The 53,143-nt window shown below is 39.3% G+C and overlaps 1 protein-coding gene across 3 annotated transcripts; it reads right to left on the bottom strand.

Moving 5' to 3' along the window:
- Positions 1–601: 601 nt before the first annotated feature.
- Positions 602–44,027, bottom strand: PKNOX1 (PBX/knotted 1 homeobox 1). Of its 3 annotated transcripts, XM_062602481.1 has the most exons (13): positions 43,872–44,027; positions 32,522–32,604; positions 29,565–29,707; positions 27,928–28,029; positions 25,240–25,352; positions 23,943–24,114; positions 13,293–13,463; positions 11,571–11,670; positions 10,452–10,549; positions 7,961–8,089; positions 6,880–6,956; positions 5,159–5,331; positions 602–4,193 (listed from the first exon to the last, which is right to left on the bottom strand). In XM_062602481.1, the coding sequence occupies exons 4-13, from the start codon at positions 27,976–27,978 to the stop codon at positions 3,982–3,984; spliced, it is 1,296 nt and encodes a 431-aa protein (XP_062458465.1). In that variant the 5' UTR covers positions 27,979–28,029; positions 29,565–29,707; positions 32,522–32,604; positions 43,872–44,027; the 3' UTR covers positions 602–3,981. The 3 variants fall into 3 exon arrangements, with proteins under 3 accessions (XP_062458465.1, XP_062458464.1, XP_062458466.1); XM_062602480.1 differs by lacking the exon at positions 29,565–29,707; XM_062602482.1 differs by lacking the exons at positions 29,565–29,707; positions 43,872–44,027 and adding an exon at positions 38,395–39,859.
- Positions 44,028–53,143: the final 9,116 nt, after the last annotated feature.

Genomic DNA, 53,143 nt, shown 5'->3' with positions numbered 1-53,143 from the left:
CATCATTCATGGATTAAATCTCAGTGGCCCTACTCCACTAGAATATCCATAAACTGGATATTGGCACAGGAACTGGCCATATTTTGAATGTCAAAATGATACGTAGTGCCCACAGGTCAATATGAATTCCTGCCCTCCAAAGCCCTTTGACCATACCCTGGTCTTCACTGGAAGAAATCGCAGCTATACAGGCAAGATAAAACTGGAGGGCTCTAAAAAGATTCCTAATAGTGATCAGGGACCAGAATAAAGAACCAATTCTCTTGCAGGTAAATGCTGCCTGACATGCAGCCTTATGGTGTTTCCCTGTGGTTGGCAGGACTCCACCTTGACCCAATATCCAGATCTAGCAAACTCTCTGCAGAGCCAGAGCCACGCCTGTCAATTCTAAATGTATCCCAACATGGTTATTTCTTTGGAACAGTAACTTAAAAATATATCCTGACTGATTTGGATTTACTAAAATGCAGTATTTCTGAAGTTAAAAAGCAAGAGGAAATTGCCTTGCCTGTTACAGAAATCTTGGAAAAAATGGTCTGAAAACCTTGTTTTAACGATCTAGATCACACTGAAAAAGAATTAAAAGCTTCAAAATCCATAATTGCAGAATTATTAAATTTATTTTAAAAACAAATCAGTTCTATTGCATATGAATATGACTTTAATTGGAGGCGGGGAGGAATTATACATGGGTTTAAAGTTAGGCCCCCCATAAAGACTTTTTAACTAATGTAAACATGTACCTTTCCTGAATAGTGATGCTTTGCTTAAACCACCAATATTTTTTGCACATCAAGAAATGAAGGACACGTTTTATTTTAATTGTGAAAAGAACAAGTAGTTGTGTGGGGTTCACATCCACCACCAAATTCTGACTGAACTAAAAGACAAGGTTTGAGTTCCATACGTTAAAGCAATACCTGTGATTACATCGGTAAAGCCTTTTCAGTTTTAGGAATTCACATCCATATATTTTTATGTCTCTAATTTGACAATAAAACTATTCCATATTTCCCCTTTCACAGTAAATTCTGTCAACTTCACTTTCCAGGTATTGAGAAATTAACTGAAGACAAGTTTGCAAGTGTTCCAGAAGCATAGAAAGTCTGCTGCGTGTAAGGGGCGGGGGTGGGGGGGGATAAAAAAAAGCTATTAACAGTTTCTTTCTGAAAGACAGACTTTCAGAAGTTTGCAAACCCTGATACCTGGTTGTTTCCAATTGAATTCCAAGTGGCACATAAACTACGTGCTCCTGAACCCTAATTCAGCATCTGTACAGATATTAAATTGTTCTAACATCCTTTCTTTTTCAAATCTCAGTTCTCACAGTTTTGAATGCAGGCAAACATCCATTGCCACATTATCTCCAAACCACAGAAGTTTTGTCCATTTTGGTTTACCCTTCCCTTCTCTGCTGGCCACTTGCTACCACAACAGATCTGCCAGCTGAGCTGCTTCCCAGACTTCCTCAAAGCTCTGCATGTAGATCTGAGGCAGCAGCACTGGTCAGGGAGAGAATGGAGACAGTGAGAAATAGCCTGTTCTTCCACCAAAGGCTGGTTTAGAAAAGCGTATTTTTGTCCATAGGCCTGTACACACCGAGAAGCGGACTGTACATCTGCCTGTGTGCTGGGGGTACAAGGATTAATGCAATATTAAACATCAAGAAGGGTAGCTGAGTAAAAACCCCAAACCAACCAACAAATATACCCTACTTTGTAATGAAAACTGTGGGGGTGATGAAGCACTCAGAGTTGAATCAAAAACAACTAAAAATACAGAATCCGCCTCTCAGCTCTAGTCATTTCAGGTATCCTTTGTAGGAGCAGCAGGTTGAATGTTTCCAAAGGAGCATGATTTGTACATAGTATCTGTCTTTTTAAATGTTTTGACGTCAAACTGGATTTGGCGATAGCCTTTGAGATAGTTATGCTATGTCAAAGCCTTCCTAATTACAGTTTTCATCATTCATTTGCTATATTCTTTAACAAACATGTCACATTAGTAACAAAGCAGAAAAGTGTGAAGTAAACAAATTGTTTAGAAATTACCACTCCAGCTGGAGGAGATCATACAGCATTTGAACTAAGCAGCAAGATTCTCAGCCAGGAATCAGTGAAAACCATACCAGAAACATCACTTGTGATGAATAATACCCAACACAAATTGTTCAAAATAGCTACTAGCCACTGAAAACTATTACTGTTCTCCATGTAGGTATGCAAATGCTACTGACATTTCTTTCTTAAGTTTTTCTTCATACTAACTCTTGGAAGACAATCTTTAAAGACCAGCTTCCAACCATTTAAGCATGTTTAAGAGTACATGCATTAATCCTACTGAAATCAATGGGACCTAAGCACATGCCTGAGTGTTTTGTGAAGCAGAAATTAAGTACACAATTAAATATTTGCATCTGCCAAAGGACTTTGTTCAAATACAATGTCTAAAGAGTCTAAAAGTTATCATCTTTTTCCCTGTCATGTGAGAAACGCAACTAGCTTCGGTCTAAATCAGAAGAAAGTTCTGGCTTTGATCTAATCCAACACTGTGATGAATGGACAGGGGGAAAAGAGGACATTGATCATACCATGAGACTCTTGGAGTCTGATATTTGTACTTAACAACAGGAAATACAAAGCTTCAAAAGTGTTCATGGATAGACAGATTCCAAACTTTGGGAAAGAAGAAATGAACTGTTACCACAAAACAAAACAAAAAAATTATCACTAGTTCTTAGTTTTTAAATGACACACGAGGATTTTCTACTCTAAAAAAGCCTGCTGTATATTCTGGTAGGAACCTTCATATCTGAAGAAATTTTATATAAATCCTTAAGTTATATTTCTTTTTGTATTAGGGGAAAATATTTCAAATGCAATAAAATAGCAGAGTGATTGTAGAATTCATGACTGTATAGTAGGCACCTTTTCATTTTTCAGATTCAGATGTACAAACTATAAACTGTTAAATTGCTCTAAAACTGGAAAAGTTGTGGGTATTTGAATTTACTTACCTGAATACTCATTTAGCAAGTATCTGCAGATACAAGTCTAGATACAGAGTTAATGCAATCTGAGTATTAGTTTACACATAATATAAACCAATGTTCGACAATATCAAAATCCCACCAAACACTGGGGCCTTCTTACGCTATTATCAAATATAGTATATCACTGTGGGATAGCTGACAATCATAGAATGCTAGCATAGGCTCATTTATTAAATTGGGTCAGTTTTCAGACCTTCCAAATAGGAATACTAAACATTTATTTTTCCCCTCTGGAAATTTTTTTTTTACCTCCTGCTTAATACAGTCGTCATCCCAATTCCTAGTGAATTTATAAAAATATTTTTTTTATCCAATAACCCCGGCAAGGTAAAAATAGGAGTTTTCATAGCAAATGATAAACAGGCTCACGGATTATGAGAGAAACTAAACTTATTTAAATTGCCATACATTCGCTACCGAATCACACATCAACATTTTCTTTTTATGTGTGTTGCTGTCCACCTCAGACTAGCCGTTTTTAAGGTGCAGAAGCATCTTTCAAATATATGCATCTAACTTAATGATCAAGTTCCACACACTAGTGTCACATGCTTTAAATTTACATCATCTGCCCATCAAAAGCTGTGTTAAAAAACAGCACTAACTGAAACTGCATAATTCTTTAGAAATGACAGCACTTTTAATTCATAGAACAAAGGGTTGCTTATGTGGTTCTTTATATTACTAGATATAATTTTACGAAATAAGAAAAAGAAATGAAGAGAAAAAAAACATTTGAAAGAAGTTGCTGCACCTGCAAAAACACTCTTTAAGCTTACTATGAAATACAAAAAAGTGCACCCTTCTATATCTACATATAAAACATATTAGAAATAAAACTTGTGTAAAATGTTTGCTGTGCAAACTATAAAAAGTCAGTCAGTCAGTTTATTCTTTCTCCTAAACATTTTGTCACACTCTCTTGCTTCCTACTGCAGAGAATCGCTGTTATCCAAGACCAGCCCACTGATGTTTGTTGTTGAGAGATCTCCTCCATCATCTTCACCGCTGTCTACAGACTCATCCTCACTTTGCCCTGCCATCATAACCTGCTGAACAGCCAAAGTAGCACCATCGGATGACAAAGACTGAAGACTGTCTACATTCATGTTGACTGGAGCTGTAATTGTTACAACAGCACCTGGAGAAGCACAATTGCAGTACTTTAGTATCTTTCTCGTTTCTAATTTTAAGTAATGCATATTTATATATAATAGAGCTTGTTTCTAATCAACAGGAAGAAAATTTAAGGAATTAAATGAAAACAAAAGCTATACAGGTTGTCAAACACTTAAATATCAGGAAATCCCAGAATTAAATTAGCCAGGAATAGCTGTGTTATGGATACCTATTACAACAATTTTCCAATCAAGTCATCACAAGACCATTTCTGCGAAGTATTCCAGCTTAATTCATTGCAGAAAAATGCAAGGGTTCACAGAGATTCAGGGTGACTTAAAAGGATAAAGCTGTTGTCAGACCCAGGAGATGCTGAGGGAAAAGTAATTACAAACTGGGAAAGAATAAAGCAGGAGACAGCAGGACAGAAAGGATGGTCTTGAACTTAAAGCAGTTATTTTTCTTTTTTAAATTGAGTCTATTTGATCTGATGCTAAGGAAGTTACTTTAGCCAAAGTCTTTGGAAGCTTTATTACATTTATCTGCTTCTCAATGTTCAACTTGAAACATGAGGCATATATAGAATTGCAGATGCTTAGTCCCTCTACGAACAGTGAAAGGAATGTGAACAGGATGGGGAGTCATGGAACTGCAGTTTCAGTTTCATACTGCTAATCAAACAGAATGCTACTGATGTGCATTACACATACTGAAAGAACTTAGTTGTTCACCTAACCTTTGTTCTGTATCTTCTGAAACAAAAGCAATTTTCTCTTCACATAAATTCCAATAAAATACCCCTCTAAAAACACAGAAACTGTTTAAAGAGGTATAATTTAACACATATCTGTTATGTTTTTCTAGATTAAAAACACATCTATACCAAGGTATCAAGAAGTTTCCTTCTCCTCAAGGGCATCAAACCCTTAATTTCCCTGTTACAGAGGAATTAACTTCAGTATCTGTGGTTTAGCCAGTTCTCCTTACCATCTGACATTGTAAGCTCATTAGATTGCTGCTGAGCAACTCCTGAGGCAATGGAGTCAGGCCAGAACCTCTGAACTGGTCGGTTCTGAGCCGTTTTCTTCTTTGTTTTTGGAGTTTCGGAACAACTGGAATCCAGCATTGGCTGAAGAATTCGCCTTCTAGCATTGATAAACCTAAACACAACCAAACGTAAGCAGTACTTAATAAGCAGTTGACTATAAATTCTCTCTCAGATTCACACAGTGTGCAGTGGGGGTGGGGAAGAAATATAAAAAATTCTTTCTAACATGTAAAACTGCTCCTAGAACACTGACATCCTTTGATTTTTGGTGAACTAGCTAAGAAAGTACTTCTATCATTTTGCTGCTAGCAGCAATTTTTCCCCTACTTCAGAAGGGGAAATTCTCTAGACAGCATGTACATTTCAAGATGTTATTAAAAACTAAGCACCACAAAACTCGCTGACAGCACAGCTCAGGAAGCTGATACTCCTCTCATTAGAGTTCACCTAAAACATAGCCCCTTGCCTATGTTTGTTTGGTCTGGTTTCATTTACCTCCTTAAGCTCCTGCATTACTTATTTTACAGGCTCCCTGGCTTTCCAAGGTCTGGTTCCTGATCCAGGAGACAACAGCAAACACATTTTCCAGATCTTTCCCATTTCCTTTTCATTCCCTGATTTTCACTTGTTTACTTTAGCATGCTGATTGCTGTCCTTCCACTTTCTGCTAGTAAAGAACATACTTAAACCACGTCTCACTTAGCCACCATTAGTTAGGTGAATCAATTTCAATGTAGCTACCTGTGGCAAGCTGCTGCGACTGAGGACGGCATCCCTTGCTAAATCTGACAAAACACATCCAGGACCCATTTTTACCTGCAGTGGAAGGAAGTTAAGGTGCAGCTGGCAGTTCCACATGATGTAATGCAATGCTTTGTAGAGATACTAGTTGGATCCCAGTACCATAAAGCTCAGTTACTGTGGTGTCACAGAGACACAGTTACACTGTTCCACTTCTGGAATCAGTGTACTGCTACTATCTTGAGTATTTCTCTGCAGCCAAACAGCCAGCGTCATCTTTGAAATCTGAGGAAGATCCCTGCTGGACTTAGCTGCAGCAATTTTAGGAACTAATACCACAAGCAGAATAGGATGCATGCTGGCACCCTTGATGCTCTTTTCTGCAGGGCAAGTATATTATCTTAAACCTCTAGTGAGACGTGCTAAAAACATGGTGAACCATGAACTAGAGTAGCTGGAGTACTGACACTCTCCATTTGGACATCACTGCTCAGAGAACAGCATCCTTCCACTGAAGAGCAGAATGAATAGCTGTGGACAGTAACTTCTTGAACATCTGCAACCATGATTTCCAGAGAACACTTTTCAGAGCCTCAGGTCACTAGATGCCTTTAAATTTCAATTTCTTTACTTGCAGGAGAGACATGAGAGTACTTCCATCTCTTTCAGCAATGGAAAAGAATGTAAATCCTTAATGTTGCAAAGTTTTCTGGAGTCCTTATATAATCTAAATGGCAGAAGTTAATGTTATACATAACTATAAAATAATATCCTTGTGTATCAGTGAGCGATTCTTGTATTTTTATGTATTTTTTAACATGTTCAAGTCCACATGTCCAAGTTATACTCTTAACTACTTCTCTATGTTGCAAGCATGTGGAGACAATGACAGATGCTAAGTAAGAGCTTCTGCGCTTACCAGTTGTTAACCTGGAGTAGTGTCAGATTTGTTTGTGCTGCAATCTGTTTCTTCTCATCCTCTGTTGGATATGGATGCTGAACAGGACAAAAAACAAACAAACAAAAGAAAAAAGGCAAGGCATAAGCTTGTTTCATCTCCTCATAAAAAATAAGGACTCCTTTATTACAACTGATTAAAGCTGCTAGATTAAGACCACCTGACTCATTAAAAACAAAACTTTAGAAATCTGTCAAACTTTCATATATGAAGATAATTTAACAAACAGCACTTCACTACACAAAGCTGATTTTATCCTTGAAAGTGATACCATTAAACTGCTGATGTGTAATGCAGAATAAAAAGCTTCTCATGGCTGACAGTCTTTATTAAACAGCATGATCCCCAGGCAACACAGCATGTGATAAGATCTGATTAGTTATGCTGTCTAAAAGCAATGTCGTATGAGAGTACTGACAAGCACTTTCTACTTAAATAAAGCTACTCTGAACTAAACAGATGAAGAGCATATGTAATATTAAAGAAGTGTACATGCATTTCCCCTGTATCATTTGTCTGTTGTAAAATATTTGTAAAAGACAAAATATCACTCAACTAAATACTGTGATATAACTTGAGACCTATTTATCCTTTTAGGGATAAGCAAAGGAAAAACACACTATAAAGAGCACACTTAGTCCAAATTAGAAGGACTGTTGGAAAGAAGATAAAGCAAAACATTTTGACATTCTCCTCAAAAAAATAAAACAACACACAAAACACAGATAGAACCATTTTTTCTCGTGCCATGAGCCAGGGCAAAGAGATCATTAAGTTCTCAACATAATGTGATGAAGAAAGATCCTTTTTAACAATGTTTATTAAGATCATGAGGTAAAATGTAACATACTTATTAGAACAATAATAAAAATCAACAGACATTAGACTGTGGAACTACTCCAAATGACTTCAGGGAAAACTGAACTGCGATTACGCAAATGACACCAGAATAAATCCACCTTCTTTACGATGCAAAATCATAAGAAACCACATAAAAGAGTTACATAAAAACCTGTGACTCCTGATCATGTTCCGTCCTTACCCCTATGTGCTGAAAAAGCCAAGATCTCATCACATTTGTGGCGTGCTTGGGAAGAACTCCTCTTTTATTTTTTGATGAGCCATCATCTTGATGCAAGATGCCTAGATCTTGGTTTAATTGCAACTGAAGCTGCACATACAATTTTAGAAGAAATAAAGCAGTTAACATAGTAATAGCATTCTGTATCAATGTATGAATAACTCGTTTATAGAAGGAATGAAATCAGGCTTGATGCATGCTGATTATAAAAAGCTATGTTATTTGCTAGGGAAGACTTACAATAGTAGCTCTCCTATAGCAGCATTCTAGGATATCTTTATCCAAGAAGAATGCGGTATCAGATTCCTATAGTTTTCACATGTCATGTAACTTCTGTTTTAAGAAGTATAGCTGTCATCAGGTTATGTCCGTGATCTTATGACAATTCCAAATGCTGGTTTATTATAAGTTAGAATGAAATCCACCTATGTAGCACATGTCAGGTTAATGATCCTCTGTACTTATCTACGCTACCCTAGGGATCCAACTGCTTTGTCAGCCTATGTAGTCATTTGCACACGTGAAGAGCAATTCAAAAACACAATGCTGAACATACTGTGTGCAAATACTAACAACAAAGCAAGCTGTAAACCAGTACTGATTAAAGCCTTAAAGTAAAATTAATTATTATGCTAGAGCTACACAGATGCTGAAGGTTCTTCTGAAGAAATACATCTAAATCCTCAAAGAGCAAGAAGATACATATGGTAGAACCCTCAATGCATTTTACGACACACTATTTTCCTAAAGGGTCCTATTTCTTTCTTACTTTTACTTTCTTTTCCACTTCCTGTGGGTACATCATTTACATATGAGTTACCAGAATATGATGGACACATTCTTAAATGCTTACGCAGAGATAACAAGAAGAGTAAATAAACTGTATATGAGATTATATTTCAGACAATTATAATGGAAATAAATCTAAACCAGTTTCTTCAGACAACACAGAGCAATTTTTTCAAGCCAGTCATTATGTCTATCTGTTGTATGAAACAAGTTTTAAACAAGGCTTATGCTATCAAATTACAACAAATATGTATTCGGAACATACTTTCTTTTTTTTTCCCCAGAATAATGCTTTACATTTTAAATAACCTGCTGGTGTATGGAGGTTTTACAATGAACTCAGGATAGGTCTTTCCCTACTGAGAAAGAAGAATTACAAGAAGGGTTTCCTATGGGTGACAAGGTTCAAACCCATTAAGTGCATTTGGAGATTACTTCTCACATCAAAAGCAGACATAGAGATACACATATATATAAAAAATATATACATGTATATTATATATATATATAAGGTCAAGACCATTTTTATTTATAGGCTATAGGAATTATTTTCCAGTCACTATTTTTTTTTCCCCTCCAAGGAATAAAAAGCATTTTTCTTCAAAACCACTTCAGCCTAGGATAGTAATTTTACACATTTCTTTCTGAAAGGCATCTGAGGACAGAACTGCATGCACTCAAGGGAAGAATACAGGCAAGTACATATATGCTACTGCCAGTGTAAAGAAAGTAAGGATATTCTAAGCATACTTTTTTGTTTGGAAGGTCAGAATAAGGAAGATGAGAAGACACTGCATTAGTGATCACCACCAGATTTTATACTGTGGAAATGGTAGCTCCTCATTCACACTTTTAATTGACTTCAGATTCCTGGAAGACTTATTTACCAGTTCCTGCTCCAAGAGAAAGCTATCAAGGTTTTCTGTAACTGAAGATGGTTTAGTTTTCACATTTCCTTTTCCTTAGTTGTTTCTTTGAACACTCCAGATCCAGCCCTTAAGAGCCTCCCCAAAAAAGTGCTGGCCCTTATCTTTTAGGATTTAACAAGCCCTATGTAAGGATCTCCCATAGTCTCACCTGAGAGTTTTGAAGGTTTTATGGCAAGATACTTCTCAGCATAAATAAATTCCAAAATACATACAGTTTCACAATACTGGTGGTTGCCATCATGATAAACAGCCGAATTTCAGACAACACCAGCACCACACCATTATGCAGCACAGTAAATCTATCCAGCCATAAACCTAACTTAACAATTAGAGAAGTTCTAATTATTGAAAAAAAGTGTCTATTTAATTCAGAGGGGTTTGTTTTTGTTGTTCAGTTTGGGGGGGATGTTTGTTAGGTTTGGGGTTTTTTATTAATTTTTTTTTTTTTTTTTTTTTTTTTTAATCCATGTACACTTTACTGCCATCAGTGAAAAAAAAAGGATACTTAACAGGTAGGAACTGTGATGACCTGCCATAGTGAGGGAGATCTGTCTGGGACTTTATGCCACTTTATACAACTTTTAAATCCTCCAGGAGTGATTGCATTAATTCTACATTAGTTACTATATGTGTGTACACATAGCTCACTCTGACAGTGTGTTAAATTTAAACCAAACCTCTTAAAACCAGTGAGATTTATTTGAACCCAGAATAGTATTCTGCACGAAACAAACCTGAGAGTTCTGGATCCGAATAGTCCCAGGTGACAGTGCTTGTGTCACCACTTGACCTTGTGGAGTGACCACAGTGACTGGCTGATACACTGTCCCTCCTTAAAATAAAACAGCAACAAAGATTACAGGTAAGTAAAAGCCCTTCAAATGTTATTCTTTTTAAACACACAGACACACCAGCACTGTGGACAATACAGCAGTTTTGATAATATATCAACTATTATCTTCTAGTAAGCAGGTAAGATATGCTCTTTGCTACACTACATTTTCCATGCACAAAAATCTGTACAAAATTTCATTTTATTTCCCTGCATTTTAGGCATTCTGAATCCATTTTCAAAGGACAATGCCATGACTATGGCTATAAAATAATTCATAGTTTTGTTTTAGCTAACTCTTCAGCCAACATAAGCCTCAACACCAATAACACACGTACACGTGTCAAGTGATTAGAGTGGTCAGCTGGGTGAGACCTCGATATTCAGATCAACCAAGGTGACTGAAGCTTGGTGAATGCACAGAGCGTCCTGGACACCAAAGCCACAAAGCACACATGGTGTCTCAGGATAACCTCTCTCCAAGTATATGCTGCAGGAGAAGACTGCACTGCTTTGTTGCCTTTGTAGTCAAGGTTTTTCTCTGTTTTTCTCTTTTATCTTGCTTCTAAGCTTAGATAAAACATTTCGGTTCAAATGTCGTCTCCACACAACAGCAAAACAACTTGGACATCCAGGATTTCACAGACTTGTAGGTGGGCTTCCAAATTCCACAGACCATGAGACAGCTAACAAGTTCAGTATTTTAGGTAATGCATGTTTTTGTCAAACAGAATGCCATTATTATATTTTTTTGAAGAAGGAAATGCCTTTTAACAAAACTAGTGTTGCACAGAAAGATCACTTAATATATATATATGTAAACTCCACCCACATATGCATAGTTAGTACACATATAAATTAAACAAGTGTTCAGAAACATTAAGGCATTTAACTGTATTGTAACAACTTTTCAGGTATTGAAATTAAAAAACCTTTTTAAAGTATTTGTGTGCTTTTTGTAACAACTATAAAAGAAACAAAATTAAGAGCAAGGTGCCAGTTTTTTGTTACTGTGTCATACCTGCTACTGTTGCCATAGTTACATTTCCCTGCTGCAACGCTGATGCTGGCACCATAATCCCTTGGGGACTGAGCGTGCCTGCAATGGCACTTGGAATTTGCTAGAAAAATAAAACAATTAGTTGTTTGCACTTTTTCTTTTTTTTTTTTTTTTTTTTTTTTTAGGGAGATAAAGCATGCTTGTGTAATTTTGGCTGTAAAACTACATTTGGAGTTTAATCACAGGATTAACTTCAAAGATAAGAAGACTTTCATTAGAGGTTCATCATTATGTACATTAACTTTTTCATTATCGCCAACCATTACCTTTGCAAACCCTCAAGAAAGCAACTGTTAGAAAAGACATAAAACTAGCTTGGGGAAATTTTAGGAGAGAAATGATTTCAGATATACAGATACTAAGAGAAACAGTTTCTAAACGTGCAAGGGAAAGGGGACACATGAAATGAACCCTCAGTGGTCATATTAGAAGCGTCAAAGATTTAGAATTTTATTACCTTAATTCCTTCACTTCCAAAATAATGTATTAAGTATTCAAGTTGCCAAATATATTTTATACTGCTCAGCATAGTTCTTACTCAACCATGACTATGCAAACTGTTACACTGTCCTGGGTTCAGCAGTAGCAGTCATTTTTCTCCTTCTTAGTAGCTGGTACAGTGCCATGTTTTTGACTTTCAGCCTGGGTACAATGCTGGTAACACCGATGCCTTCAGTTCTTGCTCAGTGATGTTTACTCTGACCAAGGACTTTCTTTATTATTCTTTAATATGGCATAATCTCTATTTTTACCAAATGGTAAATTCAGTTTCTCCTGTCTCTACAGAAGGCTGTAACAGATATACAAAAAGCATCTTTTAAAATAAGTTGCTTTTGTCTGATTTTAGACTCTCCTTTCCACACTTCCAGACTTAAGGAGTCCAGACAGTGAAGATTACGTCACTGAGGCTTTTCAGAATACACAGCATCGAACACATTAGCAAGTCAGAGAAGGGCCATCGCTTAAGACTAGATACGTAGCAGGCACTCTGATGACAGGACTTACTTTCTAGCATCCAACAGCAGAAGCATCAACCATAATGTAGTATCTGTTGTTAATTAACTGTTGTCAACTTACTACAAAAGATGCAATTGGTTATGACATTTAGGTAATGTCAGTAACACATAAACTGGGCTTCACATGTATAAAAATGGGTACTGTTCATAACTGCACAGCTACCCCAGGTGATATGCAATGATGTATTTCAAATATTGCAACTACAACCCATCAGACATTGTCTATTTGTTCCAGAATACAGATGGTGTATAAAAAGTATCAGTCACTTCAATATTTTCATGGAGCAGACCAGACTAAGGAGACCTTCTTAACAAGGAATTTTTTTTCTTCTTTGTTTATCCTGTTTCCTAGCCTTTTCCCAACAAAATAGAAAATCCGGGCTATTCTGAGTATTTCCATTTGCTGAACTGACATAAAAGGAATCATAAAAGGAAGACAGACTAAAAAAAATGACCCCATGCTTTGGCACATTTCAATAAATTTGTCCATCAGGCAATGGCACACAAGGGTGCACAAAAAAAATTACAGCTCTTTCTACTCCTAATAACCAGTTTTAAGAAAGCCAAAGAAACAGCAGAAACTCTGCTTGCAAACTAAAGCAACAAAAGCGTAGTTATAACTTCCTAAGGAAATCTGAGCAAAAATACATAACTATTTGAAGCATACCTGAGACTGCACAGGTGAATAAGGACTTCCAGGCTCTCCACTTAATAGAGTTTCACTGTTCATTTTTGTCTTCAGGCAGGCAATGTAACGACTACAGAAATCCTTGCAGAGTTCATTAACCTTTTCTAGCTCAAGCAGATGGATACGTAGAACCTGGATTGCTTTTACCATCTATGGAGGGAATTGGGAAAAAAAAAATAGAAAAAACCTCAACTGTTATTTAAAAGACTATTTAATCTGGATTTAAGCAGATACTACTTTCCAGTAACAAAGACTATCCAATTAAAGCAGTATTACTAATTGCTAAGTGCTGACTAGAATTCTCTAGCTGTGACCATTATGCTCCTGAAATGTGAAAGGATCATGTTTACATACAAAACCTGTATATTTCCACTGCATAAGTAAACCACCATAAAGAGGAAACAAAACACAACAACAATGTAACCTTTGTCACATGTGACTCATTAGGCAGACAGAGCACAGTTAAGGTGTACATGGAGCCCACGTGATCTTTATCCTCATCATACAGCTCTGGGTCATACACCACACAAGACTGAAAGTAAAGGCAAGTAATCCCATCCACACATACTATTTGGAAAGCATGGCTGAAACAGGCTTGGTAAGTAACAATCGTCTTGAGCCTCATATCAGAAGTATCAGGTTCAGTTCCACATTACACCCTGACCCAAGAAAAACAAAAGTGTACAGAAGAATTTGAGATACACTGCAAAGACCCCTTCTGTAACTTAGCATAAATTTGACACACAGACTGTAAGGGAGGGTAAAAGGCCTACCATCTGACCCATAATAAAAACACAGCTTTTATTTTTCTATAAAGTTAGAATAGAAAAGGTCCCAAAGTTTGTCACATTGTCCAGAAAGCTTGAAGTAATCAAACAGTTCTTCAGTCCTAGAGCTCTGAAGTTCTCCTGCAATTGTATATCAAAGATTAGCAACTCTGGGGTAAAATCTTGTAAGAAAGGAGACTCTTTCTGAAATACAAACCATTAAATACAAAGCACTAAACCCACTAACGATCCATGTTTAAACAAAAACTGAAGTACAGGAGATATGCACATGATGAGAATACTTATGATGCTTCTGTGAGAAAAATACTTGTAAGCTTGGATAGCTAATACTGCATAAAAATAGCTTAGGTGATTGTAAGGGTCACGACAGAAGATCAGCAGCTAAAATGAAATCCAGATGGTCTAAATTTTCATGAAGCAGCAGGAAATTGAGGACATTCAAATATGTACATAACACACTGGCAAAGTAATTATTTTTTATACAGCATGCTATCCCCAACATTTACTTGCTATGCTAGATCTCAAAGAAAAATATCCTTCAGTTTTATGAAACTGAGCAGAGTTTAATTTTGAAACACAGTGGAGAGCTTGCTTTTAGCATTATTTGGAAAAATTTGCCCTATGTGAAGGGTCATTTACCTGGCCAGAGCACTAAATCCAATGACAAGAAATGATAGCTTACTAAGCAATCCATTCAGTACAGTTCTTACTAAAGAAGGCAACTGGGAGCTGAAGATGCCTTTGTTCAAAGCACCTGAAGATCAAGGCAAACAAACATCTTGGTGTGCTGCCTTCTCCATCATGACTTTAGCTTTCATTGTGACAGATCTTTTTGCCATTTTTTCCAATAGAAGGGACTCCAGTAGTACTGCATTCACCCAGTGGAGACAACTGTATGCTAAAATCATAGAATCATAGAACAGTTACGGTTGGAAAGGATCTTAAAAGATCATCTAGTTCCAACCCCCCCCCCCCCCCCCAAATGGGCAGGGACACCTCACACTAAACCACATCAGCCAAGGCTTTGTCCAGCCTGGCCTTGAACACTGCCAGGGATGGAGCATTCACAACTTCCTTGGGCAACCCATTCCAGTGCCTCACCACCCTCACAGTAAAGAATTTCTTCCTTATATCCAATCTAAACTTCCCCTGTTTAAGTCTGAACCTGTTATCCTTTGTCCTGTCACTACAGTCCCTAATGAAGAGCCCTTCCCCAGAATCCTTATAAGCCCCCTTCAGATACTGGAAGGCTGCTATGAGGTCTCCACACAGCCTTCTCTTCTCCAGGCTGAACAGCCCCAACTTTCTCAGCCTGTCTTCATACAGGAGGTGCTCCAGTCCCCTGATCATCCTCCTGGCCCTTCTCTGGACTTGTCCCAACAGTTCCATGTCCTTTTTATGCTGAGGACACCAGAACTGCACACAATACTCCAGGTGAGGTCTCACAAGAACAGAATAGAGGGGCAGGATCACCTCCTTCGCCCTGCTGGTTACGCTCCTCTTGATGCGGCCCAGGATACAGTTGGCTTTCTGGGCTGCAAGCGCACACTGAAGCCAGCTCATGTTCAGTTTCTCATCAACCAACATCCCCAAGTCCTTCTCCACAGAGCTGCTCCAAATAAACAGGGAAGGAGGGAAGACTGCCTGGAGGATGGAGGCAGAGCCATTCCCTCTTCCTAGCCATCCCACCTCCAAAGCCTCAGGCCGCTCACCTGCCTTGGCAGTCACGGCTCCCCATATTCTGTGGCAGCTTTTGGCACAAAAGGGCTCGATTTCTGGAGCCCCCTGTACTAAACAGCTGCAATTAACTGTACACCCAATAACACTACCATGGTAAACAAAAGCTGGGGGGCTAGTATAGCGTCTTTGGGGCTGAACAAGAGTCAAAAAAACAAAAAAGTGATAGAAAAAGGGAAAGAATTCTTATCCTCTTCTTCTTTCTCAGGAGTAAAAAGAAAAAAATATCTTTATAAGCACAGCTGCAGAAAAATCTGAGCTGTAGACTTGAGGCAGTTGATCCAAATTAGTATCTGGTAACTCATACAACCTATCACACAGTATCACAGCATCACAGTATGCTAGAGATTGGAAGGGACCTCAAAAGATCATCTAGTCCAATCCCCCTGCCAGAGCAGGAACACCTAGATAATGTTACACACCAGGAATGTGTCCAGGCGGGTTTTGAATGTCTCCAGGAAAGGAGACTCCACAACCTCCCTGGGCAGCCTGTTCCAGTGTTCCGTCACCCTCACTGAGAAGAAGTTTCTTCTCAAGTTTAAGTGGAACCTCTTGTGTTCCAGTTTGTACCCATTACCCCTTGTCCTATCATTGATTACCTATGACACCAGAAGTCTTCTAAATATTAAGTGCAATGGCCTAGCACTGAGGTACACCTTCTAGAACAGGCCTCAGCAGTGATGACTGCTTAAACTGTGTTTAAGTACCTTAAACATAACCGAGTTAAGCTCTGCGAATTTAACTAGGTTTTAAAACAAAACAAAAAAGACATCTATGTTTAAAGATATTTTACCTGCGTTTCAAAGACAAAAAAGCTTAAATTATAAAATTTTTCATGTATGGAAGACCAACAAAGAGCACATACATTAGTGAATGCCTTAACATTCAGCTTCAACTGAGGTAACAAAAAAGGTGCCTTTGGGCACATAGTATTTGACCATATCAGTGATTAGTTTTACTCAGTCAGGAGGTTTTTTTTCTCCCCTCTTAAACCAGAATCCACATTTATACTATTTATTTATCAGCATTCATTCAGGGGAAAAATAAAAGTCCTTTCTTCAGCTTAGATTTAGTTTCCGATTGATGGTTGGTACTTGAAGTGAAAACTGAATGAAAGTCAAAACTGACCATAAACCAAGAATTAGTAACAGTACCCACGTTTCTGCAGAGCCACACACAGTCACACTGCTCTTACAGGAAGCTGCGCTACTGTGGTTAGGAAGGCAAACAAAACTTTGTAAATATGCCATGCCTGTCACCAGGACTTATTTACTCATTTACAGCTATGCTAATTGTGGCCATATGGCTCCTGCTCTTGCAGCATGGGTGGACCAAACCGTAAATTTGTTGGCAAAGATCAGTTTTCCTTGAAATAATAATCCAAACCAAAAAAGCAAGAACTCCTGATAAAATCATCCTTGCTGAACGAAGGTAATACAAATAAATGCTTCCAGACAGATCACAGCAGCAGTAATACTTCATTCCTATGTTCTTAAATTTCTAACCTTAAAAATCTACAACAATCATGAACAAATCTACAACAGAACAATAAATTTTTATAACACAACTGATTCAGCCTTGCCAGCTGCAGAAATAAACCTGGAGCATAATTTCCACAGAAATGCACAAAGACAGAAGTAACCATAAGATATATGGCAATTGTTGGAACTGTTCTATTTAAATAAAGGTAACGGTAAACTACTTAGCAGGGAAAAAAGATTACAGAAAAACTTCCAGTTCTTGCTAAAACTGCTATCTACAGCAGTGATAAATTTATCATGTATTAATTTTGGAGACATCTTTAGCCCTAAAAATGCCTTAGATTGTGCCTGCATCCTGTCTTTTCAGTGCCTCAAGCACATGATGCATAGGGCATAGAACACACTATGGTCATAATCCCCAGATCACCTTCATTTATCTAAAACATATACCCACCATTTTTTACAAATTTCAGGGCACACAGCACAAGCATATAGCAAATACAGATGGGGACAACATATATGGAAAAATCTTCATATACTGACAACTAATCTTCTCGCTCAAATGACTCTTCTTATTTGAAAAAAAAAAAAAAAAACAAAACACCCAAGAAACAAATCACCAAAAAACCCAGTTAAAATATGTACATTCACAACTACCCTGCATTCCTGAGCAAATCCTTCTGGGGCAATTTAGGTATTCAAGGGAAGAATGTGAACTCTCGGAGGGGGGCTATTTTGTTTTCATTTGTTTTGATTTGATAACCTCTCTCCTATGTTTTAAGACCCCAACTAGGACCCAAACATTGCTAGCAAAGGTATGATTAGAGGTTTATGAGACAGTTGTGCACATTACAATAGTAAGAACGCTTTTCAGAAATGTAAAAGCATAGCTTGTTCAGTGAAGAATATCCATACGACATCAGCTGACTTCACCACTACTAACACTTTTCCTGACACAACTGAAAATTCAACAGGATAGTCTTTGAGAAGAAGGTACTGAACCAAAATTCCTTATCCCAAATGAATCAAAAAACTTGGGTGTCTTCAAAAGAAGGTAGTGTCCTGTTCAAATAGGAAAGTGAGAGTATATTTAATGCCCCCTTGTTTTGTAATGCTTCTTGACTTGATAAAGCCTTAAGATACCTGCTCTGACTTCACAGCTGGCCCTACCTTGTGCAGGAGGTTGGAACACAGCTCGAGCTCATAATCCAACCTGAAATCATGCTATGGTCCTATGAATGTGGGGAAATTTAAAAAGCCACCCATATATGGAAACAGTTTCTGAACAGAAGCTCTACAAGAGGCAGGAACCATTCTGAGACATTGTGGTGTTTCTGCAGTGGCTAGGTTAAGAGTAAGCAATAAAGAAGTGGTTAAATACTGAATGCCTTAAGACATAATGTAATTTGTGAAAGCTCTAAAAGTTATCTGCAAACACTCATGCTGAACAACTTCATGAACATGGAGGAACCTGTCCATGTTAAATCCTAAGCACAAACGGATACTAATGGAGAGCAAAGAGAAGTTGGTTCATTGGTTCATTCCAAGATCTGTTTTACCTGTGAAAATGAGATAAAGATGTCAAAAGGTAAGGAGCTTCAACAGATGATACTCCATGTTATGGGGCTACAGCTGAGCATGCTTCCAGAAAGAAGCATATTAAGAACCAAGATCTGGTTCTTATCAGCAAACGTATCTTTTCTGGTACTGCTGCTTGACATAAGGACTAAGCTGGATGCAAAGTAACAATCCAAAAAGATATGGAAGTAGTAAAAGCTCAGGGAAAGAAAGTATATTTCCAGTCCGGTAAAAAAAAAAGCCTTAAAGATCTGCAACATGAGGACATGAAGGTTTCTGTAGAAACCTTCAGCTTTCACTTCCCTTCCCACAGGGACTAGAATTTGAAAAGGGGAGATCTGCAGCACTTCTTGCAGCCCATCAGCACTATCAAGTTCAGAGAAGATCAATGGAGACATAAACAGCATGAGCGACCGAGAATCAGAAAAGAGAACTAAACTGATGAAAGCCAGAAGAAACCTACAGAAGACATTCCAAAACAGAGGAAATTCTGGCTCCAATTACACGCTATGCCATGCATATCTATAAGCACTAAATATTTACTGCACAAAAGCGTAACTTGTACCTCTCTCTTTTACCCCCCTGCACAGTCCAACCTGTGTGGCTAGAAGTCAGTGAAGCTGGAAGGGAAAAGTTTCAAAGTTCTGTTTGTAACCATCAATTCTTGAAGTGCAAACATATAACTACCACAGAAAAGTCACTTTCTTTGTGTTTTTACTAGGGATGGACTGAAACTGCCGGAAGAGTTTCAGTCCAAAGACAACTACCTCTTCTGACTAGAAAATGAGTAAAGACATACCTAGAATGTCAAGACTGCGTGCATCTCAGAGCAAGCTGATAAAATCTGTCCAGGAGCTAGCACTGAAGCTTCTCAGTTTTCTTTGAACAGATCTAGAACTGAACTTTGCATTTTCCTTCAATATGCTCTTCCTAGGAAGGAAAAGAGGTATTATACACCTCTCAGACAAAGGAAGAGACAGTAACTGAAATGTCACATTTCAGGGATGTCGTAACTCAATTTTGTGGGGTTTTCAGTGCTGCAGGTTTTGAACACAAACATTGCCAATTCCATTATATAAATGTACATAAACAATAGGAACATAGCAATAAATAAAATAAAAATATGCTTCATCCAGGTGGTTTCAGAGTACCTTTAAAATTTGTCTAAGGTGAAAAAATCTTCTGTAAGAAAGTGCCATTTTTTCAACATTTTTCCAAATTCTTCAAATCTCTTCTGAGAAATTCTTAAGTCTTCTAAATATGCAGCAACCTAATATCAAAGTTCTATCCCAATCCAGAAGCCATCATTATTTATAGAAATGCTTTCTTTCATTTCACTTCAAACACCCATTTTGACAATGTGCTTGACAAAGTCAGAACAAAGGTAAAAGGCCTAGTAAAGCTATTTCTGTGTTGACTATTACCCTTTGCCACGCTGTTTCAAGGTGACAAACTGACACTGTTGGAGTGGTTAACTAGAAAGAATGGAACCCCTCCATCTAGATAACAAAAAAGGATTGAAACTTTGTCTACAGGCCAAACTCAGCAATACCTGGATATCCTTAAAATTAAGTTTCAGGTGAACGCTACTTCTATTTCCCCATGACAAACTCCTTTATACTACAAATGCAGGAAACCACCAATTAATTTAGAATGGAAACCATAATACCAAAGTAACAAGGTAATATAGACTGTAGCTTACTAAGAGCTACTCAAGTTAGAAAAAAACCCATACACTTCTCTTAATGAATGTCCTTTCTAGTCAAACTGATCTAATGCCTGTGCCATCCAGATTAACATTAGGTCATTCTCTGTATGAAAATTAAACTATTCCTTTGGAATATGCAATGCATTTCAAATGAGGTTGCAATGTCAAACATTGCCAGGACTGTAAGTGGCCCTACAGACAGTAGCTGTGACCCTTCACAATTTCTAGTGAAGGGTGTTGTCTAGTCAATTAGTCTATAGGCAGTATGGAGCCTGAAATGATATTCTGCTATTTTTGAGCCATTAGTTTAAGATCAATCACAAGAACAGTGTAGTTGAATTCTATATGCCATTTCCAAAACAAGGAAAAAAACCCAAAACAACTGAATTAGTGGCCAATTGCCTTATTGTACACAAGCCTGCAACTCATTTTGGACAGGACTTGAATTTGGCTCTTTATAGTACTATAATGCTCAATTCACCTTAGTTTAGCTCCAAGCTGAATGACTGCTATGAAGCAAGCATTTACACCTTATTTAACTCTGCTGGGGTCAGATTAGAGCACAGGTGGAAAGCAACTGGTTGTCAGGCCTACCTGCTCCACCCTTCTGGCTCATTCCAATTAGCAGTCTGTACTACCTTCTCCTTTCAAAGGGATGGTTGACTTATATTGGAGATGAAAAAGAAGGAACAGCAAGAACAGAAGACATGACAAAAGTGAACAACATTACAATCCCTCTTTACTATAAGGAAATTTGAAATATATATAAAAAAATACATATATTTGTGTGACACATGGCAGAAAAAACTGCCCAGCTACAGCCTTCTCTGCACAAGCACCAGTATTTCAAGCTGAAAACCATACTAGCTATTCCACAACTTGACAGAAACTCTTCTGATCTTCTTCCTATTGCCTCTGACAAAATGAACGGCCTGTCTGAGCGTCAGCTGTTCAGAGTCCTGAGCTTTCAGGACAGGCAGAGGAGAAGTTGCACTCAAATTTCATTTGGTATCTAGTAATAGAAAGTCATAGCTAACAATATGACTACAGGACAGGAGTTCAATGCCAAAGATTTTTGATTTTACAATGTGTTTCCAGTTTAAGATAGTACTGGCCTCAGCAGCCATGGAATACAAGACATAAACAAATACTTCCTCATCGTCTTGAGTAAAATCAGTCAGGTCCATGCAGCCCAAAGGTGAATAATACATAAACCAAGAGACTTTGTCACTGCTAAAGTCACAAACAGGTCAACCGGCTGGAACGACTATTTGAACACAGCAGACCCACCTACAACCAAAGCAAACCCACCTACAACCAAAGCAAACCCACCTACAACCAAAGCAAACTTGAGGCAATTCTTGTGTGCAACCAGAAGCACTGGGAAACCAATCTCTGAAGGCTCACAGAAACCACAAAATAGCTCTGAGACTGTTTAATCCACCCCCGTTACCTAAAGCACGGTCAAGGATGTGGCTCAGGGCCACATCCAGTTGTCTTTTGACTGTCTCCAAGGATGGAGATTCCACAAACTCTCTGGACAACCTGCTCCAGTATTCAATCACCCTTACAGTAAAAGTGGTTTTTATGTTTTAATGAAGCTTCCTGTATTTCGATTTACGCCCATTTCCTCTTGCCCTTTCACTGGGTGCCACTGAGAAGAGTCACACAGTCTGTTTTCTTTATTTCTTCATTATGTATTTGGATACATTGCTATCTCCCCAAACCCTTGCTACTGCAGGCTAAACAGTCCTGGCTTGCTGAGTCTGTCTTCCTTCATGGAAGATGCTCTAGTCCCCTAATTGTCTTTTTGTCCTTTGCTGGACTCATTCCAGTATGTGTATCGTGTATACAGTAGTGGGGAGCCCAGCACTCCACTAGTGCAAAGCAGACAGAAAGGATCATGGTTCTTGACCTGCTGACAACTCTTTCTGACACAGCCCAAGTATTCTGAATTTCATTGCCAGAAGGATGTACTGCTGTCTCATATTTGGCTTGGCGTCCCCCAAGACTGTGAGGTCCTTTCTGTGAAACTGCTTTCCAGCTGGATGGCCCCCAAAGTGTACTAGTGCATGGGGTTACTCCTGTCTAGTACAAGACTTGATATTTCTCTTTGTTGAACTCCGTAAGATTCCTGTTTGTCCATTTCTCCAAAAGAAACAAAGTACCTGTCCTGGGCTCAGCCGTAGCAGTCATTTTTCTCCTTTTTAGTAGCTGGTGCAGTGCTGTGTTTTTGACTTTCAGCCTGGGAACAACGCTGATAACACCGATGTTTTTAGTTGTTGCTAAGTAATGTTTACTCTGACCAAGGACTTTCTCAGTCTCATGATCTGCCAGGGAGAAGGGGAAGTTGAGAGGAAGCAGAGACAGGACACCTGAACCAAACTAACCAAAGAGCTATTACATACCACAGCACGTCATGCCCAGTATATAAACTGGGGGGACCTACCCAGAAGGCCCAGATCACTGCTCAGGTAGGGGCTGGGTATCAGTCAGCGGGTGGTGAGCGGTTGTATTCTCTCCCCTTGTTATTTCCCTTATCATTATTATTATTGGTGATAGCAGTAGTAGTTTGTGTTATACCTTAGTTACCGGACTGTTCTTATCTCAACCCATGGGAGTTACATTCTTTCCAATTCTCCTCTCCATCCTTCTGGGAGCGGGGGGAAGAAGTGGGGGAGCGAGAGAGTGGCTGCATGGTTCTGGGTTACCGGCTGGGCTTAAACCACGACGGTACCTCTGAATGATGGCATAGTCATCACTCTGCCAAGTTTTGCAACATATGTAAAGTTGCCAAAGATACACTCTGTCCTATCATCCAAGTCATTAATGAAGATGTTAAACAGTATTGGCTCCGTATCGGCCCCTGAAGTACACTACTTATGACTAGCCTTCAAACTACTCTTCACGCTGCTGACCACAATCCTTTGAGCCCAGCAGTTCACCCAGTTTTCAGTCCATCTCACTGCTCATTTATCTAGTCCATGTTTTATCAGTTTGTCTATATACCTGACACTCTTAAAACTGATTTGTAGAGTCAACCTGGCTACAGCAAGCATGTGTTTCTTTTTGTCTCTAATACACTGACCTCAACCAGTTTAGAATGGGAAGCTACTGTGAAGGGCCCAGTGTAAGTTTATGGATAAAGGGGGAAAAAAAAAGGTCAGAACAACCTAAAAAAAAAAACAAAATAAATGTTTCTCAGCATTAGCAGAAAGAAGAATCTCCTATAGGAAAAAAAAAATTGAGGAGAAACAATAAGTATCAGTTGAGACCAGATGTTAGGAAGAAGAGGCAAATGTGATCATTGTTTCAGAAATAAACAGTTTACACTTACCAAATTATCAGTTTCCGGATCTTCACAGAAAAAAGGTTTTCCTTCTTTCTCCTGCTTCCTTACAAAATTTTCAATATCTACATCAAAACTAGCAGAAGTTGTGCCTTCTGAGCCTTGTGTAGATTGTTCACATTTTTCAAATAATAGTGCTAACAGGGGAAATAGTGGGTGCCTAGAATAAAAATTAAAATACATGAATAAGTACTTTCACTTTTGTGTACACCACTGAAAAGAAAGATCTACCTCATGTAATGTATAGTCATTTATGTAAGAAACAGACAAGCCTTGGAAGTGAATGCAAATAATACCACTAGCTACAGAAAAACATGATGGAAGCTTGGGTTTGGGTTTTTGTTTTTATTTTGGTTTAACCACACAGCCTAGAGGCAAATAAAGCAGTAAACCAGGTATACTTAAATAAAGAGAACAATCGCAAGCCAAGAAGATTAGGACATAATATTTTGTTCACTGTAACTGAGTGGCAAGAAACACATTAATATAGTAGATTAGGAATTAGGATTTAAAATAGAATTAATGTAGATTTAAAACTCTGATAAAAATCATTCATTCTGAAATGTGGCTCATACTTAAACATCACAAATAACTTTATAGCATAGATACTGTTCTTAGTACTGTACTCAGAGGCCTCCTATGAAAACATGCTCAGAGTAGAAGATGATTTTGTTAGCACAAGTCTGAAAATGAGTGGATACACCCTTCTGCTTCAGGTTTTTTGCTAGGATTTTTTTTTTTTTACATGCAAACTGGTAATACTAATGCCTTTATAAAGCACTTAAAGTGAGAGAACACAACCTCATCAAAACTAGGCATACCGTTTAACACAGCATTTAACATGGGAAAATCTCAAATTAGTGTATTTATACATCAACATTTAATCCAGTTTGAGCTAATTACTGGGCAATAGATTATTATCCCTAAAGAGGGTAAAGACTGACCTAATTACAACAAAAATAAAATCTCACATTAAAGATTAAAAACTGCAGCATACCAAATAGTGACTATAGTTCAAAAGTCTGAGTTGCTTGATCAATTTCACTTGTGCTTTAACGGCAGCCACCCTTAGAATACCCTTTAAAACTATGCTGAAATTGAACAATCCCACAATAAAGGGAAGATTTTTTCTTGGCTGAAGACTCACAGTGAAGCTAATTTGATCTCATTCTTTCCCTGCAAACTACTGAGACAGCTAGGCACCTAGTTTTAAACTATTTATTAAAAAAGTAAAAAAAAAATCTTCTATTACCCTTCAAAAGACAGAACACGAGTCCATTACTACCTGTAAATGGCCTGCTTGTCTGCATCCATTGGAGTCTGAGATTCTACCGGGGCAGGACTCACCCCTTCTGCATCAGTATCTTGTTCAGTTTTTAATTCTGTTACTACTTGCATCTGTAGAAAAAGAGTAATTTATAAGTAAGCCTGCATGCTTGACGTAAAATAAGTGTACTGTTTTCTAGCAAAATAGCAATGCAAAGGGCTACTAAATTGCCAGAAGGTTGGTATGACTTGGCAGCTGCACAAAAAGCTGCAGCAGTAACAAAACCCCTCTTTTAATCCTTGACACTTTTTGATGGGTAGTTTAAAGGTCACTTCAAGTTTCAGCACTCAGCTTTAAAATGCGAATGACAGATATCAGTAAACTGTTAAAGCATGTTGTCTCCAAAATGGCTACCTTTGGAATACAGGTTACATACAGTACATTGTTCCAAAAAAATCATGGGGATGTCTGCATAAAAATCCTTTAGGATGCAAGCAACAGAAAGGCAAGTTTCTACTCTTCGGCTTTCCTTCTTATTACTTACTGTACATTGTATCAGGATAGTGAAGAAATGAGATTTTGAAGTGTCTCTTGTCCATTAAAATGCGTATTTTCTTCCAAAGAACTGAAATAGTCTGTGTATTCTGTGTCTCCAATCTTCAGAAGCATAACCTCCCCTGACCTTTACTCAAATTTACATACTGTAATTAACAATTATTTTAGGAATATCAAGCTACTGGAGAAGATAGCAGTAACTGCTTCTATAAATCCATTTAACAAGTTACACAATCTCTCACTATTGGAAAAACAACGTAGAGCCACAGCTTCTACAGAGTAGCTCCAAAATTGCAGTAAATGGCTGGTAATGCCTTTGAGGTGCTTTAAATGTGTGGTTTTTAAATTGCCTTAAGTGTCTTTTGGACTAAAAGGTCTTAAAGGAACCTGACCTGTGAAAATCATTGTTTCTGCCCCCAACCCAGGCTCCTATTGGAGCCCTGGGAACACCTGTACAAAGAACTTCCTGCAATCTTCTTTTTTATTACTTTAACCCTAGCACGTTCTGTCTCAAGTAGAGACAGACAGTGTTACAGATACCACCAGAGAGACAGCACTGACATCTGCAGAAAGGAAATGTACAGAATGCAATCCTCTGCCTTTTTTTCCCATGAAATGTACACATCACATCACACACAGAAACCCTCCAAGAGGAGGGCTGGCCTCCAGAAACTACTAGAGAATCTGACAGAATTGAGGACCAAAAGGTGATGTCAAGCCATCTCCTAGCACTATCAGAAAGTGAGAAAATGCCAGCATATCCTACCCAACAGAGCAGCCTGCCTTGCAAAGCTGTTCCTCACCAATCATAGATAACTTTTAAACCAGAATGCTTGCAAAAAAGATGCAAATAATGGAATAATTTCTTGGCTAATGACACAAAGGAGGAGTAAAATAAAGAGGATGACTCATACAAGTGATTGTAAATGTTGAGCCATACATCTACAAGTTTGAAGGAAGAGAGCATGTTCAGCTAGGGCTCCATCTCACTAGGGGGAAATAGTTCACTTAAAACTTCAAGCTATTTTCTGTGGGGCATTTCCAAAATACAAAAGCAGCAGGCACCCAAACTACTTGCCCAGGTCACCCAGAACTTAAAATACAAAACAAATAGAAATAAAATTCTCTCTGCTAATCCATTTCTTACAAGAAGATGTATTACTTTCACTGATTTGTTGTCACAGGATGGCAAGGGGAAATAAAGTAAAAGATGTAAAGTAGGTGAGAGAAGAGAAATTCGAACTGCAATAAAAGCAGCAAACAACAACAAAAATCAATAATCCCAGATCGCATTCAGGTAAACACATTTTTATAAGACATGGGAAAAGTTGCCTCTTTTTTTTTTTCTTAATTCTGACTGTTCACCACTATTTCCATCTGCTGACAGAAGTACTTGTATTTACTGCTTAGGGCTGACATAAAGTAACATAAAAAAGGGTCTTCAGAGTACAGGCCACTGCATTACTTGTCTCCCGTTAACAGTATTTTAATGTAGCAATTCAAATAGTTGCAATATACAGCCTGTTGTACAATGAAGAAACAACACTGCCAGACATATCAGAGTATGTTTCATTATTCTAGCTATTTGTTACTATAAGTAAGAAACTGGAAGCCCACTGACCAGCTTCCTAATTAGCTATTTTATCAATGACTCCATTAATATTAATTCAAGTATTTTTCCAGTTTTCAGCCTGAAGCGTAATTGCATCAATTTAAGTGTAGTCTAAGTAGCATATAATCCTAGGTAACTAAATTTATCCTTCACTTGCTCAAGGCCAACAAGTCTATGACTGCATCAGTGTCATCCACTGTAACTGCAGACACATAATAACACTGAAATATCATCTACAAAGTACTATGGATGCCCATTTGACTTTTCTAAAAACAGGAACATTACAGCACACAAGTGATCTAGAGCAGATTCAGAAGAAAACCTCTTATCTAACCATTCTTTCACAAGTTAATCGAAGTCATGCAAAGATTAGCAAAGCCGTTAATAAGTATCTAAATAACTGCTTATCACTTTAAAGATCTTGCTCTGCAAACGAGATACTTAAAAAGAATGCCAAAGCAGGCATTAAGGAAAAAGTCACTACCTTATTTTTTCTTGCTAACTGTATTTAGTTCATAGAGAAAGAAAACCACACCTACCTGTTGTCCATCTTGATAGTTGTCTATACTTAATGTCTGTGTTGCCATCATGGTTAATAATACGTTAATTATGTCAAATCATCATAAGTATGAACAAATATCCTTAAAAAAAAAAAAGGTCAGTTATAAAACTGACAACTTAGAATCCAGTTATAAAAGATGAAAATATAAAGGTTTATGCACACTTCCCCCAAAAAATCTGCGGATCTGACAATGATAGTTAGGTGTGTATTTTTCAGTGTCGGGGAGGGAGGACAATGATCAAGTTGGAAAATGCTTCAACATTTCATCAGCAAAAAGATCCTTTTATAATTTTATATTTTAACATAAGATTTTTAATAGTGGCTGTGGTTCTTTTACAAACTTCAAATAAACTTTAGCATATATTTTTGCGCTACTTATCTAAGTTATTCTAAAGTAATATAAAAATCTAGGACAGAGAAAAGATTTACATTTCTGTGTTTTGAGAAGGCTAACAAAACATTGAGCCATTACTGTAACTGAAACAATAATAGACTACAAACGATGAACCAAATATAAAAAGTATTTAGGAATACCCTATTTGCTTATAGGGATCCTATTCTAAAATTAAGGCCTGAAATTACTTTTAGAAACCAAAGTCTCAACTTACTTCTGACACCAGCCATTTAAGGCTCAACAAAGAATAGAACAGTATCTAACAACTTTTAAACACTTAGGCCTATGTGATTATAGTTTCAAAAGTGACCTAGGAATTCAGAAGTCTCATTTTCATAGACATTTGATACTTCGGGAAATATTATTTTTAATAGGATTTGTAGCACAAGTAAGAAACTCCAAGCATTAGCTAGAGTTTGGTGCTCAAATGGGTTAAAACACTTTTCCAAGTTAGACATTAAGTAATAAAAAAAAAAGCATAGCACATTGATAAGAGTTTATTCATCATATTACTAATATACATTTCATTTTCTTGTCAGATTAGCAGCCACTACAACTGAAATCACATCATTCATTAGGCTTTTACCATTAAGTATTACCACAGAACTCAATTTACCTTGACATGTAGGAGTCCTAATGTTTAGCTACTATTAAAAATACTCATATTAAAAAAGAAGACTAGAGCTCATAGTTCGAAAAAGATTATATCCTGGTATTAATTCCAGGTTTTCTGCTCTCTTCCACTTATACCAGTATCGAAGAACTAAGTTTCAGTATTCTCAGCAGTTTCAGATCTGAAACAAAACCTTTTTTCTTTGTAACGTGTTCAAACATTACATTTTTTTAAAACTGTTTTTAAACCTTTCGTTCACTATTGCATACTACTAAAGTATGTGACCATTCTGAATAGCAATGTTTACATTTCTGGATGTTTTCCCACACAGATAATAGTCTCAAGTAAATGTTTCATTTAGGAAACAGAAGAAATTTCAGGATCCTCTTCTTTAACAGTTTCAAGCACAGAGACAAACCTAACTTCTTGCGACAAGCCTCAAGCCTTACTGTGCATCAAGTTCTACCCATAGTGCAATTCCTAATGGTTATTTATTTGTTCATTCATAGATTTTTGATTTTTTAATTAGCTTTGAACACCAGAGAAATCCACAAGAATGACATAAACATGACCTCCTCTAAAAAGTAGGTTACTGACTTTCACTCACTCATGCTTAAATGGAGCTGACACTCTTTGGGAGACTGCCTTTTTACACATGCAAAGGCATCTTCAGAACCACAAATATGAACAGACAACAGATCCTGGTTCTGGTACTGGGTCATGCGCTTGCAGAGCTGAACAAGATGCTATCTGTAGACAACATGCACATACCATCTTAAGTAGCTACAGTTTGGGGACTCTTATGCTAAAGTATATTTTTCTTAGGAATACGATTTACAGAGTAAAAGAGTAAAGACTGTGTTCAGAGTTCTCCTAATCGCTTTATTGAAAGTATTTTCTGGTTCTAATTTGTCTTTACAGAACATCAGTAGTTCTTTCTTTGAAACTCCAAAAACATGATTTCTTCACAAAAAAGGAATGACATACATCCACTCACTGACAGAAGCACTTCAGATTTTTTTTATATGTAGTTATGAATCATTAATGTTAAAGTTATCTCATTTTCCTGTGGCAAATGCTGATTTATCTTTCAAAATACTTTCAGAGGGGTACATTCTGAAACGTCAGTCCTGTAAGCATTTGTTTTACGTTTAACCATTTATTTTCTTTAAAAAATGGTAGCTTGCAACTGGGGCATTAGCATCTTTCTATACAAACAGAATGAATGGTCACATACAAAATGCTGCTTGTCTTCCTTCTCAAAAGGCACACATTTAATTTCTGACTGTGATATCCAAAGAACAGACCAGACTACCCTCAAATTAAAAGTAGAACAGATCAGTAAAAGAAGAGTAAACACTATTTAATAATTCATTTAGAAGCTGAAGAAGTTCCTTACACAATATGGGCAAAGAAACTTTTTGGCTGTGGGAGAAAGATGAAGATCTTAGTCACAAGTGAGGAAATATGAGGTAAAACAGTCCTGGAAGAGAAAGAATGTCTTAAGAGTTAGCAAGGATGTGAAATCATATTAGTGACACAAAAAGCAACAAAGAGGGAAGCAACAAAGATAACACACACAAGCTGGTGAAGACAATAGGACATTGCAAGAATAGCTGGAGAATCTGACAAGCTGGATCAACCCTTCCTTCCAGATTTCCATAAGAAAAAGACATTCCACGTCTGGATATCCCTCAGGCCACACAAAGAAAGAAAAAGCTAGATCCATAGATTATTTCATCAAGAAGGACTTTTGTCCTATTGTCACCCAGTAGAACAGCTGAAAATTCTACATGGGTATATCCTTCATTTCCTGTAAAAGCTTAACCTCTGACTTATAATTACAGTGGAAGATTAAGCTATTAGGCAAAATAACAACTGATGGGATTTAGCGAAGACAACTACTGCAAATCAAGAAGAACAAATTGAGCTAATCACATACTTATATTGAGGCAATTAACTGAGGAATTACTTTGGTTCGGTAAAGAGGAACATCTCCTCATTACCCAGTACTGGTAAGAAACAAACTACATTAAACTGTAAGAAAAATAACTGAAAAGGTATTTACACATTTGGCTTTTATAACCTAATTTAGGCTACAGCACCCAGTTCTAGTTAACAGATACACAGCCCAAGCAGATGTTCATTCTGCAAGCAATGATGCTAGATGAAAATGGTATCGCACCCAGATGTTTTATCAGTGCCACCCTGGCAGAGCTAATTACTTCCACAGCTCTACCACTGCGCACACAGAACATGTGAATCGTTTCTGATCCGTTTTACACAAAGTCAGCTAGGCTAGCTCAACCCGCTGTTAAAGGTGGCTGTGATGTAAACCAGCTGACTTTGTCTGAAGCACACTGCTGTGGACTCATGCCACCCCTGCTCTTGGCTGACCTATTAGTGTGGTAATTTCTGCTCATGTGTGGCAATTATCAACTCACAGCAGGACCATCTTTAACCAGCACAGCTATACCCAATACTATATAGCCTACGGTATCTGAAGCGAGCCTAAGAACACGACTTCTGAACAACTTAGCTTTCAAAACGCCAACTATTTTTTTGTTAAAGAAATCAAGAGTAAACGAGAGTAGAAGGAAAACTGTGCATTTGTGTTACAGTCAAAGAGTTACAAATAACAAAAATAACCCAAGGGTGAGAAAGTGAGCCAGCCTGCTTCATGCAGAACAGAATTAACTCTGATTCTATTTATTTTGAAAACAAAGTGTGAGGAAAACCCAAGGAAATGTTTAAGGTCATGTAAACTGGAAGCTGATGCACAAACTGCAATCAGAAACTCCACTGAGATCTGTGGCAAAAGGGAATTCATAAAAGCATTGTGTTCTGGAAAACAAAGAGAAATGAAAAAAAAAAAAAAAAATCAAGCCTTTAATAAGTATGAAGGTAAAATGCAGAGTAGAAAGGAAGCTAAATTAAGAGGAATAATCATAATTAGAAATGTGGAGACTGTGCAAGTTAAGGAATATCAAAAAGAAGAGATTAAAGGTGAGAAGAAACATGTACACAAAGTGATAACTTTAACATACATCACTCCTCACTTGCTCTACTTACTCCTTCATAATTAAGAGCGAAGGGACCACCCAGTAACATTAACATAAGGTAAAACCAAGCTGTTGGATTTCAGTAATATCATTTTTAACATATACAAGCTACAACAGATGTTTGTAAGAGATATAAATAGTTATGCCTCAGGGTATAAACTAACTACTAACTGTCTTAGGGTTGTGAAGAAACTACCTACCAGACTTGTTAACAAGTAATCCTTCCCTCTAACTTTCCCCTATACATGTTCCTTTGAAGTCCTTCACAAAGAAATTAACGACTGGCAGATTCAGCTATTTGTTCATTCATTGCTCTATAATACACAATCTTATATTCACATACAAAGTTAAAAAGAAATAAAAATCAAAACAGCAAGTCTGTTTGACACATTAAAGGTATCTAGAACCATCTTCACTTTTCATCAAAATACATAATGATATTTGCTTCCAGGGCATGCTGCTTTTTTAAAGGAGATAAAATATCGGATGTGAGAAAGCTCACCCCTTTCCTTCAGTGGGTTGAAAATGACATTATCTTGTTCCAGTAGAGTGATCCCACTGATGTACAAAGTAGACAACAGAAACCTAAAAAACCAACAGAGAAATATTCAGGAGACAACAACATAGCACATACTTTCTGAGACTGAGTATGACCAAAGAAAATATTACAGTTTATTACCCCCAAGTTGAAACTGACAAGCCTTTTTTGTTTGCTTGCTTGCATGTTTTGCAAATCCGATTTCTTTTTTTTTGGTTGGTTGGTTTTTTGGTGTTTGTTTTTTTTTATGTGTGTGTGATTTTGTTTTTTTGGGGGGAGGGGTTTTTAATTTTAATAATCGCTAATCACACCTACTCATGCTATTATTTGAGCTTTCCCTCTTCTTATTTCATTCATTTGCCATATTTACCTTTGCTGACACCTCTAGCAGAAGGCTGCATTAGGACTGCTAACTTGCTTGTAGTTCAACCTTTATTATTTTAGTCTCTGGCTCAGTGTCTGTCTGCTTAGACTAGACAAGACACATCCCAAAAATAAAACTATGAAATGCAAATAGCTGTAACTCCTCAGTGTTGTAAAAATTAAGCATGAAATCAAGAAAGGTAAAAGTCTTTTTTATCTATTTATTTAAATTTTAAATCTCCTTCTTTGATTTTACTATAGAATGTTTTCTAACAAGGACTATGACCAAGTAATCAACTACTTGATATAAAACTAATAGACTATAGGAAAGGGCATGAGCCACTGTTAGGGCCACATGTTCTGTGAAGACAGGTTCTGCAACAGGATTATTCAGCAGGTTTAAAACTGGTAACTTTTTTTTAAACTTTACAATTATTTTAATTACACTTAATAGCACCTGCTTGACATATTTTTAAAATATACTACTTTTAAAAAGTAGTAATGATTGTGAAAGTGAAGTAGCAGAGACTGTGAAAATTCATTTAAAAAAAAACAATTGCTGAAAAGTATTAGAAAAAAGCCTGCAAAGCTGTGTAAAGGGAAGTTCCAGACACCAACGCTGCAAAAAGGCCACTGAAGTTATATGATGGATAAATGCACAGCTGAGATCTTGAAAGAGATTATCACTTTTTCTCACATAGACAAGGTTCCTGCACTGCCAGTTCTGTCAACTGGAATGAAAATGAAATGAATTTGGTATTTGGATTTGAGAACCAAAATTTATCCATGTGTAGCATGGAAGTAATGTTTTTCAGACACGTTCACAGAAAAGCAAAATGCTAAGGGCCACTCAGCATATATGCCATCTCTAGTTCATGAAACCTAGCTCTAAAAGAACAGGGAAGATACTCTGATAAGTTACAAGCTTCAACCATCGGTTAGAGATTAAATATTGAGCTAGAAATTTCAGTCCAAACTGACAGACACTGTCGTGAAGCTTCAAGGGGCAGACGACATCTTAAAAGTTCTTACCGTTCTCTTAAACTGTTAAAGACCTATGTCCCCAAAGAACGGGGTTTTCTCATTTTTGCAGCTTCTTAATTCTGTTCTAAGGCAGTGTACCCTCTTCCTCCCTTCTTCACAAGGTATTTGTCTTCTGTAATTTTGATAATCATTTTCACACAGCCCAACTTACTGGGCTATCTTCAAATAGATGAATTCTCACTATTAATAGCATCTTCTGAATGTAGGTCACTGCCAGGTAAATTTTGATTATCTCTTCCTTGCCTGCTGAGACATAGGGAAGGACTCCTTCACCACAGCACATCTGAAAAACCTGTTCCCTCCCTTTAGAAACAACAGCAGCAAAGAACTGACAGTGCCAGTGCTGCCAGATCTGGTCAGTCTGAAATATTTAATGTATGAAGAAGTATTCTTCATACATTAAATGTATGAAACATAGGCCATGAAGAAAGCCTTCAGCTGACACTCTGGAAATAGGCAAGTTTCTGGGCAATGCATGAGAAGTCAGAAATAAAGAGGTACTGAAGAAATGCAGGCACAAGTGAAAGATGCTGCAGAGTAAAAAGTTTGGCTGAGAAGGAGCCACTGGACATTGCAGTAATATTGCCTTCTTCCAAGAGATATCTGGCAGCAATTAAGACAAGAATCTACCCTAAAACATGTCAGACAAGAAAACAGAGAGATCTGAGCTTACAAGTCTCAGTGGGGCAAGACAGGCAACAGGCAAACCTGCTAAATAAAGGATGGAGACAACATCAATTCACTATCAAGCCTAAGCTTGGAACTGCTATTTCCAAGTTGGTTCTTCCTTTTATTCTTCTTGCAAACAAGATTTAAAGTCATGTTATCACAATAAAAAAGACATTTAACTATGAAATAAAAAACAAGGGCAATTTGCTTTGTCACTTAAAAGAAGGGTCACCATTAAAGTTTTTACCATGAAGTAAAATATGACCTTGTTCATTCAAGCACTGAAGAACCCTCTTTTTGTTCTCTCATTTTGCATGTCAGCTAGTAAGAAACAAAGACCTGTGCATATATGTATGATAAATATTAGCAGACATTAAGATCAAGACATATATTTTTATAGATTCAAATAATAACAAAGCAATATGTAGACAGTATATGACAACACCCCATCAGGGATTCATTCTACCTTTGCTGCAAAGGTAGAATGGTTATTTATCTCCATCAACCTATCTACAAAGAGACACTCAGTAAAATTAAGACAAGCAAATCAGTATGAAGTTGATGCATACAAGTTTATTAAAACTGTGCTCAATGAGAATATACTCCTCATTCAGCAGTAAGGTGGCTTCCATTTCCTCTACTTATGTACTTACAAAGTACAGTCATTTAGAATATTACGCTTTCAGAAAGATGATGTTCCTGTTCAGGAATATAATGCCAGCCTCAGGGAGCTGCACTACACACTGAACAGTTATTACACAATAGCTACACTGTCAAGTTCCCTAGGAGACAAGCCCTAAAAAGCCACAAGAACATTTTTTGGCTGCACTAAAATGAGGTTTACTTTGTGTCAATTTTCCCCCTTTGTTGTTTGGTGGCGCAATAGAGTTATTTATATATAATTTTGGATGACTATCAGATTACATTAAAAAACCTGAATGCATATTATACTTTAAGAAACTGAAAATTAAAAATTAACATCCACCACTAAAATTTCTTTAGAAATACAACTTACCATTAAACTTTCTTTGCCTGTAGGATTTTGAACATCTATACTGTTACACTGACTTTATTCAGCAAGACCTCTCCAACACTATATTTACCACTCTGTTGTCCCATTAATCTTTCCTAGCATCCTCTTTTCATATCACCCCATTTCAGAACTTAACAAACCATACAACGTATTTATATCACAGACTATCTTCCAAGCATCAACACTCAACATCACACTGCATGGCAACCAACCAACCATCTCATGAGATGATTTGCATTCCTTTAGCAATTCACTCTTTGTGCAAACTCTGCTTTTGGTATTTTAAAGAAATTTTGGAAATTCTATTTGCAGGTACCAAATATGAAAAAAAAGTATAAAAAAAATGTGCCACTTTACAAGCTAATATTGCACATGCAGTAACTGGTTAAGTGGATATTAAGGATGAATAACAAGCCTCTTGAACACAACAACAAAAGCAGAATTAAGGGCATCTGGGTCTTTTGAAGTACTTTTGCCCCCTAATTCTGTATGCATCCCTATGTTTATATCAGCACATTTCTTGGGAAGCATGCGTAATAATGGTTCATGTAACCCCCAAATTTACCATAGCTCTTCCTAACAAGGAAGAGAAAGATGAAAAATCCTATCCAATCTAGGCATAAAATAGCGTCACCTCGGTATGCTACATATCCCGCCTCCAGGTAGCTCTTGGCATTGCAGAAATCCTCAGGTTGCTCTCCTACCTTCTGCAAAATGAAAACCTCAATCTTCCAACTACTAAAAAATTCTCAAATTTAAGAAACCTCCTGCAGCATCTCAGTTTCTCCTTCCCATTTCACACTGTTATTTGACCCTGCTTCATTAGCTCCATAAAGCAAGAGTACAGAATTAAGGAGACTAAACAGAAATTTTGGTAAAAGGAAAACAAAATCTGGGGGAAAGGCAACCTCCCTTCTTTAATTGCTCCAAGACTCCTGAGGGATTAAGGTACAAGAGAGCAAAAATACTTCCCATCACTCCCTCATCCATCTCCCAGCAGAGAGTGAATGAAGACTGCTTTAGTTTTGGTGGGTTTTGTTTTTGTTTTTTTCTTTTGTATTCTTAACACAGCAAATTGCAGAACTTTTTACAATTATTGCTTGTGAATTCTAGCACATGTATCATGCATCCCCACCACAAATACCTACTTGCCACAGGACACAGCAGCATTTCTTTTCCCCTTAGTATTACCCAGTGTGCTACCATTGTGACATTTTAGACCCAAAATGAAGAAGATGCATAGTACCTGTCTTGCCACTATCGTAATAAGAGGACTGCATTAGAAAGACTACCAAAACCGCCTCACATACCAGAGGATGTGTATCAGCAATTCCACAGCTGGAACAGATTCTAGTACAACCTTCCTACTTAATGACATTTAATTACTTTTTCAAATACAATTTCATTAAAAAACAACAACAAAGAGAACTCCACCCTCACGTTTCCCCAGCATTCCCCACATGGATAAACATCAGGTTTGCCTATGTACTAGACCAATTCTGTTCTTTTGCCATCAAAGCCACTGGAATATCCATGCAAGTGTGTAGTGAATCTCCTACTTCAGGAGACACTCATTTAATCATATCCTTCCAGGCAAACTAAACCAAAGCAACGGGAAATCCTATTTTAGTCATGATTTGGATCAGCACCCAATAAACTATGACTGAAATTAATCTTGTTTTGTGTTTATACTTTGCGGTTTCATAAAGACACAAAATAACCACCAATCTCACTATGCCTTTATTGCTATTGAATACATTACAATGTTAGTAAGCAGTTTATGTAAGCATATATAAGTTTTCTAACATTTTTATTATAAAACCGTAAGTTTCTAATGATTCTTTCTATTAAAGACTCAATTCTTAATGCTGCTGAAGCACAATTAAAGGATGAAGTAGTTTTATTTAACTAGTAACTTCATTTAAAATGGATTTAAGATGTTGAATGCATAAGAAAATCCCCTCCACACATTTTTGCACTTAAGAACTTCAAGATTAAGATGTTCTATTATCAGCTATTTCATTTTTAGGTCTTTCAGATTTCAGAAATAATAGGCCTGTCAATGAGCCAAGCATTAACTTGGATTAGCTGAACAGAATCCTGGCCCGGCAACCCTCTGTCAAATCCAGTTCCAACAGGCCAGTAAGTTTTCCAGAATCTTCCCTCTTTCGACCCTCATATCTGGACAAACACTAACAGCTCTGTTCTGCTACTAAGTTTCGGCCCTAAAATGAACTGTTACTTTCTTTCCAAAACACTAATTAAACAAAAATTCTTCCTTTCCCACTCCACTTGGTCCACAACTCTTTAGTAGCAGATGAACCGGAAGCAATCAGTTCAGCTCATTTTTGCAAGGAAGACATACCATGTTCTAGCCTCTTCTGCTCCTGCTGCCAACACTCTTCATCCTCTCTTACTCCCTTGCTCATGTTCTTTCTGCTCTTCGGCCTCACACTGCCCTTCCCCACTGTTCTTGCTGCATCAAGATACAGCTTGACCTCTTTCTCACCTCTTGCCCTCTCTTGTTCCTTCCACCCACTCTGCCCACTTGTAATTTTGCTAGCATCCTTTTCGGGTTCCTAGGCCTACTGTGCTTTATCAGGCTCTAGTCCCTGTTCCCCACCACTCTCTGAACACCAGCCTTCATCCCTCCAGGAGTCTGACTGCTGACTAAGCCTGAAGTGGTTGGGGACAAGTATAGATAAAGACTATTTAGGATTAAACTTACCCATCACCTACTGCTGAGGGATGCATCATGCTTAACTACTTGGTCCAGATGATGACTGCACAGTCAGGTGACATCCAAGGAGCAACAGACAGTAAGATACTTGTGTTCCATGGAATATTCAGATAATTTAGTTAACAAATATTTGCCAAGTAACATACATGAACCAGCTTTTCAAGAGCTTGTGATTAACTGAAGTTTCTCAAGGAACAGCCATATGCTTCGTGTGAATGCTTACACTCTCTTCCCTCTCTCTCTTCTGCAATGCTGATTTCCAGGACTCAGGTCCTGATATGCTCTTAAATAAGGCAAACAAGCATTTTCCTTCTCTTAAAAGAAACTATTTACTTTCTCTAGAAGTAATTTTCAAAATGCTGAGTCATTTTATCTTAAAGTTTACAAACATATTCATCACAGCAAATTTCAGTATGACTGAGAAGCTACTTGAAACCACCACCTCAAAATGATAATAAAAAAAACCAACCAGGTAACCTTACTCCTGGCATCACTACTATCATGACCTGTGACATAGAAAAATCGGCTAGAACACATATGAATGAAGTGATCACAGACCGACCTGGAAGTTCATGCTCTTTAGTTATAAAAACATACAACATAGCACATTTTCATTCCCCTACTCTCCAGGCATGTTGAACATGTATAAAGCTCCAATTTGTTTTATAGTTGCCTCTGTTTCCTCTGAACATAAAAGACTTGGTCTTTGTTTTTCAGTAGTATTATAATATCCTTTTCCCTTTGCTTTGTTTGTTATGTAAATTGAAAAAAGCTAAGCAGGATATGAAGTATAACCACATTTTCCTAACTTCCTCTGCCCTCAAGAAAAAACACAGACAACTCCTAAAGCTCACAAATAAAATATAAATTGGAATTTGGTGGTTTGAAAGAAAAATGGATTCCTCCTTTAGTGCACCAGCAGTAAACTACTCTACTTTTTTTTGCCTGAATTTACTGTCAGCTGCATAAGATGACAGTTACAGACTCAGGGGTATGTTTAGAGGACAATACAAGGCTATCACAGTCCATTAGCTCCCATTTTCACAAGTCACCTTTTGACTGCCTAAGTACTTGGATGGCCTTCTGTTTAACAGCAAATACCTCTTATGCATCTATGTATAGAAAAAATGAGAACATAATGGCCTGGAGTAGCTGCTATATTGAAAACAAACAAGCATGTTCATATGAAGGACGATAAGCAAGCATGTAACAACGAGCAAACCCAAATTTTATTTCCACTTCCAACATCAACATCCTTTTTGTCCTTCAGTAACGTACATGGTTTAGTATCTCCAAGATGCTGGTGGGGGAACCAAGTTACTACTTTTTACCAATCCCATAAAAACGTGCCAGCACTCCGTAACAACAAAGACTGGTATCTCCAGATTCATAGTGTTCTTATTCCACTTTCTACCCCACCCCCAGCTCCATTTGATTATACCAGTGTCCCACAGTTACGACATGACAATCTTACTGAGCAACGTGAAGAACCTCCTAACAAATGTGAACACTTCAACATTCTGCTATCTTGGGGAGAGCCAGGAGAGCTATAATGGCCTGGGTAAAATACTCTGGTAACATCTGGCACTAATTAAGTGAAGGAAAGACTCTTATCAGCAGCTTTTTTCCTTGCTCTTGGAATCCTCTTGCTTAGAAGAGCAGTGAGTTGTTTTACATTTTGTACAGCACTGAGCTGTGGTAAAATAAGACACCCCCCCCCCCCCCCGATACTTCTCACTTATAAGCCTACAAACTCTTTCAACAAGTGACACCAAAGCAACGAGAAGTAACATTTGTGGAATTTTACATTTCACACCAAAAAAATAATTCTTACTTACACCAAAATAAAAATATTAATCTGATTTACTGTCAGCTTTCACGTTATGTGCCATTTTTGCAGAGGTAACATTTGGCTCTCAGACCACTACATAATATACTGAAATACATTTTGGTCTACATCTCTCTCCCTTCAGGACATTAACAGGGCCGTTAGAACAAGCAGTTCCACTATCACAGTAGTGCTTCTGTGGATCATTCACCCCTGGCTGTTAGTACAGGGCTTAATAACAGCAAGTGTTAAATCTTTTCCAGGAAATTGGATTGCTTCTAAACATCTCTAAACTTGCTGCGGTAGCAATCAGAATTATCATTACTTCATTACAGCACTGCATTGAGAGTACAGAAAGTAAAATTCTGAAAAAGAATGTACAGCTTCTAGAAGCCATATCCATTTTATAAGACTGAAACATTTAAAATAATCATGTATATTTCATCCATTCTAAACTTTCAGTTGCACTAACAGAAGACTGCAAGGACTTAGCTTGAAAAATGTTATTTTATACTCAGAAGATAATCCGAATCTTCAAAACCGTACCTAGATTAAGAGCACAAATCAAGGCCGGAAGGCACTTAAGATTAGACTAGAGTTTGTACATGCCAAAGAGAAATTTCCAAATACAAAATATAACCTAAACCAACCGTTAACAGCAACAGACACAAAATCAGAAGAATCCTCAGTTTTCCTATTAGAACCTAGCAAATGGTAACAAGATCAATTCCAATCTAACAAAGCACTTTAACTTAATTGATAATAAGACCCACTTCTGATACAAGACAGTTATTAGAGTTCAGTGTACATAGAGAAGGATACACAGGCATAGATCAAAAAATCCATGCTCCAAAATCACTGAGATCAAGGCTTCAAAGTCTCAGTGCAATGCACCAGCCTCTACACTACCCCTCTTTACCCTGTGAAGTGAATGGAGCTACACCTTCCACTGCTTAACTGAAGCTTAAGAACACACAGTGAAACCTACACTAGGTTTTCCTGTGGATACTTTAATCATGACAAGAAAATACGTAAAGCTTTAACAGTCAACAGTAAAAATGCACTATACACGTCATAAAATAAATTGAAAATATGACACACATTAAAAATAGAATCAGAATTATTTATTTTGGTAGATTAAAAGTAATGACATATTGAGAAGCGTTGAACTGTTCCTTCAGACTGATCGAGTGTGAAATGCTTTGGGGTTTTTTTCCTCTCAAGTTTTTGAAAACTTAAACGTAACAATTATATATGGCTATACATAAACTCGGGAAAGGATAATTCTGTCAATTTTATTTTACAAAGCTGTTTAGAAAATGCACTCATAGTGCACTCAAAATGTTCCTTGTTACTCTAGCAATGACACATTCTGAAAATACATACAAGAATTTCTGATACAACAACAATTAGTTTCCTGGTTCAGGGTAAGCGATAAAACTTGTAAAGACAGCTAACAGGGACTAACCAGGTCTCATTCTTAATCAAGACTTCGGTGCTTGCCCAGCTGCAGATGCTGTGTTGCTTTAGCTGCACATATATAACTAAAGGGATATTGCCACAGCACTGGCAGACCATAAACAGTTTATATCCCATAGAGGAAAGGAGTAATCTGCAAGTGTATTCACAGTACAGAGAATAGCAAGGTGCATAAATTTCTTGAGCTGTAATCAAACAACCTGTACTGGTGAAATTTTGCACAGAGCATGCTCTAGAATAAAATTAGGAACAATTCACTAACTGTATGTGAATGCTTTTTGTAAACAGTAAGAATTATTTAGCTTGTTAAAAGAAAAACAATTAGAGGAGACATTTAGCATACGCTGAAAATGATCTACACCCTCGCACTATCCTCCATAGGCTCAAGTGTTCCCCAGCATCCACAGATCAGAACATAGCGTCCATGCTCCCTATTCCTGTCATCTGTTTAATGGAATGCACACATCACACTCCAAATAGGGGCAAGGACAAAAACGAATCTTGCCAGGACAGCTCTTAGCTTCATGAGACCAAAAGAAAATAATTGCATGGCATAAAAATTCACTTATAAGGGTATCATTTCAGATCAGGCCACTCTCCCCCCGCCAAAAAAAAAACCAACCACACTAGTCATTTACTTAGATGTAACTGACAAAAAGAGGTCAAGAACCAGAGCAGCAGATTAATAAATAAATAACATGTCTGTGCCTCTAGAATTACATGGAATGTTCCCACTTAGGAAAACACAAAGTGTTTAAAAAAAAATAATTTTTAAAAGATAGCGATAAGCTAGAAAGAGACCTATTACCCAGATGCTACTGGGTAATACTGGGTATACTACTCATACTGCTAACTGATGAAGTCGGGGCCCCGGCAGCTGGTGCTGTGGGAATGAGGGAAAGCTATCGACTACTCCACGGAGATCCAGGACATGTGGCTAACTGAGGCAATATTTCAGGATAAAACCAGCACTTGATTCATTATTGTTTATACACATCATAAGCAGGGCCTCTGGGCAATGTCAAATTTCAGCTCCTAATTGCGGCTGTGTAAACACTCGAAGCCCCGGTCTAAGGTGTCAAGCACTTCCACTTACAACTGAGCCAAGAGACAATGAGGTCACATCAGAAATGATAAAAATAATACTAAAAAGAGGAAGACACCACCACCTCACGCCAGAACCGCGCACACTGCCCCAAGTGCCAGCCGCTGACAGAACACGCTTCCTAGGAACAAGAGGGGAGGCGGAGGAGGGGGGGTGTACGGCCGAAATCGCGCCAGCACCCGCTCTCCCGGGGGCTACGCCGCGCTCCGCCGGACCGCCCAGCCGCCGAAACGGCACCAAGGCCGGGGGCAGGGCCTGGTGGGGGGGTGCTGACCGCCCTACCCCCGTCAGCTCGGGGCCAACTGCCGCCTGCAGCCCCCGTCCTCCCCCCGAGGGCAGGTGCGGAGAGGAGGCAGCTGCCGCGACGGTCTGATCGCGGCCACAGCAGAGGGCTCCCCGTCTTGGGTCGAATCGACAGGGGCCTAACACGGCGGGGAAGGGAGGCAGCGGTGAGGAGGACCCCGGAGAACACCCCCACCCCATCCCCCCCTCACCCCCAGGCACGCCTGCCAGCACGGCGCTGCCCCTTTAAGTGTCACGTAGCCGCCCCCCCCTCCCGTCGCCCCCTCTCTCTCCTCCTCTTCCTTCTCCCTTTCCTTCCCCCTCTCCGCGGCAGCGGCTACCGCCGCGTCCTCGAGCACCGACTCGCGCTCCCTCACGCCCGGCGCCTCTCCCCTTCTCCTCTCCTCTCCTCTCCCCTCCCCGCCCCTCCGCGCGCACCCGCGCGCGCCCCCGCCAGAGACAACGGTTACACGGCGGTCGTTCCAGAATCTTCCTCGCTCCCTCCCTCCCCCCGCTCTCACTTTCCCCTCCTCCCCCCCCCCCCCCTTCCCCGCCACCGCCCCTAACCCCCCTCTGGGGCGACTTGCGGAGTGCGGGTCCCCCCCTTCCCACTGTTCCGCTTTCTCTTCCTCAACCTTCCCCCCCCCCTCCGCTCCCCGCCGGTGTGGTGGTACGGCTGGGCCCGTGCGGCGGTAGTGGCGGCGGCGGCGGGCGCGCCGTGATGGATGGCTGGCTGGCTGGCTGGGAGCGGGTTTGAGTGACAGCGCTTACCTTGGGTGCCAATCTTCGTCACACTGACAAGCGGCTGCAGCAATCGGGACCCGCACCGCCGCGACACGCGTCACCGCGCACACACGCACACGGCCAATCGCCGGGCGCGCCGCGCGACACGACACCACGCCGCGCATCACGCCTCATCAATATTCACCGCGAGGGGCGGGGCGCGCGGGAGGTGTAGGAAGGTGGCGCGCGGTAGACCCGCGGCGGGGCGGGGCTACCGCGCACCACCTCCCTACGCCTCCCGCCTCACGGTCATGAATATGGATTAAGGGGGCGGGCAAATAGCTTGACCACGCCCCTCTCCGCCTCTTAGATGGGGACGGTGAAATCAGCTCTTCACTGGGGGGAAGAGGGAGATACCAAGTTGTAGGCAGAGGGCTCAGCCGTGAGGCGTGTAGCTGTGCCTTTGGTCATTTCAGGGGGACCCTGCCGAGCCCTGGAGCCTCGGAGAAGGTAAGGCAGGGGTCTCGCTGGAGGCGTCCCCGAAGGTTGTAGAAGCCTGAAACTATGTGGGGGAACATCTTCACCCGGTGTGGGGTGAAACTGGCTGGTGAAACATGGTAAGCACTTGCCATGCTGTGACTCTCAGAGCTGCTCTCGCCTTCCTCCGAGCCCATGTCTTGCAGTGCTCCAGGATCCTGCCCCGAGGTCCTGCCATGATCTGAATTAAAACTGCTGGGTACAGATGTCTTTCACTGAAAGTCCCATTTCCCCACCTGGAAGAAACCAGCACTCTTCCCTCATGTTTTACCACCCTGTTTCCCTAAACTGTTCCCAAAAAGCAGGACTATCAGGGAAACGTGGTATCAGACAGATGGGTGCCTTGTGGCTTAGCCATTTTGGCGGGATATTACAAGTTTCTCACTTGTGGATTCTCTGCAGTTCAAAAGGGCTTGAATGTGCATGTTTGGGTCACATCACTGGGGTGATTCATCATCTCTACCTTGCTCCTCATTCTTAAGGCATCTAAGATCATCTTAGAAACCCCTCTCCCTCTCTCTTTGAGGGTTGATGTTCATGGGGGAAGAAGCTGATATGTACAGAGCAAATCTCATTGTAGGAAGCTCAGCTTAAAACCTAAGCAGGTTTAGTTTCAGGTTTTGTAGTCCCTCTGCAGAACAGCAGCTGGGAATATACTTGCTTATCCTGTACCCTGGTAAACAGGGAATGCCCTACTTTTTTTTCAAGGTCCATGCTACTCTTCCTGTTGCTTTAACAGCAGTAGCAAGCTACCTAGTTGGTTTTACATAGTACTTTCCTGGGTCAGGACGCTTAAAGAAGAGCTGGCTGATAGTCTGGCAGTAGAAACAGCTCCTCCCACAGAGCCAAGTCTGCCTCCAGTCCTCTGAGCATAACTGCTGTGTCAAGACCCTGCTCTGCCAACCCAGTTGCTCTCAGTCTTCAGGGATCTGGACGCTCTGCACACTGCCACCATTTGTCCACTAACAAAACAGTCACTTCATCCTCCTTCTAGACTGCTGGGAGCCTTCCTGGGAGTTTGCTTTTGAGCCATTTCCCCCCCCCCATACAGACAGAACCACATGGACGTCAGACTTGTGAACAGAGAAATAACTTACACACCTAGCAGAGAGTGGGAGAGAAAATGAACTATGCTAATCCAGAGTGCTCAGATGTGTGAATCCAGTCTCAAAGTTCATGTGAATGGCTTATATAAACAAGGTAAAAAAAAATAAATAAATACAACTCTTAGTTTGTCTTACTCACAAGAGTCTCTCTGTTCTTGCACTGTGTAACACCTTTAATAGAGTTCCTATGGCCTATGGCTGGCTTCTTTTACCATAGGTTTCATCTCTCATTATCCCTGACACATTCATTAGTGACACATTCACTAAACAGTGCTTAAAATTAACTGGTTCCCATGTCCAGACCTGCCTCTTCTTCAAATTTGATTCTGTCTGCAAACCCTTTGGTGTCCTTCTGCCTTGCTTGTACTTCTTTGGAGAGGAGATCACTGATTTCTTCTGAGAAAGTACAGATTAAATTCAAACTAATTCAGTTTCTGTTTAATCTCTTCTCCCAGTAATGTTCAAAGCCTTTCTTGATGCCTTTCCCAACTTGCATTTTCCTTTTTCTTCCTGCTTCTCTTTGTTTTTCCTTTCCTTCCTGCCTGCCACTTTCTCTTCCCTAGCTCCCTCCCTCACGCATGACAGCAGCAGAAATTCCTCATCTGCTGTCTCCCCCTCACCCCAGTAATCGCATCTCTTGGTCTCCTTTGTAAGTAAGGTTACTCCATCCTTTACTCTCCCCAGACCCTTATGCTTTTTGTGATAACAGTAGATGTTCTGACTCCCAGAATCTTAAAGCATGTGACCGCCAAGCAGCATAATTAAGAAAGCCTGGTTCCCCACACATTTGTGGCTCACAGTTTATTAACTTTAGGGTCTAAGGTGCAAGTTTTAACTGAAATACCTTCCAAAGTTGTGGTGTACATAAGGCCTCTCTTTAGTTAATAGACGCTGTTGCCTAAAAGCTGGTGTTGCAGACTTTCCATTGTTCAGGGAGTACATGATACATCCTCTCTGTTTGACAACTTATTTTCATGAAAGCTACAGGAACTAAGTTATTCTGACAGCTTTAATCCTGAATGTAGTATCTTGAAATGTTATTAAATGACATGGATACACCCCCAAATATACCTGTACCTACATGACATGACCATATAAACCTTGTTCCCATAAGAAAGTAACCTGAAAATCAAGCTTGATCTGACTGGTGTCTTCCAGCTGCCCATCTCTAAACTCATTGAGTGCACTGTTCCCAGCCACTGTTGAGAGGTCCGTGCTTTTTGTTTGATCTTCAGTTTCCTCTGATGCAGCCACTGCAGGCTTGAAAGCTAAGCTTAATTTTTTAAAATATCACAGCTAAAATGACTCCAGGAGATGAAGTTTTAAGATAAAGCACTAAAAATTACAAGGTTTCTGAGAGGAGCCTGTAACATTTGGAAAAGAGCTGGGAGGAGAGGAGCAGCAAGGGAAAAGAATGAAGAAATAACTGAGATAAGCGAGTCAAAGGCAAACAAACAAAAACAAAAAGGGAAAGGATAGGTACCGTTTTCTTTCTTTGTTTCTAGTTGTCCAAGCAAACTGTGCTGTCCCTCATCAGTTCTGCAAAAGGACAAGCATCCAAAACGCAGGACAGAAGACAGCAATCATGAAGAAATTCTCTATGCTACACATTTCATAAGGATTATTACACAACTGATGTAGGTTTATGCTATGAACTCCCATTGGTATGGGTGTACTCACTGAAATGCAACGGGGAGAGAGCTGCCTTTTTTTTTACCCTAAAAAACCAAAAGCTACATGCCAGGGTGAATGAAATGCCATTTTTGTCTTTTGTAATAGCAAATTACAAGTACGTAAACCTGAGGTTCTGTAATATTTAGGCTTGTAACTGCAAATAGCGGAATACTCAAATTCTCAAACTTCTGTTACTTTCTTAACATTGTATGTATTAAATAGGCTTATTAAATATAGCTCGTTACTCAAAGTATGCACAGATATGTTTGTAGGGTCAGGACCTTACTTGGTTACTGAGAACAGTCTCAGATGTATAAGAGCATTCCCCACAGCTGGACCAAATATTTGCAAACACTGAACTATGAAGGTCCCGTCTCACCAAATGAGAAGAGCACTCCCAAATCTATTCTCTGAAGCACACTTTTAGTTGCAGTTCAGTGCTAATAGGATTGTGTAAATTTATTGGAAGGCAAAACTGTATCCACATGCAGTTGCTAGACAAATTAGGTTTACTCTGACATCCTTTAGCATTTTCCAAGTTCTAAATAGTACAACTGTGTGCATAATATAACATTCACATGCATTTAACCTATTCACAAAAAGGCTCTTGATTGTGTACTTTGCAACTCTTTCATAATTAAGCTCGCAAAGGAAACATTTACATAGTGATGAAAAGATGGGCTTCCATGAGGGTGGCAGTAATCTGTGCTCATAACTTATTGAATAAGACTGTAATTGCAGTGATAAGACTGGAATAATTTGAACAGAGCAGGGTTTTCCCCAAATTCCAATAAAAATCAGGTTAAGTTTTTAAGTGCTGATCTCTAACAATGGGAGGCCTCTGCAGCAAACCAGTTACTTCTTTCATCACTCACAGTGAAAAAAGTATGTAACAAGACAAGTCAACGACTTAGGTGTCCTCTGGCTGGCTGGAGAGCATTCCAGAAAGCAACCTCTCTGTGCCCTGTTTGTAGGCACAGCGCATTCACATCTGCAGCCACAAATTTATGTGGTATAGGAGGAGCCTGGGAAGAATGTGTGACTTATTTTATAATGGATATGGCTTTTAAGATTTTAAAGCTGAAATTTATGAGTTAACTCAGTCTAAATAAATGTCAGGCTTTGCTTGAACTAGATTATGGAGATCTGTGTAACTCAGCTGGGAACACTCCCTCTGGAGAAATTAAGAGCCTGTGTCCCACAGGAGGACTTGGGCTCAAGACCAAGAGCTGGCACTGCAGTGCAGTACTACTGCAAGGAGTTTCTATGTGGGGATCAAGATGCTATCCTTTTGATGAGATGTTATTGTCCTATGTTTTTCTACCTTACAGTAGAAAAAACAACATACTTAGAGCTTCCTTCAAAAATGGAAAAATTATAAATGTCTTATTCAACATTTCTCCTCATGTTAAATCAAATTTGAATTTCCAGAGCTGTACATTAGCTGAATCACTGGCTGCATACTACTCACTCCATCTGTTTATATGCTTGAGTCATTGCATTACCAGTATCTTAACACGTTACTTGGAAAGAATTTTGGGCGATCTGGAGGATAAAACCCCAAAGCTCTGTACGATAATGTTCCCTTGTATGTCCTGCAGTACCTTATTCTACATTGCTCCCTTTCTGCTATCAGAGATGTTAATTTGAACAAATTGCTATTTTAGGAAAAAGAGCTTATCATAAAAGTACAGCTTCTACTTAAAAGCCGAAAATTGAGCCGTGATGTAGAAATCCACTGTCACCTCCCTACATGCAATGCCTTGCCCTGGGAACTGTGTGAGGAGTCCCATGGTGATGGAACAAACATCTTTCACAACCCAGCATGCCCACTTGATACTTGTTCCACTTGAGATGGTATAAACAGATTACCTTCTGAGGGCAAACTGTCTCCTCTTAACGATGCCGAAAGTTGAGAGTATCTTGTTGTGTGATTGCAAAATTTCCTCAGAAATGTGTTACACTTAAAAATATATTGTCGTTTACCTCAAGGGGGGAGGGCAAAAAACAGTGCAGAGGGTCATAAAAGCACAGTCAGGAGGACAGAGGTAGAATTGCTAATGCACATCTTGATTTTTATTTTACAAAAAGCCTAAAAAAGAGAATATTTTGCATGAATCTCACCATGGAGTATTATTAATGCATTCAGGTTACTCAGGGAGTTGAGAAGCAGAAAGCGAAACCAACTGAAATACAAGAAAACCTGTGGGACTAGCTTTACCTTTCAGACCAGGGGCTAGATCCAACTCTCACAGAAGTCAGTGGAACAATTCCCACTGGCTTCAGAGGGATTTGGATTCGGCAAAGTGAAATGCAGAAAAAATAACCAGGAAGCATTAATGAGAGGTTCTCAAACACTGGTCTACGGAGCACTTTCTTCAGCCCATAGAGACATGCCTTTCCCCTCCATTACTCATTTACTTCCAACGGCTTTTATGGGTTTCTGCATTTTGGAGCCTAGAAGAACCGAGGGGCATTGGTAACAACAAATGAGAATGGCTGGCCAGGCAGCCTGCTCACAACACTCTGTTTCAAATGGAAGAGGAAAGAATTCAGTTGCTGATCAAATAAAGAATGGACAATCTGAAGGAGTAAAAGGCCATTAAGCTGAGAGGATTAGGTGGCCTTCAGCGAGGATTAGGTTCTTTGCTGCCTAGTGAATCTGTCTAGCCAGGCACCTGAGCTGCTAGCACAAAGCAAAAGAAAAGCTGAGCTCCACACAGACGTCTGCACTGAGCAAAAAGCAAATGGGAAATGCCAAGGGCAGAAGCATTCCACAAGCATTCCTCTTCTCGCCTTTGCCAAGCTAGGATTTGTGGAAACACCCATGCACACCCACCTCTGGGCTGAAAGTAGACAAGCCTGTTTCTGATGGTCCACACTGCAGTACTTACACCATATCCTCCAGGCCCACATCCACACTGTCATTCAGATATAACACACATTCCTATTACCACATCTAGCTGAAGCCATTCCTCTTTGGAGTTGTTAGGCATCTGGACCAGGCTCTGGATATCTGATGGTTGATGTTTGGGGCAGCATTCCCATTAATGCTTTCAGGCTCTCCCTCAACATGAATGGCTGTTGACAGCTGAGTACAAGACTAACTTGTGCACACATGTTGAATGCACACATAGCCTGGATGGACCTAACTGGCACCCACTTCTTAAATGCAGGGCAATCCTTTCTTCCATGTGTACATGTGGGTCAAACTACCTTGAGTCCAACAGTGGCCAGAAGTAGGTGCTTAGTGAAAGACTGTAAGAAACATGAAAACAACTGGGCCAGCCTTTCTCTGATGTATCTTAGGAGCTTCTGGGATGGATGATTTAGCACCTTTCTGAAGCAGATCCCCATACTTAATGGCCACTGTCAGACTTCTCCATCATTCCTCTATTCCATTTTTTTAATCCATTTACAGATTGCAATTCTTTAATATCCTTTTGCCTACCAGTGAGTCTTTCCTGGAGATAGACTACCTAAGTCAGCCTTTCCTCGCAAGCAAGAGGAGATACAGGAGACTTTCTGGACATTTTTTCTAAAATTTATTGATGAGAAAACATAGGAAAGAAAGGATGTGTTGACACTTTGCAGAGCAATAAGGTACAGAGATCCCTATTCTGGCTCTGTACGAAATAGCTTTGGATCTGGAAGCAGGAGAGTAAGAAATACCAACCTCATGCTGTGTTCAGGTTAGCTGGTGGGCTAAGAGACAAGGCACATTAGCTTGAGAATGAACACTGTGCTACCAAGGCAGTACTGCTTCTGGGATCCAAGATTATATCCCTGCCAAGATCTGCTTCTTTCCTCTGAGAAAGACCTGGGCTGGGGATCTGCAGCACAGAGATGTACTGTGCCATGCTGGCACATCCTGAGAGGCATGCTTCTCAAGCTTTGCAATGCCTGAGGATACAGGTCCACCTCCCACATCAACCATCTAACCTGGAAGATGCAGGGCAGTGACTTTTTAGCTCTTCTAAGTTTGCAACGTCATGTTAATTTCCCAGAGCAGGTGCAGATTCCCAGGGGTAGACTTAGGCCTCCTCCCATAGAAATGGCACATGAAATCCCACAGATCTGCAGACCATAGTCCCATACCATTGCTGTAGGGCCTCCTGGGACAGGAGCTCCACCCACCCATTACAGAGATTCTTCTTCATTGCATACAGTATTTATTGGCCAGCACAGATGATGATGGAACAATGTTCTGTAGGATTATTTAAACACATCTGATCAAGAACCAGACCAGAAATAAAATTTGCCTTTCACCATGCCCTGATTGCTCTCATGCCCCATGTCCAAGCTGAGTCACAACCTGCATCCATCAGAAAGCCCTGTATTTTACATTGTGCTCTTAGGAAGCAGCTGAAGCACAGTCCCTGAGCAGGGTGCATTGCTTGGTGAGCTCAACAGCCCACTGCTGTCACACACTGCTTCCCACTGATGGGACCTTGGTAGAGCTCACCAGCAGACCTTGGTCTGCTGACCAAGACTTGTCCAGACTAAACAAGTAACCCTGGTCTAGTGAGCAGCACACACACCAGGGAGAGGGGAGACCTAAGCCCCAGTTAACAGCTTACAACAGTCATGCTGGCTGGCTTCTTTTCCCTTATCCAAGGAATTTTGAGCCCCAGAGAAGGGAACTATTAGCAGCTCATTCGCTTTTACTCATGTAAGGCATAAGTCACATCAGTAAGAGTTGGAATTTCGGGGTTTTAAATCTAGTAAGTAAAGTTCCTGTAGATTGCATCTCTTTTCTAATAATCTGTATATTTTGATAGCTTTACTTTCAAAAATATGGCATTGACCAGGGTCATAAAGAACACACTGGAATCGGCAGGGGCCTTTTGAAAAGAGCCAGTAATAATACTGCTTATGGCTTTGTAACTGTTCATAGAAAACACGAGTCAGCATTGTGGTCTGTAAGTAGTTTAAAGCATCAGAAAAGGCAGCGACAAAATCCACTTTTCATTGAGAGGCGGCTCTTGTTATGCTCCCTCACCATTTCAGAGATTTAGAGTTCAGCTGCCGCAAGGCTCTGCTTCCCGCACACCCACTTTCTGAGTGTTAGTGCTGAACCCTGTCAAAATTGTGCTTTTGTTTTGCACTGCTTTCCCCAGTTCTCCTCTAAAAACGATCATGCTTCTGCCTTTGCAGTCACACAAGAATCAAAATGCCTCATCAAACCCAGCATGTTCACCTCAGTATGACATCCCAGGTATAAAATGCGTGCCCATTTAGGATGTCAATCTTCATTATTCCCTTCACTTCAATTAGAACTGGGAAAACAATTACAAAACATGCAGGGGACTTTTAAGTTTTCTTCCTCAGTACTGTTTCAGAGTTCTGTGTGCATCTGTAGGATGATGGCACTCCTTTGACTGCTAAGTAAGCATATTCCATGACTGCACAGTCTCCACGGGCAGCAAGCAGCCAAGCCCCCATGCTGCACAGTTTGTACAACAGACTGCGTTTGCACAGTGAGATTCAATTCTATCTGCTTGTAGACTAGAGCTTTCTTTTCCTGTTTAAAACTCAGGAGCAAGCTTTTACATTATCAAAGCTTTGGTGTTTTGTGGGTTTTTTTCCCCAATTAGTATAACATAAGCTGCATGCAGCCAGAATCTGTGGTGACCATAAATCGCAGCTGATTCCCTAGTAGACCACGCAGTGGTAGAATACTACTGATATAGTTAAACATGAAAAAAAAATGAACACTTTCAGAACCCCCATTTTCCTTCCTGTTGTACCTAGACCCAGCCTTGCCCCTTTCTCATACTTCAGTTTTGTATCACCACCGCCACTGCTGACAATACTTTTTTCAATGGGGATATCACAGCCATAGCCATTGCCAGAATCTCTTGGCAAACTAGCTGCTTTCTGAGTCAGAGCCTAATGCCATTACAAGGTCTGCAACAGCTGCAGCAGTCATACATCTGCAAGTCATTTGAACATTTTATGATGAATAAAAACTATCCATTACATAGACCTATACATTATATA

Source organism: Pezoporus occidentalis, unplaced genomic scaffold (genome assembly GCF_034315485.1).
Source record: "Pezoporus occidentalis ecotype Australia unplaced genomic scaffold, CSIRO_AGI_Poc_V1 ctg77, whole genome shotgun sequence".
In the NCBI taxonomy this organism is placed as follows: Eukaryota; Metazoa; Chordata; class Aves; order Psittaciformes; family Psittacidae; genus Pezoporus; species Pezoporus occidentalis.
The sequence above is the reverse complement of the archived record's forward strand: the minus strand, read 5'-3'. Positions and strand labels throughout refer to the sequence as shown.

Coding starts and splice junctions, on each gene's coding strand:
- PKNOX1 (XM_062602481.1), bottom strand. CDS start 27,978: ATGATGGCAACACAGACATTAAGTATAGACAACTATCAAGATGGACAA. Junction 11,671..13,292: donor ATTCACCTGTGCAGTCTCAG/GTATGCTTCAAA, acceptor TTATTTTTCTAG/CAAATTCCAAGTGCCATTGC. Junction 6,957..7,960: donor GGCTTTTTCAGCACATAGGG/GTAAGGACGGAA, acceptor TGTCCTGTTCAG/CATCCATATCCAACAGAGGA.